Consider the following 72,089-nt stretch of genomic DNA (forward strand, 5'->3'; position numbering starts at 1 on the left):
TCATCCCCGCTTTCACTTTGAGAAGATTCCTCCTGGAGTTCCTCTTCATGTTGCTCCTTCATGTCAAAGACAACCTTCTTGTGATTGTTATTCCTACAAATCAACTTTCCACTTTCCCAATCCTACAAAGCTGGCATTCTCACTAGACCGTGGCATTCTCATTAGCCACGGTCTAGCCACGGTCTACCCAGGATAAATGGATAGCCATTTACCTTTGTAGACATAACATAGAAATCAACAGCCTTCTTAATGCCAAAAGCTTCCATAGAAACATTTTTACAAACTCCCAAACACCTAGCCTTGCTATTATTTTCCATTTTTACTTTGATTTCAAGCGTCTCATGAATGTGCATGCCTAGTCTCTGCATAAGGTCCTCTGTCATGATGCAAATTTGTGCGGCCCCATCCACTAGACCCTTCTTAACTAGTTTTCCCTTGATATAGCAATCTAGCACATGTGTAATATCTTCATTCATTTGGGCATGTGCAATTTTAACAACAGGAACATTTTCTTTCGTCCTTCTCCTAGTGCTAACTTCCTTTGTTAGCTCCCTCCTAACTTGTGGGCACAATGCAAGAAATAAGGTTGTAGGGAGCCATGCCATGTCCAAGAGGGAAGTCTTGAAGGTTGATGCGGCATCGGGTCCTCTTGGATTCCTTGGTTTCCTTTGCTTTCTTTCCTCATCCATGGTCACTTTGTGATGTTACTCCTTCCTTTTCCTTACCTTTTCCCCACCCACGTTTGATGCCATTTGCTTCAATGTCACCCTCTTTGGATTGTGTGACTTCTACAACATTGACATTTGGGTCAGGCAAAGGTAGAACTCCTTCCCCCTCTTGTGGACGTGGTCTTGGTCCATTTGGCCTTTGTAGAAGCCTCGGTTGTTGACCAGCTCCTTCACCTGCATTCATCACTGGGTAATTCAAGTTAGGTCTCCCAGGCTCCCCATGGGGCCAAGGGCAATTATACATCCCATGTCCAGACTCTCCGCAATTCCAACATTGCAAGACTCTCCTAGGTCGTGGATCTCGCTCTTCAGAATTCTTTGCTTGTCCCTTTGGACCTACAGCTTGTGCAAGGTGAATTGACATGCTGCTTAAAGATTCATTTAACTTCTCAATCACTTCCACCGTTACCTCGGGAAGCTCTCTAGATGTTGATGCTTGTGACTTACCTTTGGATCTAAGACCTTCTATTGGAACCTCTCCCCTTAAGCACTTGAGTTTCCTATATTTCTCAGCAGCCCTAGTTTCACCTGCATCAAAGGTAGCAGGTGCACCCGCCTCTACTTTTACCTTAAGGTCAGGAAAGAGTCTGGCTATGAACCTCTCCTTCTTTAGAAATTCTGCACCATCACCCGGGTTAGCAACATTTCGTATCCATAGAGCCCAAAGACGTAGAAACTCTTGCTTGTACAAGTAGTAGTCATCTAAGTCTTTTGCTTATGAGAAACAATGTCTTGCCATAATTTTTGAGTGTTTTGGGGATCAAAGAAGTATTTCTAGAAACGATTCAAAACTTCCGTGTAATTCCCCTTAACTTCCTCAGGCAAAGAGTCAAACCAAGTGCTAGCATCTTTCCTAAGGACTACCTCAAACATTTCTACATGCTCTTGATTAGTTACTATCCTCTTGATATGGCAAGACGTCTTGAAATTTGCTAAAAATAATTCTGCATCCTCTCCAGGCTCTCCAAAGAAAAGAGGATATCCAAACATTTGGCGTTGGCTCTCCATTGAATTGATTTCAAAGTGACACACGTTTTTTTTCTCTCTTAAAAAGATTTACACAGTAATGTTTTCTAAATTGCAATTTGTTCTACAATAAAATAAAAATATGCACATCAAATGATCTATGATAATCAACAAGAGATAGGATGACAGGGTTTGGTGATGCAAGAATTTCTCCTACTCTTTGGGCACCAAACATGAACACTATAAGTTGTTGAAAATGGATCTTTCTATTAATTGCAACGTTAATTCTAATGTGTGTAGTGAAATGGAAGGGAAAAACCTCTATTCCTGGGCCATTGTCCATGGTTTATGCATGACCTAATGCTTAAAACAAAACAAAAATATAGACATCCAAACTAAGGTCGTACCTAACGAGAGGCAGAATAAAAGGATTTACTGAAGCATTTATCTCGGCCAACCTATGAGGACCTAAAATTCTACGAATTACACGTTGAAATTGCAACTTAGTACTAACAATTATGTGTACCTTTTGCCTTGCAATGGGAATGAAAGGATCATACACTTTCTGGTGATTCATACAAACTACTTCACTATGTTAAAGGTTGATCCTACACAAAAATACACAAGCCCTTCTCCATGGGGGCACCAAAATTGAGGCGGTCCGAGGCGGGCAGCAAGAAGAGCAACCTGTAAACATCCGTCGAGGCTCCCGTGCTGCTCAATTAGAGCTGGGGCAAGCACAATCAAAGACAACAACAACCCACAGCCAAAAACGAAACAAGTTGTAGATGTGAACTAGGACGCACGTGATATCTCCTTGTACTCAAACACACAAGAGAGGGGAATGCAAGATAGCCACACACACAAAACACAAACATTCACCACACCAGAGTGAGGTAAAGAGCACAAATCAACTTGAGCAACTCAGTCTTAGCCTTAAACGCTAGATGCACACAAAGCTTGGTGAGAAACAAAGAGACAATACGAAACATGATCTTGTTGCCAATACAAAAATTGTCTTAGGGTCACGGGAGCCCTCTCACCGAGCGCCCTCTTACAATTGAATTTTTAGGCAAACAATTCAACAAGCCCTCAAACCACCAAGCATGAAATGGCACAACATACTTCAAGGACAATATACCTTCAACCACATGATGAGCCAACTTATCAAGTCAATTTGGAGAGAAGAGTCGTTGTTGTTGCATACAATTGCACCCAAAACTATAAATCTTATTTATGCACAAGAGTAGGCTACAAATGTGATGAAGAGTATGGCATCACTCCACTCCTCTAGATGGCATAACTGACTTCAAGCTTCTCCATGCATCTATGTGTAGTGATGGAATAGAGCACTCACAATGCACACACTCTACACAACTAGGCTTGATGAGTGGTGTGTTATGTGTGGAGAATGGTGTGGTGTAGTGTGATCATGTGATGATTTACAAGGGAGAGAAGGGCTCTATTTATAGGGTTTAGAAGCCCCGATTAGGATTAGACCTAATCAAGTTTATTTGAAGAAATCAAAGATTATGCATATTTTTATTTTTTAAATGAGGGTGGGTCTCTCTTATCCTTTGAGTCACATGGATGTGGGCTCAAGGGAAGAGAATTATTGAGGATGAAAGGAGAGAGGATTGAGTGAATAATTTGGGAGTGCATACTCTAATAGATAGTAGAGGGTGCATTTTTACAATAAGGTTAGTGGTTAGTAATAATCACTACAAAATATTTACAAAATCATTCACCAAATGGTGCGATATATGATGAGCAAAGTTAGAGAAGGGATAAGCTTGTAAAGAGAGGTTGAAGCTTTGGAGAAGTTGACATTCACCTCTTTATAGCACCCCTGTAGAGGAAGCGGCCAGCATGGAGAAGTTGCACGTGTCGATGAAGCTATATTATCTTGAAACCTTGGATAATTCATGATAAAAGCCTTTATTTTCAGAGGTTAACCTTGGATTTTTGCTGATTTTTTGGAGTTCTTTAGAAAGCTGAAGAGGATATGGTAATATGGACATATATGTAGAGAGAAAGGGGAGCACATAGGGGTGTAGAAATGGAGGATGAAGGCTATGGAGGTGTGAGAGAAGTGGCAATGGTGAAGAGGGTGAAATAGGACATGGGAGTTGTAGGTTTGGGTGTGAGAAAGAGAGGGAGGAGTGTGTAAGAGTGAGTAGATGTGTGGAAGGGTGAGAGAAAATAGGAAGATTTTTTTGGTGTATGAGGTGGTAGTTTTGAAGTCGGCCATAAATTTCATATAAAATCACCCTTGACTTCAAAATTTATGAAAACATTATGAAAAATACTTCAGCCCACGAGCTACATTTTCTCTTTTGGACACATCCTCAGATTCGGATCAAAAGAAGGTGCCAAAATTTGAGCAAAAAGCTGTCCCTACAACACCTAATAAACTTGAAGTGGGCCACTATTTGATTCTTTTTCCTTTGTAGTCTTCCAAGTGAGCCCCCCATACATCAACCATGACCTAATATTGCCAAGGAGCTTGAACACATGTATGGTATATGATAAGTATCAAATATAATATGTACTTGTGGGATAAAAAGATAGGCTAGCTAGTCATGAAAATGGGACACATGGGATGCATGGTGGTAAAAAATATATAAAATAAAAGGAGGAAAATCATGAGGGAAGGGACCCTCAATTATTCTCTACTTTGATTTATGAAATTTATTTGAAGGTGAAATCTATTTACTTGTGAATATTTAATTGGGAGGGATGGAAAAAAATATGGCGGAGCCGATAAGGTTATTGGTGAATTTTTACAGTGAAGTCACATAAGGGTTTTTCAAGGCTTGTGTAAGTAGAGCTTAAGGGATAGAATGATAGTAAAATAGGTATAAGGAATGACACGCGATGGAAGCTAGCATACTTAGGCCTGATAACACACACTTAGGAATATATATTTATATAAATACAACAATTTTGAAAAAACCCCTTTATACTTAGGTCCTTTATTTGATAGAAAATATTTATATGTAAAGAGGACCGTAATATTATAAATTTATTTTTTTGTCTCCTAGCCCAAGGACTCGCTCAATGATTTCATTAAAAAATGTGATAAAAACCCTAAACGCACGCACACTATTTACAATGAAAAAGTGAGCCTAGTCATTGTGCTAGGGTGTTTTTGTGGGTAGAAGTGGCTTCTTAAAATATTTTATGAGAGCCAAAAAAACGACTATCAGCAACACTCTGCAGATTTTATAGAGAATTGCACATGAGAGGTCAGTGAAGCTTTTGAAGAAGTTCATGGCGCCCGTTAGGGTTTTCACCATGTATTCCTCCATTGCTAGTCCCTGCTCTGGAGTTGGCAGTCTCCGGTAGTTGAGCCATGTCGGCCTCTTCTTCGTTAATGCTTCGTGTGCCTGCCATGTCCTTACCCTTCCTCCAAGTGGTATGGTGGCAATTCTTGCAGATTCTCCTTCTGAGTCATCCTCTTGTTTGCTTTTTCAATCCACATCATTGCACCTTATATGAGAATACAGTGTCAAAGTTAGAAAATTCCTTTGATCTGCTGGCAAATGATGTTCATTTTTCTTCAAATCAATTTTGGAGCATGCATAGATGCATAAAAACATGTAGAGATCAAAATCATACAATCTAGGCAAAATTTGTAACTAAAGCAAATACTCGCAATTATTTACAACAATTGGGGAATTTTTCTAGCTTTTTGTATTTTTCTAGATACTCTGAGTGAAGTGTGGGCTCATTTGAGTGCATTGGGTGGAAATGGTGCCAGATTTAGGCTTGAAACCTCTGAAATAGTAGGTATAAAGGGATTTTGATTTTTTGTGATCCAAATGTGATCAAACTTAATTAGTGGGCTTGAAACAACATATTCTTTGGTCCCATAAGGTCAAAGTTGAAATTTGAATCCATTCTAGTAAAAAAGTAAATAATCCGATTATTAACTTTTTCTTCAACTTAGTCATTTTTTGTTGCAAGTTGGTCTAGACATGATATAGAGCCTGTGCTTGAAATATGGGGTGATTTGGATCAAAAAATGTTATTGTTAACTCAAAATCTGAACAGAAGAGCCTTTAGTGCGTTTTTTGATAAAATCATAGATTTTCTTGATCTTTTGGGCTCATACGTGCCATCTGGCATGTGATAGATGTGTACAAGTGATAGTTGAAGAGATAAAATAATTTTCATTCCAAATGTGCACAAAAGTAAATAATTGTGATTATTTACAACAGCCACGTTTTTGCATGAAAAGATAATTTGATGAACTAAACATCTTTAATACATCTAAAAGAAGTCCTAAAATGAATTTGGTAAGGTTTGGTCGTTTCAGCATCACTTGGTGCTCTTGTCGAATCTGAAATCACCAATTTTTTCTTTGACTTGGTGTGTAAGTTTTTTTTGTCACTTTTGAGGCCATGGACTTATCAACTACTTACTCCTGATGCTGCTCAGCTAGTTTGGGCTCATTCAGAGTCAGTTAGACTTCATATGTCAAATTTAACACTTTTTAGTCTTCGACCCGTTTCCTGCTGTTTGAGAGCTTGGCTTGACTGTTCTCTTGAAACCATCTAGGTACATTGTGTATAGACCTTGTCTATAAGCTACCCGTGGAGTTAGAATCCAATTTTGGTTATGTGGAAAAAAATTAGATTATTTACTTGGGACCCCCTCGATCCCTGTCAAATGGTCATCTAATGATATGGAAGTGTTTTAGTATCTAGGGGCATGCTAGAGTTCAAGTCTCGTTTGATTCGATTGAGCTGACAGGCCGCTATGGTCATTTTTGTGTCGTAGGAGTTCGTGCACAGTTGGGATTCTAGGGTTTTTTCCTGAGCCTAGACTTGCTACCCCACTGTATTGAAACGTTCTTTGATAAGTTTACAATTTACCCCTCATGTCTCATGTGAGATGGTGCTGAAAATGGGCGACTGTGGACTCCGAAAATCGCGAGCGAAGAAGGTAGAAAGCTCTCTCCTCCAAGAGTGACTAGTGGAAAAGAGGTGATTTTGGGCTACCTTGGATATCTACACTCGGACTTCCCTAACTATTTTTCCCCAAATTCCCTTGTTAGTCCTACTAGGCCGTGAAATCTACGCTAGACTCAAAAATTTACTTAATCGGATTCCGTTAGCTCATTCTGCAAGAATTTGCAAAAGTAGGCCTTGGTGCCCTAATTTAGGCTTCCAGCTTTCGTATGCCATTTTGATTAAAACTTTTTTTGTCTGTTCGCCTTGCTCTTCTTATCATTGGCATATCTTTAGTTTCTTCATTTGAGCTCATTTGCTATTTATTATTAATTTTTGACCTGTTTATTGCAAAAATCAAAGAGAATAATAAAATGCACTAAAGAAGCAAATTGAAAAATTAATAATTAAGAAAATCCATTGGAGGAAACCTTCTATTATTTTTTGGTGGATTTCTTTATTTTTAAGCTCCAATATCAAGAAACTTTGATGAAAATAAGCAAAAAAGGCTATTTTTGATGTATTTTTTGATAGTATATACACTATTTTCACTCATCTTTTGGATATGCTATAAGTTGAAATTCCCTTGATGATGATTTTTAAGGGCATTATTAAGTAATTTTGCAAAAAAAACCACACATTAATATTCAACTTATTTCCTCCCTCTGCAAACATTGCCCTTAATTACTGAAGTTCCCTTCCACCCCTCCTAGATAGACTACTCTACGACGACTATGTGCATGGGTCGAACAATGGTGTCTATGCATAGCCGTGGTTAGCTCTATCATGCTTTGAAGCTCAATTCAACTCAAACCAGCATGCTGTGCAAGAGTTGGGTCTTGAGTAGTTAGCTCAAGGGTTTCCGTGGTCAAGATTTCCTGTTGATGTTTTTGAAATAGAAGATTCTCTAATTTGTGTGCTCTTTGTTTGATTGTACCATCTGGATGCTTTGGCATACTAGTTTCCTGAGCTATAGGTATCAACGATGACGGTTGCTGAGCTTTAACTCTCCATTGGTATTTTGGTTTTTCGTTGATGAATTGTTGTGGTTGAGTGTTTTGAGACTTAACTTTCTATTGATTCATCGTCTTTACAGTTTGTGCAGAAGATAAATGCTCCTTTTTTCTCCAAACCCATCTTGTGTTGGTTTCCCTTCTTGAAGATGTTTTTCTCTGATTCGTTAGATGTGAAACTTTCTTCGGTATGGTAGATGAGTTTTTCGGCACCCAGATTTGAGACGGCTTGTCCTTGAGTTGTGCTTTTGGTACCCATATTTGCTTAACTCCTTGCATGCTACTTGTAGCATTTTCTTGTCTAGAGGATGAAGAAGATTGATTACTCGCTGGTTTCTTTTGTGGTTGGCCTCTTTCCCACTCCTCCTTGCTCGATGTAATTGGAACAATGAGTTGTCCTCCTTTAGGTGATAGCTGGAGTTGATTGGTGTCCCAATCTGGTATAGCCTTGTACGTTCACATCCATGAGATTCCAAGAATCATTGTTTCATTCATATGTTCATCTAGTATGCATACACATTGATGAGGGCATGAACATCCATGTACTGTCACATTGAAGTTGACTACTCCCAATGCCGGTGTTGGGTTTTTGTTGCATCCTTTGATAGCAGATATTCTCGATGCTAAAGATTGATTCGTCGCTTTCTTCTACGTGGAATAACTGACTGCATTTATTCGAGCTCTGGTAACTACCAGTGCATTTGTGCTATGATTGCTCAGCTGTACTTTGATGCGAAGGTCCATTCATCATCCATTGACACTGCATCATTCTTCAATTCCCATAGTCTTTCATTTGGTTCCAAAGTGTTGATGGGGTTAGGTGTTTGTTAATTTTTGAAAGCAATTTTCCTCTTAAGTACCCAAAGTCGAACTTCCTATTGGGCTTCATCGATAACCTGCTTCGTTTCATCTTTCTCTGTTTTGTTGCATGCATCTTTTCTAGCAAATCATTGGTTAGTGGCTATTGGTACTTCTTTAAGCGGCATCCACTAATCCAGTTAGCCATTGATTCACCATCTAGAGCGGACAACTTAACTACTCCACTTGGGGATACATCTCAATGATAAACAATCTGTTTCCCTTTTTATTGAACTTGGGAATGTGTTGCTTAAGGGAATAGTAGGCCCCCTTTTTTGAAGATTTTCGTGACTAGATGTGAATCAAAAAACTGTTTTTGTTTCCGTTTTTGTGCATAGATGTGAGCTACAGCTGTTAGCCTTTGCTCATCAAGCTATTCTAAATCTTCAAGCCTCTCTGACAGTTCATGTCAAGTCCACTCAAGATCTTTAGCTACCCTTAGTGTTGGCAAAAGAAACTCTATTGGAACTATGGCATCAAGACCATAAACCAGATTGAAGGGTGTAGCATTTAAAGCTGTCTTGAAGAAACTCTATAAGCCCATAGAGCGGCATGTAGATTCATTTCCCAATCAGTTTGTTCTGAACTAACCACTTTAATCAATACCAAGCTAATAATTTTATTTGTGTGCTTAGCTTGCAATTTGCTTGTGGATGATATGGAGAGGACTTGTTATGGATGACCATAAATTCATTTAGCAGATACTCAATTACCTCATTGAGGAAATGAGTTCCCCTATCACTACAATTTCTATTGGAAGTCCATATCTTGTGAATACATTCTCATACAAGAATGCAGTTGTGGTTCTAGCATCATTCTTTTTGGTTGCCTTAGCCTCTACCCACTTGGTCAAATAGTCCGTAGCTACAATAATATATTTAGCCTAGTTCTATAAGCATGTGGTTGTATTGGCCCTACAAAATCTCCCCCATTTTGCAAAACCTCTAGCCCCCATCATTGGTCTTAAAGGCATGTTATCTACCGTGGTTGGCATTTTTTCTCGTTGGCATGCATCACACCTTCGAACATATTCTTTGGCATCTGGAAAAAGTGTTGGCCACCATATGCCTACCATTAAAATTGCTCTAGTGGTGATTTCACTAGAAAATTGACCTCCAGCTAATCCAACATGTGCTTGTTCTAGAGTGGGGATGTATTCATCTTCATTAGCACAAAGACCCAAATGTTGATCCTTTCCTCTCCTATACAATTGGTTCTTAATAAAAGCATAGTCTCTTGCTTCAGTTTGAATAGCTCTTTGGCGGCGTTTACTCATATCCTCCGGAAATGTTCTGCTTGATAAGTAAGTAACTAGATAGTCTCTTGCTTCAGTTTGAATAGCTCTTTGGCGGCGTTTACTCATATCCTCCGGAAATGTTGTGCTTGATAAGTAAGTAACTAGATAGTCACTCCACTTAGGAACAAGTGAAAGATGAAATAATGTCACATGAGGTATGGGTCATTGTTTCTGGCATTTGAGACAATTTTTCACAAATGAGTGAATATCACTTCTCATGGTTGGCCAAAATACTCCAAGTCTCAAGATCTGTTACATAGTTTGGTCTTTCGCAAAGTGAAGTCCCACTATGGTAATGTGTGTTGGACTTAGGTATTGGGTTTTATCCTCAAGATTAATACACAAAAGAAATATTCCGTCTTGATTTCTTTTGTATAGGCTTCCAACTAGTAATTGATACATAGCCAATTTCTCAATTAATCCTGGTGTAATAGGAAGTTGTATTTGAGAATCCACTTGAGCTATGGTCATCAATGAAACCATATCTTCTGACCAACTCCATAGGGAACAAATATGCATCTGGTAGATCATCTACCCCTTTCGATGGTTCTCCTGAAACAATCCTTGATAAATGATCTGCTCTTTGTTGTGTAGTGCCCTTTTTTTACAACTACAGTGAAATCAACTTCCAAAAGAATGATGAACCATCTCACTACTCTTGCTGTGTTGCATGGTTTGTTGACCAAGTACAAGAAAGCTTGGTGGTCCACAAAGAACACAAATTTGTTGGTTAATAGATAATGTCGATATTTTTTTACGGCATAGATCATTCTTAATCCTTCTCTTTTGGTGGTTGTGTAGTTTCTCTCTGCCACATTCAACTGTCTACTAGCATAGGAAATAGAAAAATCAATTTTTTCATCTCCTGGTTGAGCTAATATACATCCAATGGAAAAATTAGAAGCATCAACATGTATATGAAATATCTCATTCCAATCTGGTGCCTTCAATATTGGGGATGAAGTGAGAGCTTTTTTAAGCTTCATGAAGGATTCTTCACATTCATCAGTCCATACAAAGAGTGTAATCAAGCTATCCGTGGGTTTTCCAATTATAGCATACATGTAAATGATTCGCCTCTAATATCCACAATGTCCCATGAAAGCTTGAACCCCTTTGACAGTTGTTGGTCTATGCAATTTAGCAATGACATGAATTTTATCCATATCGGTTACTATGCCATTTTTAGACACTATATCTCCAAGAAATTTTCCTTGTCTGCCCATAAATGTGCACTTTTCAGGATTTAAGAAAATCCTATAAAGTCTACATTTCTCGAATACCTTTTTGAGGTGTTTAAAATAATCAACTCCGATTGATGAATGTTTTACATAAATCATCCATATATACTTCCAAGAAATTTCAAAGATATTCTTTAAAAGCATGGCTCATCAATCTTTGAAAGATGGCGAGCATTAGTTAACCCAAAAGGCATAACCCAATAGAAAAAAATACCCCATTTAGTTGCAAAAGCAGTTTTATGTTGATCTTTGGGATCAACCAAAAGTTGATTGTACCTTGAAAAGCCATCTAAAAAGCTGCAAGCTTCTTTTCCTGCAACTCATTCTAAAACATGCTTGGTGATTGAAAGAGGGTAGTCTAATGGTGGCTACATTCACTTTTTTGAGATTGACACACACAATCTTCATTTTCGATTTTTCTTGGGTACCACCACCAATCTGTGTGTTCAATTTCATAAATGAATTCGGCTTCCTTGAGCTTTTCTATCTCTTCTTTGATCTTTTTGGCAAAGGTTTTCATTATAAGTATATGGCATTTGTCTACTTGGTATGTTGGCAGATTTCTGGATCAACACCCTTGAGATCTTTATAAGACTAAGCAAAGATATCCTGATGTTCTTTGAGTAAAATTAGAAAAAAACTCTTCTTCTTTTTGAGTCAAGTCATTCGCAATGTAGGCAGGTCTAGGCTCTTCTCCTGGTTCAGCTAGATCTATCTTCTTTACATTTCTAGGTCTTTCAGAGGACTTAAGCATGTTTTCTTAGTTCCCTTACATGTTGTTTAACTATGATCTTTGGGTCTTGGAGAGTATATTTCTTGTAATGAGATGAAACACTCATTATATCTTTACTCTTTTCCTCGGTTGTTTCCATTTCAGTGGTATATATCTCCTTGAGAGTTTTCTTCAACTCTTAATATTTTTTCTTTCGTTCAACCCATGTCAGATGATTCAACATTCTGGCATTTAGGTTTCGATTGAGTTCCCTTTCCCATTTTCCTTGATGTTTTTGATGTTACTTGTTTGTTGTCTAAAGGATATCTACCCGTGAATTTGTCTCTGACACAATCATGTGCATCTATCTGCATCAAAAGCTGTGTTCTACTAGAAACTGATGGCATAGGTCTAGATTTCAAGTTCCTTGTGTGTCTTTTTCTTCTATACCATTTTTTCTTCCTAGGTTTTTGATTTGGAAAGTCAAAAAAAAATTCCTCTCCTCCTTTTATGAGTAATTTGGCTCTCACATGTTCTTTTTCTGACCCAGAATCATCAGATGTAGCTGAATGTTCTTCAAACTCATCAGTAGCATCATAATAGAGGTCTGAGAAGATTTGTTGAGCTTTTAGTAAGTCCTTGGGTTCCTAAACGTCATCTTCAATGTGAATGGTCAAAATCATTTGTATGGGAATTATGTCATAGCCATACCCATTGCAAAATTGAGTTGGCATAGACGTATTCACACACACATCCATTGTTGCCAAAATTTGAGTCCATTCGAATGGCTCAAACAAATGCTTTGGAAATAGTTCAGGTATATATGCTTCATTTGTGCAATCCCTTTCTAAGATACATTCTTCTCGTTTTAAACTCCCGTTTTCTGAGGCTCCACACATCCAAATAGGCATATCTTTGTTTAACCAAGACTAAAGCTTTGATTCAGCTAAAGAGACTGAGTCAAATTCTTGAATGGGTGTTTTTATTACATCTCTATAAGTGTGATCTTTCAAATTAACCCTTGTGATTGATCCCACTTGCTTCAAATACAAGTAATTGTTTCCCCAATCGTAAATGAGTTGTATTTTCCGCTTGAATGGTCTTCCCAAGATGATTTCATAGTTAAGTTTATTTCCAAAGTCCACTATTGCAAAAGTATGTTGATAATCAATTTCATAGGAACTCACTTTTTCAAACAGTACAAGGGTTTTTCAATGTGTCCGTCTGCCAATTGTAATTTCATTCGAGTTTGTCTAGTGGCTGGTTTTTCCCATGATTCCCATACTACCTTTGTATCTATGGATATGCCAGCTCCACTATCCAGTATTTCCATGGTTTCCACATCATTATATCTCACAGGAACGATTGTGTTTCCTTCTTTCCCCTCGTAGTATTCTCTGACTTTGTTCATAGGGACGGATCTAATCTCCTTGTTATCCATTCGTGTTTCAATTTCCCCAATTTTTTTGCAATAGCCCTATTATCCCCACCTTCTCTAGAGTTTTCTGTAAATCATTCCATAGATGTGTTCTAATTTTTAACAGTTCTCCCAAGGTAAGAGTACATTGAATGTTCGTTGACATGATTGAATGGATGTTCTCCACTTCCAAAGTTTGTTGCGCTCTTTTTATTTGAGTGGTTTTACACACTATAGATTCATCTTTGTTGTCTCCTAAGTAAGAGGGTAGTGTTTTTAGAGTCATTGGTCTAGACATTCTTGATGCTTCAAAGCCACAATCCCAATACAAGGATTGGATATCATTGTCCATATCAGGAGGTAAATGGTCTAGCCAAACTTCCTGTATAGGAGCTGACTTCAAAGTTATGCTCCCATCATTAATCTCTCTTAATTTTTTTCCATAAATGTCTTGGCCAATCTTCCTTCACAAATGGAATTCCATTTAAGGCATCTTCAATGTCAGGCACTATGAGTTTTGGCTTTTTAGTTTCAAGGTGGGGTTCTACCACCACTTGGGGTTTCTCTTTATTGGTTTCTACCACAAGCTCCTTGGGATTTTCTATACTCTCAACCTTGGGTTTTTGTTTTTCCAACATTTCTTGAGTAATTCTTACCAAATTTTGATAAGCTTCAAGCTTGGCTACTTCCATATTTGGAGAAGGATAGTTTTTCCATTTGTTTTCCATGTTTTGGCTTGCTTTAAGTCCCGCTTGGAAAGCTTCCAAGGCTGCATTGATTGGCTCAAAAATTTTCTACCAAAATTGATCCTCCAGATTTCATTGTGGTTTCTTTTATTTCACTCCCAGTTTCTTTCACTTTTTTTTGAAATAGTTTCTTGGCTTTTTTCTCAAATTTTTCCTTTTGTTTTATTTTTCTCATCTCATACCATTGACTTCTTCTTTGGTCTTTCGATCAATCAACGTACCTCTAGTGTGGGTGGGCTTTGAGATGTGTTGTGATGAGTGCTCCTCTGGTTCTCCCTTGGCTGGCGTAAAGAAATCTGTGATCTGTCTCTGAGATTGTCTCTCCCCTGATGTCCTCAGCAAGATCTTCCTAGGTCTGCGTAGCTCTAGTAGAAACAATCCGAGACATCTCTGATCCTCGTATCTCATGACTCTAGAAAATGGTTCAAAACCCTCTCTGGATAGACGGTGGAAGCGGCCTCGTATCTCATAGTATGTCGAGCAATGACATGTGTAGTGCAGCTCTGTCTCCAGCTCTAAGTGACATAAGTGACATATCCTAGCCCCTGCTGGTACTCCTCGAAATCGGCCAGTCTCAATCTGAGCTGATGTGAGGATGTGAGTATCTGCCCCCAATAGCGCATCATATCCCATGAGATAAGTGCATATCCATGTATGCAGGCCTAGTCATAAAATTGTCCTCTGTGAGTTGGAGAAGATGCTCTCTATAGAAGGCCATCTTCGTGCCCAAATCCTGTGTCAACTGTATCCATGTGCTCCCAATATCTAGCCGAATCAAATCCTGAGGTATGAGTCTGGTGATCTCTGTCTGTGTGAGAGATAGGGAGGGTGCATCCAGTGAGTATTGAAACAGAGGCCTTAAACCATGTGATTGAATAAACGTTTTCATCTGTCCATACCAGCATGTTGTATCGCCTTGTAGCGTTAGTTGTCGAGATGACTCCAAGGCAAGCCGATCATATTTGTCTCTAGAGAGGTCCTAGAGAGAGAGAGAGAGAGAGAGAGAGAGAGAGAGAGAGAGAGAGAGAGATGATTTTAACGTCGTCATAGATATTTTTCCCTCAGCCTTGAGCTTTTCCATTTTCCTTCAACCTTTAGTTTTCCTCATATATTCCAAAACCTCTGTTTTTTAAATGCACTCGTTTTCGTGTGCATATTTTAGCAACATGGTTGCCTCGAAAGCGCTAAAGCGCACTGTTTTTGTGGCTTGTGTGAACAACTATCCTTGAGGACATGTATGTGGAAGTTACAAGCATGGAATGTGACTTGGCCTTGCTTCGTTTATTGTTCTTAGTGTAGGAGAGCTGTTGGCAAAGCAGGTCGCATTGACTGAGGGCCACAAAACCAGGCTCAACTGTCTCTCTACAAGTCCTTCTTGGTCATTGAGCCAATGTCCACCTCCACGCGTTGGCATTTCTGTGAGCTTTGCAGCGTGTGATTATGCTGAAGCATTAGTTATGCGTGCATTATTTAATGGAGGCTTAGTTTTCCTCAATTACTTGTGACGAAAAACTAAGCCCCGTGTGATCACACTCTAACAGCGAACGTGATTGGGAAATGCATGGAAACTTTTGCAAAGACAGCAAGTCTCCGTGATCCTGAAAAGAATGGCAGTTTATTACGAAGACAAAATGAATAAACAACATGGTAGGCGCACTCACGTTCTCCTCCTTTTCCTTCTCCTCTCGTCTTCTGCTGCTGCTGCTACTACTACTTTGCAAGCCTCGCCTCAGGTCTCTCTCTCTCTCTCTCTCTCTCTCTCTCTCTCTCTCTCTCTCTGTGTGTGTGTCTCGCACGCGCGCGCGAAGTGTTGCGTTTGAATATTGTGGTAACACACACATCCCAGAGAGAGAGAGAGAGAGAGAGAGAGAGAGAGAGAGAGAGAGAGATTTATTTTAACTGGATGCAAGGATTGCTTTCTTCTCTTTGTGTGAAGCATGTGTATGTAAAGCGCTCTGTTATGTGCTCAACTAGCTGGCATTGGCATTCCCATATAGTCTGTGCACAAGCAAGGATAATCTTCATTTGTCGATGAATGTGTGGATCTTCAACATCCACAACTTGGGATCCGAAATGGATGTTCTTTTTGTTTGCAGGTGACTCTCATCGTTTAAGAACACCGGACACACCATTCAACACATTTTTTCAGAGAAACGTCAAGTGCTTTTGCGGGGGCATGTTCATTTCAAACAGCAAACTATGGATGTAATTGAGAGTACAAAGGTACCCAAAACTTACCTTGCTAGTCACTTCTAAATTGACACCTTGAACAATGACAACTGCAATTCAAACATAGATCGATTTCTCACGGTCATAAACCTGTGTTCATCCACAGGTAGAGGAACTTCGAAGTGAATTGGGTGCTCTCAATGAGTGGGAGAAGTTGTACTGCTCCGATGCATGCTTAAAACGCTACTTGCGAGCCAGGAATGGGAATGTGAGTAAGGCAAAGGGCATGCTGAGAGAAACCCTGAAATGGAGACAATCGTACAAGCCCCAAGACATAAAATGGGTGAATACTTGGCACCTTTTACTAAAATTTCAGAGAGATGTCACTTGCAATTCATAGCAGTTTGCTCTATCAATGAAACCAGGTTTGCAAATTACCATGTGGGGATGATGTATTGCACTTTAATTGTTTTTTGGCGTGGTTCGCCGTTCTAATGAAACCGATTAGCAAATCATGTGGGGATCTCAAGTTCAGAGTTATGGATCTTAATGCTAATATTCGGGTAATGGTTGCCGTATAACACTCAAGTTGCCTTGAACCACCCTAAACAATCTGAGGCTGAAAGTTCTCTGACCTATTAAGTCTTAATGTGGTGGATGGAAAATCTTATGATCCTTGACACAGAACACTTCAATGTTGGCATTTTGCATTGCAAGCATTTTATGGGAGTATGATGGCTCGACTCATTCCTGTATCTATCTTCAAATCATAATTATTAATCACATGCCATCCGATGCTGGAGTTCTAGTGTGTGACTTTGTCACTTACACATGCTTCTGGAGCTTAGTAGACACTATTGGCGGTTTGGGATCCCACTACTTAGGATTTAGACAAGATTGCTGGTCTTTTGAGCCCTGCAAGGATTTTTTTCACTGGTGGCTTTATGTGCTGCTTGTTGCTGAGACGGTTTTTGCTGTTTGCAATTGGACTTTTTAGATACTTGCATTTTCTTTATAGCCTCCCTATGTTTGGACTTTCCCAGCTAGGGTTTTAGAGGGGGTGTTAAAGAGTTTTTGAGAGTCATTTCATGGGTTTATGTCTAGATCTAGGGATGAGGGCTTCCTGGTGGATGTGCCGGGCCTTGTGAAGCTAGTCTCTCTTGATTGGGTCTCTCTCATTTTCTGAGATTGTGTCTGGTTGAACGAGATTTTACCTTTTTTTGGTCGAGCTTGGTAGCAATGCTCCCTCCCTATATAAAGGGGGCTTGAGATACCCTTAGGATCATCTGGTTTAGATTTAGCTGGCGGATCACTCTTGCATTAAGCCTGACAGGGCTTTCCCCTCACACACTCTCTCCTCTTGTCTTTGGATGTGATTGCTAAATAATTTACGATGATCATGATTCTCTGAGATCTTGACGGGGATAATGATCTGAATGTTCAGCAACTGTCGTCTTTGTGCAAGTGCTGGATGTGTGCATCTTAGTACATGCATACTTAGTACAACCTGGATGTGTGCAGCCTAGTGCATGCATACTTAGAGTTAGTGTCTACTCAGCTAGTTTTTGTCCTATGTATGTTTTGCAGGCATAATCAAGGGCGATTACAATTCTTTGGAGAGGGGGTTGCCCTTGCTGTCCTCCTCACTCGAGCTGGAAGAGCTAGAAGAACTATCAGAAGAAGAGGAAGAAGAACTGGGTAGTCCTTCAAAATGCACACGCTTCTTTTGCTTTCTTGTAGATGCAAAAGAAGATTGACGGCCCAAGTAACCGGCGTAGTCAGTCCCCTTCTTGCGTTTCTTCAATTGCTTCTTCGATTGCTTCTTCGTGTCCAAAAGCTGGCTGATTTGGGTATGAACAACCTCTTGAAGTTCTTCTTCAGTAAACATCCTCGGAGTAGGAGGTTTCTTGATTGCCGGTTTGATTGGTGGTTAGGTGGCTTTCTACCACACTGAGTATGCACTTCAGCCATGGATTGCTGTGTCAAAAATTTTGCAAACTCGGGATCTTTAGCAATCTGAAGCATCTGCTTTGTGCACTCGTCAACCTGTTGTCGACGTTGCATCTCCAAAAGTTCATACTGTGTAGGCTGAGGTGGCCCATACTCATCTTTTGCTAAGTCGCTTGAATTTGCCATATTGCCTCCTCCTGCCTCAGCGGTTGCAGAAGAGGTCTATTGATTCTTTTCAGAATCCGTAGGTGTCACGAGAAAAGGGATCGGATTTCTCGGTAGAAGAGAAATCATATGTGCTCTGATACCATTGTAACAAACTTTTTTTTTTTTTTTTCCGAGAAAGATCCTTCTATTAGTTAATGAAAACTGCCCATAGGGCTGCATCCACCTCTGCAAGGAGAGGGCTACAACAAGCATGATGGGGAGACTCTCCCAATGAAAAAACAACATATATACAATGAGGCTAAATCAAGAGATGGGAGGAGGGAAGAGCCACACAGGTGGACAGTAGTGCCATCTGAGCACCCCCTGGACTATGGTGTAGAAAGGCCCAGGGCGCCAGAGTCGAAGGAAAGCCTCACGACGCTCCCGCATGCGGTCGGAGCTACCCTGTAGTCCCTCAAGCTGTCCTCTGAGAGTGTGGATCAGCTCTAGCCAAAAGTCACGAACAGTCTCTGCTGGTGGCACAGGGCGAGTCTCAAAGATGCGGAAACAGCGGGCCCGCCAGATGAACCAAAGTGTCAGGCCACTGATGAGCTCCCAACACTCCTCTCTCTCACTGCACCACTCCTATGGAGTAAGCTCTGTAGTAGGCTGGAGTGTCGGTCGCCCCCCTGCATCACTATCATCCTGCTGGTGGAAGATAGCTCAAACTGAAGTGCCGGGCCGGTGAGTGTGGACCAGGCCGCTGCCCCCCAAGTGTACTGTCGAGCCGTGGAGAGAGCAGGCATCAGCCGAAGAACTCGTAGCCACACCTGCTGGGCCGAGGGACAGTCCCAAAGACAATGGCGTTGACTCTCCACCAACTGGTCACAGACTGCACATGTGGCCGAGAGACCACTATCACAAGCCAACTCCCTACTGCCGTGGCTCTGTGTGCAACTAACCACTGAAACAAAGTGACGCGCCTCGGCTGTCTGGAGTCCCACAGCCTCTGCCAAAAGTCTGCCAAGAACTCGACCGTGAGGCCCTCCTCCTGCCAATGATGTGCTGCAGCGGGGCGAGCCTCTCTCTGTGCTGCAAGTATATGACGTCCAAGCCGAACAGTGTACTGAAAGAAGGGGACTCCTGGGCGGTCTGCAGAAGAGAGGGGGTCCCTCCATAGCCACTCACCAGGATCCCACTGTACTCGTGCCAGTGGACAACACTCCCAAGCCCATAGCCTCCAGTGTCCAGTCTCAAGAGCTGCTGGGTCAGGGTCTATGACGCAAGTCCTCCCACAGATGCCCACAACTCGTATCCTCTGGAAACAACACTCTGCTACCTGCGGGGTCTCTACTGCAACTCGTTGTAGTCGTCCCCCACCCTGAAGCTCGAAGAACAGGGTTGAGACAGACTCTGAGCAGGCCCTGACTGAAATGAGAACCTCTAGTCGTGTGAAGGCTCCCATCCACCGGGGTGCTACTGGCTCGAGAGGCGTGAGCCACTCAGCTGGAACTGACTCTGAGATGTCCTGACACATACTCTGCACCCCTCTCATGCCCTGTAGCTGTAAACCGTGCACCTCCTCTGACAAACCTATGAACTCTAGCCAGTCACCTAGAGAGCGCGCTGGACCTGCTGCCATGGGACCCCAAGAAACATGAGGCCGACTCCCTGAGTGCTAACCATGGGGTTCCAGACGAGGGGCTGCCGTAGGCGCTCCTCCGTGCACGTCGGCTGTCTCTGCTCTAGGCCACGCCGTAAGAGCTCCCAAGATCGAAGCAAACTCACAGTGAATTGGTCCTCCAGTCTCCTGCTCAAACCAACTCGGCGCAACTCTGTGAAGATCCATCTGGTCAAAGGTTGCCAAGGGCCTCCTGACTGAGGCACCCTGGCACGAAGCCTCTGCAACAAGAACTCCTTCCAGGGCTCCTCGCCTGGAAGAAGTCCTCTGACGACGAACTTCCCAAGAAAGGCTCTGCTCTGCTGTGCTGGATCAATGATCCCAAGCCCTCCCTGAGAACAAGGAAGTGTGATGACTGACCAATCCACCTTGGCTCGGGCACTCTGAGTGTCACGATCTGACCAAAGGAAGTTCCCGATCATCCTCTCAACCTGACTGATACAAGAACTTGAGAAGATCCAGCAAGAAGTGATGTACCACATAGTCGCCAACAACACCTGGTTGGCAACTACTACTCTACCAGTCAGCGAAAGTCGTGCTGAGCTCCAATGTAACAGCTTTCTCTTGATGGACAGGAGAAGAGGAGCAATCTATTGCTTGGGGGACAAGTCCAAACCAACCTGACAACCCAAGTACCGAACTGCAATCCCTGGGGGAATCCACCTGAAACCCTCTCCTGGCATTCAATCTGGCACAGGAGCACTGCCAACCGAGAAAGCCACTGTCTTTCTCCAGTTGATCAGTGCGCCCGATGCACAACAGAAGGTCTCCAAAGCCTGCTCACATCTGTGTAGATTGGCCTCCTGGCCCTCTAAGTACAAGGCTGAGTCGTCGGCAAACTCAGCGTCCAGAAGCTCATCCCCCCGTATAGGGAGTGCTAAGCCCCTCAGACCAACATGCTGTGACACCAAAAATCTGCTCATCGCCTCCGCATAGAACAGAAAGAGAAAGGGGGCAAGAGGACAACCCTGTTTGACCGATCGTGTGAGCATGAAGCGCTCACCTCTACCTCTTGCCAAAAGCACCTGACTGTGAGCCTGTCTGTACAAAGCTGACACCCCTCTGATCCAAGCATCTGAGAAGCCCATCCTGCGTAGAGTGCCCTCTAGAAAGTCCCAGTCAACTCTGTCGTATGCCTTCTCAAAATCGAGAAGAAGAATCACAAGGTCCTCCCCACGGAGCCGTGCCAGGGCAGAAGCCTCCCAGAAAGTGAAGATGTTGTCAAGGATACTGCGCTCCTTGACAAAACCTGTCTGAGTCCCATGTATAAGGCTCTCCAAAAGTGGCTGAATCCTCAAACTCAGAGCCTTGGCAAGAATTTTGTAGGCTGAGTTGAGGATAGTGATGGGGCGCCACTGACGAATCTCATCCAAGGAGCCACCCTCCTTTGGAATGAGGTAAATCAGGCCCTCACTCATGCTATCCGGCATCACTCCTGCGTACAGAATGTACTGAAAGGCACTACAAAGATCTGGGCCAAGCAAGTCCCAGTACTCCAAGAAGAAGCTGGGAGTCAGCCCATCCTCACTTGGACAGCTACCACGAGGGAGGGCCCTAAGAGCCGTGTGCAGCTCCTCAAGCTGAAGAGGCATCTCTAGCCTCTGCCGCATCTCCTCAGTCACTAGACAAGGCATCTGTGCCCAAACCTGCTCCCTGTCGCTCCTGCCGCTCTGACTGGGGCTCAGCCGACAGTAACTCACGGTAAAAGTCAGTAGCAACTGCACGCATATCCTCGGGCTCACAAACAACTGACCCATCAGGTCTCCTCAACTGATTGACCTTGACATGCGAGTGCGGAGGTCCCACTGTCTCAAAGAAAGCACCTGTCACTCTGTCACCCACCTGAGTCCACTGAGATGCCTGTCGGTGAAAGGCAAACTCATGACGCTTCTCCTCTGTGCAAGCAAGCTCCTGTCGAGCCTGCTGTAATTGCTCCTCCAACCATGGACTGTCTGGATGCTGCTCCTGCATCCTCTGTAGTGAAGCAATGCCTCGTCTGAGACGCTGCTCCTCCTCCCTCGCTGCAGCCCGTTGAGCCAGATACTCCTGGAGAAAAAAGTGGCTAAGCTGAGCTAAGCTTAAGGCCACTGTGTCTGCAGGTAGAGCCTGGTTGTCCATGCCCTCTGTCCAGAGAGCCTCTACCCTCTCTCTCAGTGCTGAGTCCAACAAGACCCGCTCTGGGATGCGAAGCATCGTGCTCCCACTCCTCTGCCTGTCTGTCACTGTGAGGATCATTGGTGCATGGTCCGAGAAGGATGTCCCTGCCAGGATGCCCACTGATCCCCCCAAGTCACTGAAGTGGTCACTAGTGTAGAAGCGATCTATCCGCGATAGATTCACTCCTCCCACTCTGCGGTCCGATCTAGAGAAGGCAAGACTCTCTGGAGGCCTCACAAAGCCAGAATGCTCCCATGTATCCGAGACCCTCAAAGTCATACACAACCTCTCCCAAGCTGCTAACTCGACTCCATGCACAGTAGCATGGTTGCCTCCGATCCTGTCAGAGGGGTCCTCCAACATGTTGAAGTCCCCTCCTACACACCAATGGTCAGCCTGTGGCAAAGACTCAACAATCTGTGACCAAAACTCTGCACGAGCACTCGCCACATTGGGCGCATAGATGATCAGGAAGCCCACAAGGCCACCCTGAACCTGCATAGTAATCCACTGAGCCCTGCCTGGCACAATAATCCCTCTGCCCACAATGGCCTGCTGCAATGAGTCCGCAATAGTCATACATACCCCACCCTGGATGCCTCCAGGTCCAAAAGCAGCTGACCAAAAGGTATCATATCGTCCACGCAAAATCTGACCACATCGCCAAATGCGGCTCTCAGACAGATGGTGCTCTTGAAGCATAAGGAGATCAATCTCTACTCCCACAAGGCAACGCTGCAGCTCCCGACGCAATCGGCCCCGCTGTCGCTGAAACTGGGGCCCACCTAATCCCTGCACGTTCCACGAGACTATCCTCATGGGGAGCGAGAGAGAACAGAGGCTGCCGCAGCAGCAAGACGGGCTATCTTCGAGGCTGGCTTGGATGGGGAGTAATCCGCATCCGAGCGTCCTCTAGATAGGCGAGACTGCAGTCAGTGCCTAGCCCAAGCCTAGGCAGAGCGAGCCATGCGTAAAGCAACCTCCTCTGTCCAGGAGTCCTCATGAATGTATACATAGCAAGGCAAACACTGCGTATCAGCAAAAAAGTACACCACAATGTGCCTACATCCTGCTGAGTCTGGGGGTGTCACCGCAAACTTGGCCAGTGGCCATAAAGTCTGCAACAAATCTGTAACTCCAAGTTCTCCCATGTGGTGAGAGAACTCGAGAACCTGTGTATGCAACCATCCCACCACTGAGTGGAGGGACCACTTTGTCTCGGTCCTACCATAGAGGGGGAAGGAGAAACCAACTGCTGAGTCCAAGGCCTCTGTCCCCCTAGCGGCGAGGAACAAAGCATGGACCCTGAAGCAGGCTGCCTCGTGGTCTGCTGCGGAATTGCCGAGAAAGCGAGTGAACCCGTAGTCGAAGAAATCCCAACGGCGTCGGAGGTCTATGCTCGTCAGACCACGAGGGATAGCTGCAAAGGAAGATGTCTGAATTTGCAGAGGGGGCCGCAAGAAGGGCTGACCCTCCCCCGCTAGGCGACTCGTGGCAAAGGCGCTGCCAAGAGATCTCCTGGCCGCCGCCGGCGAGGGACCAGTCTCTTGAGTCGACTGTGGTATTGGAGTAGGAGGGGGGGGAGAAGGAGCTGGGGGGGGGGGGGGGGGGGGTGGGGGGGTGGGGAAGAAAAGTGGTGGGGGGCGACAGAGGAAAAGGGGGGAGGTGGGGAGTGGACGGGAGCAGAGGGCGGGGGGGGGGGGGGGAATGAGGAGGGGGAGGGGAAAGCTGAAGGAGGGGCGGCGGGCGAGGGTGAAGCGGAGGTGGAGGTTGGCGTAGGGGACTCCTCCTGCTCAAGAGTACCAAAGCGGTTCCCCGTGGGAACCCACTGTTGCTGAGTAGGCACCTAAGGGCCACTCTGAGTGCTAGGGTGTCGCTGTGGCCCCTGGCGTCGACGGCCACGGGCCTGCTGCCACCCCTCCTCCGCTGGAGCCCCAGGCTCGGAGGGTGGCTCTGAATCTGTGCGCTGTGCCGCTGGCTGAGGCTGCGGCCCAGCCTTGGCAGGCTGAGGCTGAGGCTGAGGCGTAGGTCGTGGCCTCCTCCGTGGACAGGCCTTCGCTAGGTGGCCCATCTGTCTGCAAATGAAGCACTGGTTCCGGAGACCCGAGTACTCCACTCTCTGTCTAAACCAACCCCCACTCACCCGAGGCAGAAGGATAACCTTCGGGAGCGTGTGGGTATCTCTGACCAAAACTCGAACTGAGGGGATGCCAGCCGCCTTGGCAGCTACTGATGTTGCTGTATGAGGTGTCTCCAGGACAGTCCCGATGGCGGAACCAATCCTGGAGAGAAGTGGTAGGTACTCCCTGCGTAAACCCGGAAAGCAGACTGAGATGGGGATGTTTGCCTCCTCTACTAGCACATCCGACGTCGGGTCAAAACCATGTCGCCACTGTCGAAAGTGGGCGTGCGATGCTCGGATGGCCAGTGGACTCATAGCTATGACCTTGGAGGCCATCTCGGAGGTCTTGAACTCAATCTGGTAGTATCCCCGTCCGAGAATCTGGACATCCAAGATCTTGCCCACCTTTGCGAGAAGGCGGGCCTGGAGAAGGTCTCGTAGCTCTCCTCTGCTAGGTCGGATGCCGAGAACCTTGCAGATGACCGAAGTCGCCTGCAAACGCTCTACCTCTGCGGCAAGGCTCGCTTGCTCTGTCGGCGAGAGAGCAAGTCGAATGGTGGGCTCAGCGGGGTCGGGCGAGGGGGCTTCAGGCGAGTCCCTCTGTGGCAAAGCTGGAGCCTCCATCTTTGTCTACTGCTGTGGCGTAAGAAGAGGACGACGGGCGGAATTTGCAACTTGGCACACACAGCACTGCCCCACAATGGACTCAATGCTGTTGGTACCAACTGGGAGGAAAAATAAAAGCAGGCGGCGGGTGGGGGGGCGGGGGGGGGGGGGGGGGGGGAAATGCGGGAGCGCTGGTAGCAAAAGGCGGGGGCGGCAGCAGGCGGGAATGACTGCAAAAGGGTAGGGCAGCTGGCGGCAGGGGCGGAAAACGCGGGCGGGGCTGCAGTAGCAGCAGCAGCGCGCGCTGCTAGAGCTGGGTTAGGGCAGCGTGTGGGCGAGCAAAGCAGAGGGGGGGGAAGCGAGGGCTAGCGGGGGGGCAAGCGGGCAGCGCTGGGGGGGGGGGGGGGGGGGAGGGCGTGGGTGTAGCGGCAGGGATATAGCAGCAGCGAGCTCCAGTTTCCTACCACTGTAACAAATTTGGACACCCCAAGTCTAGATTCTGTCGTGACACAATAGAGATTCCTTAAAAGCAATTCACAAATTAAGAGAGAGAGTCAACACGACCTGACGTAGTTCCGTGCGAAGAGACATTGGCCCAAAGATTGGCGCCCCTTTCGGTATTTCTTTTATGTTAATCTGTGAGCAAAGTACAACTTCCCGCGGGTGCTTGCTCTTAGACTTTGCGTCTAGATGCTCTGAGAAGTGAGCCCCCTTGGGTCACTTATAAAGATTACAAGGGTTGCTAAAAGCAGAGGCCCAAAAGCATTAAACTCAAAAGCATTAGGGTCCCAAATCAACTGGTCAAAAATCTGACAGTAAAAGCAGCAGCGCCAATTGCGGAAATCCGTACAGCCAGGCCACGTCAGCAGCCAGCGTAAAACGTGGAAGTCCGTACATTCTACCACGTCAGCAAGTCAACGCAAACTGTAGAGTTCCGTATTGTTGCCACGTCAGCCAGTTAGCGTGAACTGCGGAATTCCGTACAGCCCTGTCCGCGTTAGCAGAGGTTGCCACGGCAGCTGCCACTCATCAATTTGTGACAAGTATACCTTGTAAGTTTTTAAGAGTCCCCATGGCCTCACTCTGCAGAGCATCTGGACACAGAGTCTGAGAGCAGAGGACCCTGGAGAGTTGTACCTTGTCAAGATCAATAATTAAAGAAATACCAAAAGGGGCGCCAGTATTTGGGGCCAATGCTTCTGGGCGTGGAACTCCGTTGTGCCGTATCGACTCTCTCACTCTCTATTAAAATCTAGTGATTTTGAAGTTTCTATTTGTGTTGCTATTGATTTCTCACTTGGAGTATCCAAGCCTGCTACAAGTAGATCAGCCCTAGCGTTTTTGCATCAGATCAACGAGTGTTTTTGCATCAGATGCCTTCACCCAACAGACACTGGTGGTGCTCATGTGCAATTAATCAGAGGGTATGCAACTACACTTAAGTGCCTGGACATGCATGTGCTGCGTACAGGCTCACAAAGGTGCCAAAACACTTCCTAGGTTGTCCTAAACCCTAGAAGTAGGAGTTACAGCTTTTCCACAGCGGGCATGTGCTCACACTCAGACTCTGCGTCCAGATGCTCTGAGTTGTGAGACGCCTGCTCACATATTTAAAGGTTACAAGGGATGCCAAAAGCAGTGTAACAGACTTGGACACTCCAAGTCAAGAATTAATCACGACAGCACCAAATAACCACTTCAAAACAATTCACAGATCACAATAGATTTGCACTGGCCCGACGGAGTTCCATGCCTAGAGATATTGGCCCCAGAGACTGGCGCCCCTTTCGGTATTTCTTTATGTATTAATCAGATCAAAGTACAATAGAGCGGTTAGGGTTTCACTCTCAGACTCTGTGTCCAGATGCCCTGCAGAGTGAGCCCAAACCGCTTATTTATTGTTTACAAGGGATGCCAAAAGCAGAGCCCCAAAAGCTTCCAATCAAAAGCAAACTCAGTTTCTCTCACAAGCCCTCTCTAGGACTTTAATAAAAATAAAGCAAAAGTTTTATCTCTCTCTCTCTCTCAGTCAAATTGCGTAGCCAAAAGCTGAAATTCAGCGCTGCAATTTCCGGAAATCCTGCCACGTAATCAGGTGGGAAATCATCGTTGCTGCACTTTTAGGGTTAGGGTTAGGATTTCTGCTGTTTTTAGTTTTTGGCAGATTTTAGGGTTTGCAGGTTTTAGGGTTAGGGTTTGTAAATTTAGGGTTTTCAGCAGCAGTCCGGGCGAGGGTTTCCCGCATGCTCTCGGGCACACGTCATCACTTTGTGACATACCCCCCTCTTGAAAGCATTGTTATCGCCCTCAATTACGCCTGCAAAACAGACAAAAGCCATAAACCGTCTTAGCAGACACTGACTGTTAGTACCTACGTACTAGGAACACACATCTAGCACATGTACCAAATCGACAGTCACATCACAAGACATCACAGGACATCACTAGACATCACATGACATTCAACATTCATTCGAATCTTAGACCATGATTTATCGGCTATGGGAAATCCGATCCGAATTTTTTTTTCCACGGCACCTATGGCTTCAGGCAAAGATCAGTCGACTCCCTCTGCATCCGGAGATGCGGGAAGGGATCAGAACAAAGATTCAAGCAAAGATTATGGCCCGCCTCGGCCTACTCAGGCGGAGCGTCGAGAGATGGAGCGTCGTCAATTGATCGGCGATGCAACAAAGATGATGCTCAATTTTGCGAAGGACCCAAAATTTGCAAAATATATGAGCGAGACTTCTTCCAGGAGGTGCATGCGCAGTGGCAGAAAACCACAACACCACCCCCAAAACCCCTTCTGCTTGCAAGAAGTATTCAGAGAAGGAATTAGAAGAGGTGGTTGATGCACGGATTGCTCAGCTTTTTGACGCGCAAAACAAAGCTAAAAAGCACGGCAAAAAGTAGAAGAAAGGCACTGACTTCCCACGTTATTTGGGTCGTCAGTCGACATTTGAAAAGGCAAAGAAACAGAAGAAGCGTGTCCGATTTGAAGGAGTACCCAGTTCTTCTTCTGATAGTTCATCTGGCCTGGCGGAGTTCCGTGCCTAGAGATATTAAATTGTGAACTGTGAATTGTTTTGAAGTGGTTATTTGGTGCTGTCGCAGTAGATTCTTGACTTGGAGTATCCAAGTCTGTTACAAGCAGAGCCCAAAAGCTTCTTTTAAAAGCTGAAGACTTAAAAGCTTTCATAAATAAAGCCCTCTTAAAAATAAAGCAGACTCTTTTTTTCTCTCTCTTATGCTTTTATAAAATAAAGCAAAAGGCTTCTCTCTCTCGGGGTCCTACTTACTAGACCCAAGGGCTACAAGTAGGGAGGTTGTGTCACAAATGTATGAAGTGGCAACAGGCCTCGGACACACAGTACACGTGGCAGACTGTACGGCAGCAGCGTATGGCAGTTTTGGATTTTCCGGTGCAAAACCCGCTGACAGGATGACATGGCATCCGTATGGATTTCCTGCTTTTGCATAGCTTTTTGATGACGTGGCAGCGTATGGAAACCCTGAAATTGCGCTGGCTGCTTTTATGGCAGCTTTTGGGCCAGTTGCTTTATTTTTAAAAGCTTTTAAAGTTGAATGCTTTTGGGGCTCTACTTTTGGGCATCCCTTTTATCAATAAATAAGTGGGCAGGGCTTCACTTCTCAGAGCATGTGGACTCAAAGTCTGAGAGTGAGCACCTACCCACTCTCTTGTATTTTGAACACAGATTAATACAAAAAGAAATACCAAAAGGGGCGCCTGTCTTTGGGGCCAATATCTCTAGGCACGGAACTACGCCGGGCCGTGTCGACTCAAGTGTGAATTGTGAACTGTTTTTGAAGTGAATCTCGCTGTCGCGGTAGAATCTTGACTTGGGGTGTCCAAGTTTGTTACAGTGGTATCAGAGCGCGGCCGATTTCTCTTCTACCGAGAAATCCGATCCTTTTCTCGCGACACTTATGGACTCCAACAGAGATCAGTCGACTTCTTCTGCATCTGGGAATGCGGGAGGAGATCACGAAGAAGATTTTCATGAAGAGTACGGTCCACCTCGGCCAACTCAGGCTGACATTGAAGAGATGGAATGTCGACAATTGGTTGACGACGCAACAAAGATGATGATTAACATTGCGAAGGATCCAAAATTTGCAAAATTTTTGACTCAGCAATCCTTCGAAGAAGTGCACACCCAGTGGCAGAAGTGTAAGGTGCAGCGGAATGAATGTTGTTTTTTCTCAAGATTAGTGATCTATATTTGCTCAAGGTTCCTTTTAGTTCTTAGGGAAGGGAGAGCCTTCCGTTCTTAATGGAAAGTGCTATGATCACAAACAAAGTGAATGGACACTGTGCGTGCAAGTGAATGAGACTGAGAGATAGAGAGAGAAGAGAGATACGACACCAGAGACGTTGTAAAACCCTCCTCCGAAGGCCCCACTCTCGTCGGCGAGAGTGGTCTACTTAATGATTGCACAAAGTGGTACAATGCGTATGCAATGGATTGATGCAACTTGGGATATGCCGATGACGACGACTTGATGGCTGAAATCTGTGATCTTCTAATTGCTGATTTTCATGGCTGTTTCGGTGGCTGAAAATGACTGTTTACTGCTGTCCTTATGGCTGAAAATGAATGGTTTCGTCGGGGTTCATGCTGATGACAAAAACGTTGATGTGCTTACACCATGTGGCTGCGTTTGTAGGCTACTATCGCATGCTGAAAACTCTGGCAATTGCAGGTATCCAAGGCTGGAAAACGCTGAAATATGCAGGTCTTCTAGCGTTAGTAATCTGCTGAAAAAACGCTGACTATGGCAGTGGAAAAACGCCAGGCATAGCAACTTGATAGCGATGCTTTTGCTGTGGGAGGAAACGCCCAAGGGAGGGAGAGGATGGCGATGGAAATCTGTTGGGAATGGGAATGCCTGAGATCTGGAAAGGCCCGGCGAAGATGGTTATCCAAAAATGATGGGGAGGTACTGCTTAGAAGTTGCCTGTTGAGCGGGAAGCTCCTGCTGCCTCTTCTGTCAGAAAGTGCTAACTTGGGTTTGCTTATATATTAACTTAGCAAAATTGCCCTACCTACTTTTGTTGGAAAGTCACTTAAAAATAATAAGTGAAAATAACCAAAAATAGGGAAAATAAGCCAAATGCATTGGAAAATTCCTCTGACTGAATCTGATGGACTCTGAAGGGAGTACTGATGATCATGCTGTGTGCAACCGGAGGATATGCATCTACACTCAGTGATTGGGCATGGACGGTCTACGAATAGACTCACAAAAGTGCCTGATCACTGCTAATCTAAACTGACTGAACTGTCGGGAACCTTGCTATGGTGTAGCTTGTCCACGGACACATAGGGTTGGGATGTGTCACGTGACAAGAAGGCTACAAAGCCACCCATCAAACCGGCACTCAAGCAACCTCTTTCTCCAAGGATGTTTACAGAGCAAGAATTAGAAGAGGTGGTTCAGACACAGATCAGCTGGCTTTTGGACGCGAGCAATAAAGCCAAAAAGCATGACAAAAAGTAGAAGAAAGGAACCAACTTCCCGGGTTATTTGGGTCGTCAATCTACTTTTGCATCGGCAAGAAAGCAGAAGAAGTGTGTACGATTTGAAGCTCTATTAGGGGAGATGAGATGCTTGACGCTAAGTTTGCCGACGACTCAAGCATGTACTTGGAGGGCTATGAGGCCAGTTTGCACAAGTGTGAGTAAGCCCTTGAGATGTTTTGTTGTGCATCAGGGGCATTGATCAACTAGAGAAAGACCGTGGCTTTCTGGGTTGGTAGTGCTCCTACGCCTGATTGGTCACCAGGCGAGGGCTTCAGGTGGATCTCCCCAAGGACTTCTATACGATATCTGGCTTGTCAGGTTGGATTTGTCTCTATAGCAGTAGACTGCCCCCCTCCTATCCATCAAGAGGAAGCTGCTACATTAGAGTTCTGCAAGGCTCTCTTTGGCTGGTAGACTGGTAGTGGCCAACCATGTGTTGTTGGCTACTATGTGGTACATCACGTCTTGTTGGATCTTCTCTAGTCAGCGGGCAAAGTGTCCTAGCAGGTCATCACCTTACCATGTTCCTAGGGAGGGCTAGGGATCATCGACCCAGCACAGCAGAGCATAGCGCTTCTTGGGAAGTTGGTGGTCAGAGGACTTCTTCCAGGGAAGGACGTGTGGAAGGAGTTGTTGCTACATCGGATTCGTGCTCGAGTTCCTCATATGGGCGGCCCTTGAAGCCGGTCTATCAGGTGGATTTTTAGAGAGGTGCGCCGGGTCGGCTTGAGTACGAGTTGGGAGGACCACTTTACCGCAAGTCTGCTTCCGTCCTGGGATCAACTGAGGAGCGGCCTGGAGCAGCACCACCCCACTTGCATGGAGGAGCGCTTGAGAAAGCCATTGGTTTATGGTTAGCACACAGAGAGGCCACTTGGTGGGCAGTAGGCCTCATGTTTCTTGATGCCCCAAGGAAGAGGGTCCAGCTTGTACGTTTGGTGACTGGTCACAGTTTTTCGACCGTCCCGAGGAGGTTCAGGTTCAGAGCATCAAGTTACGAGGCATGAGGGGGTGCAGAGCATGTGTCAGAATATAACAAAGGCTATCCCAGCTGAGTGGCACACCCCTTTAGAGGCCGTAGCTCCCAGGTGGATGGGGGCCTTCATGCGCTTGGAGGTCCTCATTACCATTAGGGCTTGCTCGGAGACAGTGCCCCCCATGTTTTTTGAGATTCAGGGGGAGGGCCAGCTTCACAGAGTCTCAGTAGAGGTGCCATAGATTGCAAAGTGTTGCTTTGAGAGGATTAGAGTTGTGGGCATCTGTGGGAGGAGTGACCCAACAAATCTTGAGTCAGGACACTTGCGTCTTTGGGCTTGGGAGAGCCGCTTTCTGGCACGAGTGCAGTGGGACCTAGGAGAGTGGTTCTGGCGGGATCCTTTCTCTTCAGTCGACCACCAAGGGACTCCCTTTTTCCAGTACATAGCTCGTTTGGGGCGACACATACTGACATCACAGAGAGAGGCTCACCCAGTTGTTGCACTTCACTGGTAGGAGAAGGGCCTCACAGCTGAGTTCTTGTCAGTTTTTTGGGAGCGGTTGTGGGACAGCAGGCAGTCAAGGAGAGTTACTATGTTTTAGTGGTTGGTAGCGCAAAGGGCTACAACAGTTGGGAGTTGGTTGGTACACAGTGGCTTCTCGGTAGCATGTGCAGCCTGTGGCCATCCAGTGGAGAGTGAGCTGTTAGGTGCAGAGGAATGAATGTTTGCGCTTTGCTCAAGATGAGTGCTGTTCCTTTTTGTTCTTATGGAAGGGAGAGCCTTCCGTTCTTAATGAGAGAGTGCAATGATCACAAACAAAGTGAATGGACACTGTGCGTGCAAGTGTATGAAACTGAGAGATAGAGAGAGAAGAGAGATACGACACCTGAGACGTTGTAAAACCCTCCTCCGAAGGCCCCACTCTCGTCGGCGAGAGTGGTCTACTATTGATTGCACAAACTGGTACAATGATGATGCATGTAATTGATGCAAGTCTAGGCTACGTCGGTGATGACGACGGGGATGGCGAAACCGACCTAAGGGCTGAAATCTGCAATCTTTTATCTGCTGTCCAAAAACGCTATGGACTGAAATCTGCGGCAAATCCAAAACGCTGGTTTTGGGGCTGATTTCTGCCGATCTTTGTCGCTGAAAATCTGCAGGTCTTAGGGCTGAAACTGATGGTATTTTATGGCTGAAAATCACCTGCTACAATGGTCCAAAGGCTGAAATCTGAGGCTGTTCTTGCTAGGACCAAAAACGCTAGGCATGGGGGATCTGCTGGCGATGGCAAGGGCTGAAAACACTGGTGTTTGCAGATTGCCGGCGGTGATGCAAATGCTGAAAATGCAAGGTTTGGGATCTGATGGCGATGGCTACCTGATGCAAAAACGCCAATGTCTGGAGTCTGCTGATGAGGGCGATGACCTCCTGCTGAAAACGCTAGGCTGATGCAGATGAGGGCGATGATGCCTAACGAGAAAAACGCTAGGTGCTAAGTCCTTTTTGCTTGGAGGGGAGACCACCAAGTTCTTGCTTGAGAAGTTGCCTGTTGAGCTTGGCTCCTGTTGCCTCTTCTGCTAGAGAGTGCTAAGTCTATTGTGCTTATATACAAACTTACTCAATTTGCCCTACCTACTTTCCCACAAAACTTAAAAATAATAAGTGAAAAATGTCAAAAACAGGAAAAATAGGCTAAATGCACTGGAAAATTCCCTTGAAGGATTTTGATGGGAATGCTTATGATCGTGCTGTGTGCAACCAGAGGATATGCATCTACACTAAGTGTCTGGACATGCACGGTCTGCGAACAGACTCACAAAAGTGCCATATTACTTCCTATTCTACACTGACTTGACTGAATTGAACCCTTGTCGTGCTGCAGCTTGTCCACGGACACATAGGGTTGGATGTGTCACGTGACATTGTTTGTCGGGCTATCCCATGGTTTGGCTCTGGTTCCTCTGGCTGATGCCCGACAGTACACTTGGGCCCAACACTCCACTTTGAGCTGGCTTCCACTAGCAATATGATAGTGATCCAGGAGTGTCGACCTATATTGCAACTTGCCACAGAGATCATCCCTCAGGAGTGGTGCAGTGACAGAGAGTGGTGTTGGGAGTTCATTTGCAGCCTGACACTCTGGTTCATACGGCGGGCCTGCTGCTTCCGCATCTTCGAGGCTCGGCTGTTCCACCTGCAGAGATTGTTCGGGACATTTGGCTTGAGCTGATACACACACTCAGGGGTCAGTTTTAGAGACTTCAGGGCAGCTCCGACCGCATGCGGGAGCGCCGAGAGGCTTTCTTGCGACTATGGCGCTCAGGGCCTTTCTTCACCATGGTTCAGGGTGCGCCTAGATGGCAATACCGGCCACCAATGTGGCTTTTTTCTCCTCTCATCTCGTGATTTAGCCTTTATTGTACATATTTTTTCTCACTGGGAGAGTCTCCCCATGCTTCTGTTGTTGCCCTCTCTCGTAGAGGTGGTTTGTAGCCTTCGGGCAGTTATCATTAACTAATGGACTGATCTCTTTTCTTGCAAAAAAAAGTTCGGTGATTTTGAAGTTTCTATTCGTGTGTTGCTATTGATTTCTCGCTTGGAGTGTCCAAGCCTGTAACAATGGTATCAAAGTAATCTTCTGAAACGAAGACACTTGGAGCTTTACATCTGCTCCTCAGTATTGAGCATTGACGATTTAGTTTCTGCTTGTTATTTTTTTAGGAGGATGTTGCAGTTGAGTCTGAGACTGGCAAGATGTATAGAGCTGATTTCACGGATAGACTAGGGAGGCCGGTGATCATCATGATCCCAAGAAATCAGGTCATTTTTTATGAATCTGGGAATTTCAATCTAAAGCCTAATTGCCTCTACCTTTACTCACTCGGCGTTTTTGAAATGCAGAACACCACTTCTCATGAGGGGCAGTTGAAACAGCTGGTTTACACAATGGAGAAGGCCACATTATATTTACCTCGAGATCAAGAGCAATTTCTGTGGATAATTGACTTTGAGGGTTGGTCCCTTTCAAAAGCCTCCCCACTCAAGACCGTGAGGGAGACGGCACACATTCTACAAAACCATTACCCAGAAAGGCTTGCTGTTGGTGTCATGTTGAATGCACCCAAGATATTTGAATATACTTGGAAGGTACTCCTATTCCTAGGAGGATTAGGCAGTGCTTTTACTCGTTTCTTCGAAACATAACAATTTTTTTTTCCTGTCATTTGTGCAGGTATGGAAACCATTTATTGATCCAGCAACTTACAAAAAGGCCAGGTTTATCTACACAAGTGATAGAGGCAGCTTGAAGACGGTAGAGGATGTTTTTGATCTGGAGAGCATAGGATTTAACTTCAAAGACGAATATAATCATTCAGAGTTTGCGAAGTTAATGCAAGCGGATGATTTAAAGACGAAGTTGTTTTGGGAACAAGCAAAAGGCTCCGAGCAGACAAACGGTGTCACTTCGGAGATCAGAGAATAGAGATTTATGAAGATTACTGATAAGCAGAGCACTTGGCTGGGGGGAATGGGTGGAAATTTCAAATAACCCCTGATTGAGAGATTTAAACATATGAGTTTTAACTGGGCATTCTAACCATGAGATTTTTTGGCAAAACAGCCATGTTGTATGTCTGAAAGAGATTGGAATGCTTCAACAATGGAAGTTTCTTCGATTTTCTGGAATCTTCAACTTGGCGGTGTTTGCCCCTCTGCAGTTATCTATTGCACCCAGATAAAAAAGGAAAAGGCTGGAAACTTTTGTTACAGGGGAAGGAAGGCTAATTGCTGCGAGCCTCCAGTAATTATTGATTCGCTTGGCAGAAAGGACAGGAAAAGTTTTACATTCTAGGCTTAAAATTCAAGTGTTAGATTGTTTACAAACCGAACCTTTATGAGTTTTTCTTTCTATTTGAGGTGCTTGTGCGCTTGTGCTTTATTGAAGAGCTAGCATCCCCAAAGATTTGCCGCTGTAGAGCTCTACCCAGTGAAGAATTGAGCTCACACATTTTGCAGGCGCACCCAAACCAATTGAGCTACTGCTTAGTGGTGACGACTTCATGGTGAACCACAAAGGTGCAAGGCATATAGAGGGTCTTGTCCTTCTACTTGGTGGATCCATCCATTTTACTTCATTGCTTTGAAGTTTCTTCTCATCATATAAACTTCTTCTAAAGGCCATATTGACCTATGAGACCAAAGAGTTACACATGATCGTGGTGAATTTGATACAAGGTCTCCATAAAAAGAAAAAAAAAACTAACTAAACAAAAACACTACTAGAGCTATAAAATCCATTTTACTTCATTGCTTTGAAGTTTTTTCTTGTCATATATATATATATGTGTGTGTGTGTGTGTGTGTGTGTATTAATGTCTTCTAATATTGACCTAGAAGACTAGAGAGTTACATCGTGGTGAATCTGATACAAGGTTTGGATGAAAAGAACGAAAGAACTAACTAAACAAAAAGATTGCTAGAGTTGTAAAAGTTGGGTGTCAAGAGCTTGAGAGGTACATATATAAAAGGTGGGTGTGTATCTCAGAGAATAGTTACAAAATGATGGGTATGTGTATCCGAATCGAGAGATGGCTCACACCAGTTGTTGCATGATCATGTCGATGTCCTCCATGGTGGGAGAGTTTGCACAGGGTGTCTCCCATGTGTCGACAATATAGATCTGAGCCTCGACAACAACCTCCTCCATCGATGAGAGGATCCCCTCATCTTGGGTGTCTTGGATCTCCCTAGCTTTGTTGCTAGATCACTCAGTATTCCTCTGCTATTGATGTTTCCTATATCCTCCTCATCTTGGGCTATCGATGTGTCCTATATCCTCCTCATCTTGGGCATCTTGGATCTCCCCAGCTTTGTTGCTAGATCACTCAGTATACCTCTGATAGTGATGTCTCCAGTATCCCTCCTCTCTGGCAGTATCCCTCCTCTCTGGCTGGTCTTGTCTCAACTCAATCTCTAGATGGAAGAACATTGTGAGATGTTTCTCGGTGTGTGTCGTTGTGTAAGCTCCTCTCTGAGTAAACCCTGCTCGATATCGCCAAATCTCCAGTAGATATAGGCCAAGACATCTCTGATCCTGGTATCTCATATCTCTAGATAGAGGCCCAAAACCTTCTCTAAAGAGACAGTGAAAGCAGGCATGTATCTCATAGTATGTTGTACAGTGGTATATATAGTGGAGCTCTGTCTCTGGCTCTCTTTGACTCAGCTGGCACAACTTGTCCTGCCTCGATATGTTGTACAGTGATATATATAGTGGAGCGCTGTCTTTGGCTCTCTTTAACTCAGCTGGCACAACTTGTCCTGCCTCGATATCGCCAGTCTCAATGTCCAATTGATGTGATGATGTCCAAATTTGTCCAATACTACATCATAAGCCGTGGGACAAGTGAGAGTCCATGTAGAAAGGCCTAGATAAGAACCCTTCCTTTGTGAGCTGGAGAAAATAGTCTCTATGTGTAGTCATCTTTGTGCCAGCTTCTATATAGGCCGTATCCATGTTCTTTGGGTATCCAACTGAAATCGTATGAAATCTGGTGACCTTCCTCCATACCAGAGAGAGGGGCTGCATTTAGAGAATATTGAAAGGGGGAGCCTGTCCATGGAGAAACCATGTAGCTCAAACCATGTTGCCATCTGTGCATACCAACTTGATGTATCTCCCTGTGCTCTCAAGTGCCTGGAGCACTCCAAGGCCAACCGAGCATAACGATCTTGTGGGAGCTCCCATAAGCTATGTATTAATGTCATTGATCTTGTAAGAGCTTCAACCACCAAAAGAAGGGTAACCAGCTCTACTCGGATGATTGCATGGGGAAGCGAGGCCTTAGCCTGATCATCCTGGAGATCATAGAGATAAGTGGCCTCTCCATGTCTCACCACCCACCTATATGTCCGTGATGACAACTATGATGATCTAATGAGGGTCCCTGTATCTACTCTTCATCTAGCATAGCTGAGACGATAGAGTATCAAAAAGCAATATCTTGTTGCAAGGCTCCTGGAACTGAATCTGTGAACACATCCTCTTCAAACCTCCCAAATCTGTGTATGCTCCAGTTAGTCTAGTCTCTGCCGCTCTCCTCATGGAGAAGATTGGGCCACTAAAAACCACCCCAAGGTAAGTGTACATATCCGTTTACTCCACTCGCTCATGTCCACTCGCTTATGTCCATAAGTTAAACTGGGTGTTGATTTTTTAACCCATTGCACGGTAGTATTGAATATCATAGTCTTGGTCTTCCCAAGGTTAACACACATAATAGTATCTTACACAAATGTGTGTAAAGCATGAATGATGTTGCATCCCCTAAGGTGAATCTAAAATAAGCACTATCTGCATACAACAATAGGGGTATTCATGTCCCTGTCAACTGTGCTCCTCTGTCCCCCTCCCTCTCTATGTAGTTTGAAGCCTTATCCATATACATGCCAAAAAGGGTGGGATATTAGGAAGCCCTCTTTCACCACAATGGTGGAGTGATTAATCTTTGACATCCCGTGGGATATACGCACTCGTCCTACAGTTGTCCTGTACAAGGCCATGATCCCCCATATGAGCTCTACTAGCGCTCCTAGCTCTTGCAATCTACGTATCAATCTACCCCTCGGAATTGTATCAAAAACTTTGCGGAAATCTACAAGGCTACAAGAAATCCTCCTCCCATGAAATCTGCCCTCCTCAATAATAGCTCGTAGTGTGAGAATGTGATCTAGAGTAGAGAAATCCCTCCTGAAACTAGTTTGGCCTGGTGCTTGGATGCCCTCTCTTTTTACCCGTCTACTCAACTCATGCTTAATGATGGATGCATATAATATGGCTAGTGTGTTTTCAATCATGACAGTGTGGTAATTCCCAGGCAAAGTAAGATGCCCATATTTGAAAATAGGTACAATTGTGGACATGCTCCAAGTATATAAGGAGTTATAACCCTCACACATAGCTCTATTAGACATCAATACAAGAAGATCAACCAAAAGATCCTTGGCATGTATAAAATGCTCAGCTACCAAGCCATCATGGTCATATGTTCTCCCAGTCCACTTGGATTCTACACCCCCCCTTTTTTCCTTCGTTTAAAGGTGAAATTATTTTTTTGATTACTTGTGAAGGACCCATCTTTGTTAGAGGTTTCCTTCACTGTGAAAATAGCCTCTTAATAAGAAGAATTAAAAAGGCCTTGCTCTCTTTTTCTTGAAGGTTCAACCCTTCTTTTTTTTGCCTGTAAAAGCGTCAGAGTTTATATTAGGTGTATCTCTACTTTATCAAGTCCCTCCACCACAGTCCAATGTCGCTACATCTTTTAATCAATAGCCTTCTTTACCATCTCTGATAAAGAAATTGCAAGTACATGGGTATGTCTCTGGTGTAACTGCTGGTCCGGGGCCACGTAGAGAGAAGTAGCATACTCACCCCATATGTTTGTGGATGTAATAGCTGGTGTGAGAAGTGATGACGCCCATGAAAAGCTCCCTTTGTAGTCTGACTCTCGTCCCTCTACATTCCTCATCATACCAATTGTTTTGGGGCATCTTCCCAGAATGAGGTCTCTTCGAAGGATGGCTATGTGGGAAGGCATGTGCTCCTGCATCATGTAGTATGTCCGTCAGAGCCTGTGTGAGCTCATGAATGCGGCACCCTGGATCCTCTATGCAGAGGTGCATGCATATCTCATCAATATAGACAGAGTCTATCTCCCTCGTAAATCACAAGAAGTTTTGGGCAGATTCTTACAATAATTCTCACATTGTGACTTACCTCAACATCATGAGCTTCTGTGAGGGAGGCACCGCATACCTAGCTAGGTACGATTGGGGGCAGGGGACCGCCGGCCCGGTGGGGGGGCCGCTTGGTCCCCTGCCCCCAATCGCACCTAGCTAGGCCGGCGGTCCCCTGCCCCCAATCGTACCTAGCTAGGTATGTGGTGCCTCCTGAGCAGAAGCTCATGATGTTATGCATTGTATGAAAAACACTAAAAAAGACTCCATTTTCCTACATGAGAAAATTTCTAAATCTTCTTGTGAATGTATAGCGAGTGGGCTTGGGTGCATGTGACAATGCAGTATACTATAAGAGAACATAAGAAAAAGTCACGACACCATGATCCACTACCACCCCAATTGGCCGAGGGCCCACCACAACCACCACAAAATCATCAATACATGGAATGACACTGGGTGTAGGCATGACATGATCCAATGTACTAGCTACATGACGATGGGGGAAACGAGCAAAACCGCTCGACTCAAAGAATCTCCCAATACCATTCAAGATGGCATCTCAGAAAGAAATCTGGCATAATTTGTTTGCTCTCTATCATGTGAGACTCTAGCACACCCAAATCTGGCATACTTTGTTTGCTCTCTATCATGTGAGACTCTAGCACACCCATGTCAGTGGTATCAAGCTCTCTCAACATCTCCGCAGAGGTGCCATAGAAGACGGACAGGCACTGCACTGTCCTGGCGTTGAAATCTGTGTGCGTGTGTGTGTGTGTGTGTGATGTGAGAGAGAGAGAGAGAGAGAGAGAGGTATTGATTGATCGTGAATGAGGGCGCTTTCGAATGGGTGAGGCCGCCTGGGCATTTACACAGGAAGCTTAGAGCTGCGGGGGCTACAGTAATTCATTGTCGCATGCACCACAAGCGCTTGAAACCAGTTCCCCGGTATACTTGAAATCATTGCAGCATTGGTACAGTCCATGCCTAATTCAAGGAGGCTCAATGCGAGAACGGAGAAGCTCAGGACTATATACACATGCACATTTAAGAAGCTCGTTCATGGGATCGACGGCGCGGAACTGAGGTGCGATCGGCGAGACGATCTGGATCGTCAACGTGGCGGGGCCGGGCTTGAGGTAGGAGGTAAACCCGGGTGCCGAATGGCAAGACGACGTGGCGTCGGGTGGGTGACGTGGCCTCGGACGACGAGGTGCCACGTGGATAAAGGGGCAGGTGGGTGGCCGGGGCGGCTTTTCGTGCACGGACAATGATTGTCAGTTAGGGCGCAGAAAGGGATTGCTTCATGCAAGGTGGGGTGGTGGGTCACTTTCATATTTGAATTGGGGAAGGTCATGCAACAGAGCAGGTGTAGGGGTAAACCCGAGCTTCTGAACAGGGGGCGCAGGCGGGTGTTATGTGTTGACGAAGATGCACGCCTCTGCCAGTGGATGGGCAGCGGTTGGGGGGCCTTGGGGGTGGGATCTGAATGGGTTGCTCTTGCAGCTACAAGGCAATGAGAGCTTCGGGGAGCTTGATGGTGCTTGGAACGAGTCCGAGGGGGGGGCGGTTGGCGCTTCTGATGAAAACTCAAGTGATATGGATGAGGTGGAAGAGTTCTTTGAAGAGCATCAAAGTGGGTGTTTGGATGCATTTGCTTTTGCATCAACTAGGTACTTTGCTTTTGATAGACAAACATACGGGCTTATGATAGCTTCTATCGAAAGTGGCTAAACGATTACCATAAGTGCTCTCAAAGCCCATGACAAGCGAGGTGTGCTAGACTTGAAAAAATGGGCAAGAATGAGGGATTCACTCCATGTAATGGCTGACCAAGGTGGATCTTCGCGTCTTGTTATTGGGAATGGAAAGTTGATTGCATGTATAGAATATTGGGAAAGCATTGTTTCCGCATGCCACTCAAACGACCATTTATTCTTGCGGGCAACGATGGCATCCATTGCGTGTACATGGTGCACAAGTATTAGACAACATGGAATCCCACTTGCTTATGTGAAGGAGTTTTTGGACTTGTGTGTTTGTGCATCATTGCCCAGGTTGGGGGAATTGGAGAGCCATGACACCACTTCCACAGAAAAGTGCCCGGGTTTACAAGACAGACAAAAGAGTCCCGGCAAGGATGAAGGTGGTGTTGAGGAACATACAGCGCTGATGGATGATATTCAAAATGTGATCAACGCTATTGCCATCAAGCACAAGGCTAGATTGGTAGAGCGGCAATCATCGTCGTCGAGGGGCTTCATTCAACTTGTGTGTCATCGCAATGGGGAGGCATGAAGAAAGGGCCAGGATCATCGAAGACTACACACATCAAAGAAGTGTGGATGCCCATTTACTATCGTCATTCAACGCATCTATGATATAAAGGAAAGTGTAAGGATAAGGGTTCATGTTGGGCACAAAGGTCATGTGCCGGGATCACGTGAGGATCTTTATCACTTGTCGGTGCATCCTACTGTGAGGAAACGATGCATGGAAGATTTGTTTGACGTTGGAACATGTCGCCATGTTGCAAAGATGAGTGTCTCCAAGGAGCTATTTCACTTCAATATGGCATTGACGATAGAGCAAGTGTCACATAGATTCTTCATGATACCAAAGGAAATTCAAATGATGGCATATCAGCTTCGATCCGAAGGTAGATAAAGCCCTGAATGTCTCGTTGCTGGGATAATCATAGGTTTGTATGGGCTTATCTGTCATGGTGCTTGGGTTTATTTTGGGGTAGTGCCTGGGTTAATTTATTATTTTGCCTGGGTTTATCTGTCATATTCATTTAAGACTTGAGTTTAATCGACTGCTTTTGTTTAGGGAGGCTAGGAAGCAATGACTGATCTTCAATTTTCCAGGAGGCTCTAAAATTAAAAGAGCAAAACAAAGTTCTCTATTGTCAACCCTACAACCCGGATGCCTTCGATGAGATGGAAAGGCCATTCATACTCATTATTCAGGATGATTGGATGCTCGGCATGTGCTTGCGTTTCTCAACAAACAATGCTTGGGCAATAGACTCCACATTCAAAACAAATGTTTTTGGGATGCCACTCTATGCGGCCGTATTGCCAAATCAAAATGGAATTGGTTTACCCTTGTGGTTTATGTTATGCACACATGATGTAGGAACATCTCAAGAAAGCATTGCTTTGCAAGTGACACTAAGGCTTGTGTTCCACAAAATGAACAACATTCGCCCTCGAGCATTGGTGATTGACAAGTGTATGACTTCATTATTGGCCATCAATAAAGTTGTTCATGCTAATCAATCTTGTTGGGAGGTGGACAAAGATGGGACAACTCAACAAGTTGCATGTACTGTCTTGCTATGTTGGTTCCATACCAAGAAAGCATGGGTGGAACACTTGCTTCCACAGGTTTGTAATATGGTTTTGTATATGTGTATGTGGGTTTATCTGCATGTTAGAGGTTTATCTGTTAGTGCCTGGGTTTATCTGTCAGTGTCTGGGTTTATCTGTCAGTGCCTTGGTTTTTCTGTGTGTGAGAGCTTATCTGTGTGGACCTGGGCTGATATGGGTGAACTATAGATTATCTCGTATATGTTTCTTGATATGCCTGCCCACTTTTTTTGCAGGCTCCTAAGGAGATGCGTGAAACCCTATATGCATCAATGGAAAATCTAATGCAATGTGGTACAGAGGACAACTTCGAGGCTCGGTATGCCCAGTTGTTGATAGAATGTGAAGGCCACCCTAATATTGTAAGGTATATCTGCAATGGTTGGGCCGCAAAGACATGCATCTGGCTACAAATGTGGCCAAAATACGGTTGTTTATTTCCACATGGGCATGTGGACACTACCAATTTGGTCAAGCGACTATGGCAGTATGTGAAATACACGCTTCTAGATGCAAGGATCAATCGATTAGCCTTGGATTTATTGCATGCCCTGGTGGGTGACTCCAACACCGGAACACGAATGGGTGGCACTGCTATCGAGTTCTTTCGTCAGAAGCAAGAGATTGGTATAATATTTTCTTTTCATATTAATCAAAGCAAAGGCAATGGGTTTCATATTAATCAAAGCAAAGGCAATGGGTTTTTCTATGACTGCCTAGTAGGATTATTCGTTTGCATGAAGACTTGCATTTGTGCCTGGGTTTATAGTATGGTATAGGTTTATATGGTTGCCTAGGTTTATCTGTGTCTAGATTGCTTCTGAAGCTGATCACTCTATATTTTGTGTAGTTGACTCTGGAAAGCACAACATTTATGGAAATGATCGACTGCAGACCACAAGATTTGCACGAGGTGAAGAAATCTTAAGGAGATATGCAAATGACCCATCGACGATTCAAGTTATCGATGAAGCTGCACTCTTATTTAAGGTCTTGAGCATATCATCCACAGGGACATGGTATCAAGTTAGTATACAGTCGGCATATTGTGACTGCCCAGATTGGTTTAGCAATTGCAAGCATTTGTATGGAATGCGACTCATCTTAAGGGACTTCTTTTCTCATATTAGCCATATTCTACCCATCATTGACACAGCCCGAGAGCTAGTCATGGAGCACGATCCTGAACAGTTTGAGGGTACTATGATCGATGTAGAGCCTCCTCCAACACAAGTTTTGACCCAATGCATTGACGAGCTAAAACCACTCTTGCACAACATTGAAGAGGGCATTCCATCATATAGTGACCCAAAGATCTTGTCATTGGTGGGGCAAGTGCGAGCAGCATATGTTGGCCTCTTTGCTCAAAGAGCACCCATGGAGATCGATTTGCCAAAGAAGGGAAGTGTAACACAAGTACAGGCACATATAAGTGCCACTCGACTTGGGCATGGCCAACCTAGGCCAGAAGGAGTAAATATGCAAATCACGGTGCCCACACGGCCTGCTAGACAAACGGGTGCCTTGCGACATAAGCATCAAAGGGGCCGTAAGAGAGTTCGGTTTGCTTCGCAAAGGCGGGTTTACTATCATCATTGTTGCACAAAGGCTTTCTTGGTGGACGAGGGGGTCGATACATGCCACACTTGCAATGCATTGTTGCCTATGACTCCACGGCTAAGAGCTCAAGAAAAGCTAGGAGCATTGATAGGCCGACAAGCCTTGTTGTTTCATGGGTTTGATGCTTATGATGCCTTGTTACATTCGTGGTATGCGGACCAAACAATGATGATGAGCGTTTGTTTGATCTGAAGTTCAATGATGGGGAAACCATGCATGGAGTATTGGCATCAGCTCATCGAATTGTACTTTTGTAAAACCTTGCAGTAAACATCTTCCTCTTGCCTTGCTGTTTTGCCCGGGTTTATCTGTATCCCATGTTTGGTTATTTGTACTATTTTTGGACCTCTCAATCACCTACCATATCTTTTCACCTGAAACTGAGCAGTAAACATCTGCCTCTTGTCTTGCTGTTTTGCCCGGGTTTATTTGTATCCCATGTTTGGTTATTTGTACTATTCTTGGACCTCTCAATCACCTACCATCTCTTTTTACCTGAATAAGGCAATTTTTAAACTTATTATTATGGTGGTAAAGGAGTGGACTATTCTTACTTTGTACAACTTGATAGGCTTTTTGTTTTTCTTTCAATCAACCTTATACCTATTTTGGGTTTTTCTCAACCTATCGGCACTACTTCTTGTCTTGTGATGGAGAATTTTGACTCATTACCTTCCCTAAAATAATCTTCAATACCTCTGCTTTATACATTTAATTCCATACCTATTTTAATTGACCATGGGCTACCTCTTTATGTGGCAGTTCATTCTCGATGCCCTCTTAGGATTGTATTTCTTGTGCAACCATTAGGTGTATAGTTTTTCTCAACTTTGATAGAGATTGCAGTGTCTATATAGTTAGATTTAAGTTATACAATAATAAATTTTTATGTTAATATTAGACTAATTAGGTTCAAACACACACACACACACACACACACACACACACACACACACACAGAGAGAGAGAGAGAGAGAGAGAGAGAGAGAGAGAGAGAGAGAGAGAGAGAGAGAGAGATTATCAACATAGTTTAGTTGTAGAAATGTATGTGATGCAAGTGGAGAAGAGATTTGTCCTTCTAGTATGATTGTCTTATACTCTTGGCAGCATCTTCCTTTCCTCTTTCTACCATCATCATTGTGGATTTTCACTACGAGCCCTAATACTACTACCACTACTAATGGCTTAGGCACAATGGCAATGTCAATGTTTTTTTAGAAACTTGCCCAAGGAAAACCAAATGCATGACTAACGCACCAAAACATAAAACACGATGAGGCCTCATAAAACATTGGATGAGTTTTTGTGTGTGTGTGTGCGTGTGTGTGTGTGTGTGTGTGAGAGAGAGAGAGAGAGAGAGAGAGAGAGAGAGAGAGAGGCAGAGGCTTTCAAACCATATGGTGAAATTTGCCATGATACCAAGCAACACAACTTGAATGACAACTTGCAAATACAACCACAAAATCTACGCACTTCACAAGCTTTCACACATACCATGGATGTCTACCCAAGGCACACTATTCAAACTATGAAGCAACTTAATTTCATAGCTTAAGCCAAGAGAGAGAAGGGAAAGCCAACACATTGCATGCTAAAGCTGATGAGTATGTGATGCAAGTTCATAGAAACAACATTTTGATAACCGATAAAGTAAACCCGTTACACATATCAACCCAGGCAATCCATAAACCCAGACTTAATTTAACATCCGAACATTCAAACGTGGATAACATGTCAACCCAAAAAAATTGTAACACAAAATTGTTTTAACCACCTAGCATAAGCCGAGGAGAGAATGAAAAGTTCACATTCCATGTTAGAGCTGATAAGTATGTGAAACAAAATCATACAAACGACATAGTCACTCAAAACAATCTCAAGCAGGTGAAGATAAAATCTCTTGCGCCTCATCCTCATCACTACTAACATCTTGGGCGCCATCCTCACTGTCCCCTTTGCCACTTCCACCGCTGTCATCCTCGTCATCAGTCCCATCATCCTCACCGTCATCACCGACACCACTTATGTCACCCCCACCATCGTCATCACCGCCACCACTGATGTTACTCCCACCACTTATGTCATCACCGCCACCACTTGTGTCATCCCCACCATGGTCATCATTGGAACCACTTATGTCACTCCCACCACTTATGTCATCACCGCCACCACCTTGTGTCACTCCCAGCATCGTCATCATCGGCATCCCCATCGCTACCATAATCGGGATCATCATCCCCACTGCCATCCTGGTTAGACTCGTCATCACTCCCTCCGCTACTCCCCCCGCTACTTTTATCCTCGTCACTACGAACAATCAAGGTCCCCACTTTGATCCGGCGCTGCATTAAAACAGATTAATTTAAACTCAGATATACAATAAACCCGAGCACTTACAAAAACACAAACCCGATTAAAATAGTAAAGTTGGCTTCTATGACCATAGAACTTACCCTAGATTCGTAGCCTTCCTTCACGTGACTCTTGATCTCCTTTTTCATTGTCTCTTCCCTTTGATCGATCGTTTTCATGTGGTTGGCCACAAACTGCATGATAAAAGTATCTTTCTTCATGGCCTTTTGAGCCTTGCGCGGAAGAACGTCCCAAGTGAGGGCTGCCCTATTCTTTGCTCTCTCCTCAATCCTCTTGCAATTTACTGCAAACTTTCGAGAATACTAGAGAGAGAGAGAGAGAGAGAGAGAGAGAGAGAGAGAGAGAGAGAGAAAGAGAGAGTTGCACACCATGCCGTGACAGGTAAACCCGGGCAATACTAGACACACACACACAGAGAGAGAGAGAGAGAGAGAGAGAGAGAGAGAGAGAGAGAGAGAGAGAGAGAGAGAGAGAGAGAGAGAGAGAGAGAGAGAGAGTTGCACACCATGTCGTGACAGATAAACCCGGGCAATAAGAATACTAGAGAGAGAGAGAGAGAGAGAGAGAGAGAGAGAGAGAGAGAGAGAGAGAGAGAGAGAGAGAGAGAGAGTTGCACACCATGCCGTGACAGATAAACCCGGGCAATAAGAATACTAGAGAAAGAGAGAGTTGCACACCATGCCGTGACAGATAATCCCGGGCAACAAGAATACTAGAGAGAGAGAAAAAGTTGCACACCATGCCGTGACAGATAAACCTAGGGACTTCTTACCACAGTTATGGAGGTAGTACAGCTTGCCCCTGATTGTTTTGCTCTCTTTATTTGAATCTTGGGCCGCTTTGAAGAGCCGACAAGGGCAAGAGCCTTATCCGCCGGCCCTTCATCCTCTTGCCCCGTCTCCACATGCTTTTTAGCCTTATTCTTTACACCATCTCTCTTTACAACAATCTTAACCTCCGGCACCTTCTCCAACTGCCCCTTGCCCGTGTGCCCTTTCACCGTGACCTAACCATTTTATCAAAGAAGAGGAAAACCATAAGATAAAAAAAGACAATTCATTGGCTTCTCGCACAACACTTGAGGGGCTTACCTTGTCAACAACAAGTTTTCGGTCGACGGGATCACGGACTTCCACCTCTTTCATCCTCTTCAACCTCTTCACATTTTGTTGCTCGGGGACCGCCGTACCTTCTTTCTCTTTCACATCGGCCTTGGCCTTTCTCTTGTTCACCTATGACAATGCACTCAGACATAAACCCGGGTGTAAGGACCAAAAACACTTGCAAGGCATACTTTCATTGCAATAGTCTGCCTAGGGCCGTTTGTTGCATACCTGTGTCTTGGGTGGCTCGGAGCCTGCTGTGCCACTCAACTTCTTTGCTTGACCACTCTTTTGAACCTTCAAGGGACTTGATCCTTCAAGCACAATTATATCCTGCACACATTACAGCCGACACAATTTTAAAAAAAAATTCACAATACCCGAGCACTGACAGGTAAACCCGGGCACTGACAGATAAACACGGGCACAGTCCGACCATTTTAGTTTGTTGGTCCTCCTTTGCAGCCTTAGGATCCTTTGGAGCCCCTGGTCGGGTGCCCGCTGTGCCGCTCACCTCCTTTGACTGGCCGCTTTTTTGAGCCTTCAACGCGTCTGATCCTTTAACCAGATTCAAACCCTGCACATCTTAAACACCTAAGCACTTAACAGCTGGCGAAACTCGGGCACTGATGACAGATAAACCTAGGCAACTCGGGCACTGACAGATAAACCCATGTATTTCTCCTACCTGTTTTGTTGGTTGGATCTCCTTGAAGGAGTACGAGCGGAAGTGCGACGCGAGAGAGAGTGCGAGAAGAAGAGCACGACAATATGGTGAACTCGCTCTACTATAATGTGTAGAGAATAGTGAGTTCTTATTAGGTTTTTACAAAAGAATATGTGTACATACCTGGCGGCCCGCCCACTTACCTGGGCGACCACATTGGGATTTATACCCCAACAACCTCCCACTTAAAGTCCAATGTGGTACTTTAAGTGTGAGAGAAGCTACTATACAAGCTAATATACAAGAGATGTAGAGAAGTGATGTACTACCCTACACCTAACTGCTTGCGAAAATGCGCAAAGCTCTCTGAGGGAAGTCCTTTTGTAAGTAGATCAGCAATATTTTCTGTGGTGTGAACTTTGACAAGCTGAAGTTGCTTATCCTCGAGCATTTCCCTGATGAAATGATACTTCACATCCACATGCTTTGTCTTTGAGTGATAAACTGGATTGCGAGCCAATTGTATAGCACTTTGACTATCACAATATAACACATGCATCTCTTCTTTGATTCCCAAATCTGTTACTAGTCGATTAAGCCAAATTGATTCTTTGCATGCCTCTGATGCTGCAACATATTCAGCCTCTGTAGTAGACTGAGTAACACAATCTTGTAATCTAGAACACCATGATACTGCTCCACCAGCCAATGTAAAGACATACCCTGATGTAGACCTTCGGTTTTCTAAGTCACCTGCATAATCTGAGTCTGTAAAACCCTTTACTGGTTCCACTCTATCCTGTCCTTGCTCCTCTTGAGCCCTGACATTTTGTCTTGCACGTGCAGGTCCATCTTCTTGGAAGACAACTCTTCTAATCTCCTCAACCCTCTCTGGTTTAGAATGATATTTGGATTCATTAAAGTGAACATCATTGCTGCGGACAACCTTTGTGGATTCGGGATCCCAAAGTCTGTACCCCATCTCACCAGAATTACCATAGCCTAGAAATATGCACTTTCTACTCTTTGGCTCAAGTTTGTTCCTAAATTCCTTTGGAACGTGAGTATATGCCTCACAGCCAAAGACTCTGAGATGCTTGTATGAGGGCATTTTGCCTGACCATACCATCTCTGGCACTGAATCCTTCTGCAAAACCTTGCTAGGAGATCTATTTACAAGATGAACAGCTGTTGATATAGCTTCAGCCCAAAACCCATTTGGCAGTTGTGCATTAGACAACATACTTCTGACCTTCTCTTGTATGGTCCTATTCATCCTCTCAGCAACACCATTTTGAGGAGGATTGTAAGGAGCAGTAAGTTCACGTTTTATACCTTTTGACTCACAAAAGTCCTGAAAGGCCTTTGAAACATACTCTCCACCATTGTCAGTGCATAAGCATTTAAGCTTCTTGCCACTCTGATTCTCCACAAGTGTCACAAACGTTTTGAAAACACTAAATGCTTCATCCTTGTGCTTGAGAAAGTACACCCATACTTTGCTCGAGTAATCATCTATAAATGTCATAAAGTAAGAAGCTCCCCCTAGAGATAGGTTAGGCATAGGTCCACACAAATCACTATGAACAAGTGCCAACTGTGTATCTCTTCTACTGCTTCTATGCTTATGTGGCTGCTGTGTTTGCTTACCATACAGACAATGTTCACAGAATTCAAAATCATTAAATGAAAAGCCAGGCAAATAACCAGAACGAGACAAGATTTCCATTCCCTTCTTGGACATATGTCCTAACCGGCTATGCCACAAAGAAACGTTCGGCTGCTCGGTTACATTGATTACATTTTTAGAGACATTTGATACATAAATCATGTAAAGTCCTCCATACTTTACTCCATGTGCTACTGTCATAGAACCCTTGGATATCTTCCACATGTTCTGTCCAAAAGTGGTGACGTAGCCAGCATCATCAAGTAAACCTGTGCTGATCAAGCTCTTTGTAATTGCGGGAACATGTCTCACATTCTTCAACGTGAAAGAAGAGCCATTCTGAAACTTCAATTGAACATCTCCAACACCTAAGATCTCACATGTCTGCCCATTGCCTAGCCGAACATGATCTTTAGTGGTCACATAAGAGGTAAACCACTCCTTGTTTGGAGACACATGAAGTGATGCCCCTGAGTCTATAATCTAGTCACTTAGTGCATTTCCATCAGATGCTATAAGAAGAGCTGAGTCCATTGTATTCTTCAAGAAGTAGATGTCTCCTGACACTAAACTGTCATCCTCTGCAATAGTGTCTGTCACATTTATTTCTTGAATCTTCACTGAGGACTTGTTCTTCTCACCATGGTCTTCAACTTTCTCTTTGCCTTTTTCTGCTTTCCATTCTCTGCAGTCTCTTTTCATGTGACCCTTCTTGCCACAATGGTAGCATTCTATGTCACTCTTGCCTTTAGCACTGCGGGACTTGCTACGAGACTGATTCCTCTTTCCACCTTTGTACTTTTCTTTGGTCCTTCCCCTGACAACTAAGGCTGTTCCTTTGCCTTTGTCCATTTTCTTTCTATTGGTTTCTTGAGTAAGCAGACTTCCTTCTACACCTGCTATGTTCAAACCATATGGAGGTGCAGAATTACTCAAAGCTGTGCGAAAAGTGTCCCAACTTTCTGGCAATGTGATCAACAGGAACATAGCTCTAACAAGTTCATCAAACTTGACACCTTGAGCTGACAACTGACTATAGATTGTGTTGAATTCATTCAGATGATTGGACATAGGTGTCCCTTCTTTCATCTTCAAGTCAACAAGCTTCTTAAGCCAATATACCTGTGAAGCTGCACGCTGCTTCTCATAAAGATCACTCAGCTTTAACCATGCTTGATAAGCCGACATCTCGTCTGCTACATTGAAGTAAACGCTTTCTGCCAAAGTCAGCATAATGGTAGAAAGTGCCAATTCATCCATTTCGCTCCATTCATCTTCGTCCATATCTTCTGGTTTTATCCCCTTGAGCTTTATAGGTTTTATCTGCTTCTTTTGTACCAACACGTGCCAAATCTGCTGCTTCCACAATGGGAAATTGGTTCCATCCAGCTTCTTGATATTGTAAAGAGCAGTGTCCTGTGATCCAGCCATAGCTACGCTTCACAGTAGTTTACTTTCCTGGGAAAAATTCGGCAGAGTTTCCCCTGTAAACTGACCTCTGAACCAATATCAACCTGTCAAATGAACCAAGAAATCTTCAGATTCTGCATAAATTTCGGCAGAGTCTCCTTTGTAAAATGGCTCTAGTGTACTCAAAAACAGACCAAAAACAGCTCAAAAAACACTGTCTCTCTGACACTATAAGCTGTGGGTAAACCTGTCCTGCACATGTACTGTCTCTGACTGTCCTGTCACTATCCTGTAAGCATAAACTGCGACAATACCTCAACGGCAGTAAAGCAAAGATGCAATCCCAACTGTCTAACTCACAGTCAATACATCCTAGCTGCCTATCTAAGGGTGCTCGAGGGATCGCTCCAAGACCTGTATCACCGAAAGGATCTCAACATTCGAGAATCCCCCAGCTCAATAGAAACTCACTCGACCCTCAACAAAGGTTGCAGTAAATCTGACAGTACATAGACTTCCCACAAAGTCATACACCCACAAATTTCCCACTGTATGCTGTAACCGCTGCAGCGGTTGTTTGTTGCGTGACTCACAGCCAGCAAACCCTCAACAGACATACATCATCTCTGACAATACATCCCATGTGGAAGTACCTGCAATGTCAGGATGAAATCTGGAATATCAAGCAGCAAACACAAGCTACCTAAAGAACTAGTGGATGTCGCCTACAGTAAGTGTGTAGATGCGCCCGTGTCGTATGTGACACGCCTCCAAGAACTGTGAGCCGTCCTTCGATGTGTAGGTAGCCACAAATCAACACTCTGGGAGTGTCGATATCCTCAGCACCTGCAGTCGTAGGCCGAAAACCCCAAATTTGCAGAGTTGGATTTGCACCCGCTGAGACCACGTAGTCGAAAATGGCCTGCACAGAACTTTGTCGAAGTCGAACGGTAACCGAGATGACCTTAGAATGACTTTCTGAGCACACCGAACCCTACGGGCTCGCCCACAAGATTTGGGGCCGTGTCTTTGCCTGTCGAATTTCACTCCAATCTGAGCTGATGACTCTAGCCTCCTGCAATGCTGCCACGAGCCTCGATCTGAGCTCTGATACCAGTTGAAGGAGTACGAGCGGAAGTGCGACGCGAGAGAGAGTGCGAGAAGAAGAGCACGACGATATGGTGAACTCACTCTACTATAATGTGTAGAGCATAGTGAGTTCTTATTAGGTTTTTACAAAAGAATATGTGTACATACCTGGCGGCCCGTCCACTTACCTGGGCGACCACATTGGGCTTTATACCCCAACACTCCTTTGGGGCCTTTGGGGCTAGGGCCTTCTTCATACTAGCATCTTGGCATGGCTTCTGAGGTACATCCGATGACAGAGGAGCATCTTGACCCTGCACAAATCTTACATGTTTTGTTGGTTGGGCCTCCTTTGGGACCTTTGGGGCCTTCTTCAAAATAGAGCCTTGGCCTTGCTCTCGAGGTACATCCGCCGACAAAGGAGCATCTTGGCCCGGTGGCATTGCAATCTTCAAAGGCGTTGCAATCTTTGGGGCCTTTGGAGCCTTCTTTGAAGCAACACCTTGGCACGGATCTCGAGGTACATCCGCTGACAGAGGAGCATCAATCTTCAAAGGCGTTGCCCTCTTCAAACCCTGCACATGTGAACACTTAACAGCAGGCACAAATTTCCCTTAAACCACAAAAATCTTCGGGCAATGACAGATAAACCCGGGCATCTACAGGAAGAGTCCTACCTGTTTTGTGCGTTGGATCTCCTTTGGGGCCTTTGGAGATTTCTTTGAAGCAGCACCTTGGCATGCCTCTCGAGGTACATCCGCCGACAGAGGAGCATCTTGGCCTTGAGGCATTGCAATCTTCAAACCCTGCACACGTTGGAACAAATAAACCCAAACGTCCACAGATAAACCCGGACATTCACAGGTAAACTCGGGAACTGTCTTACTTGTTCTGGTTGTTGGGCCTTTAAAGCCCCCTTCTTCCCTTCCTTGGTCACAACAGCAGCAGGCTTGCATGGCTCCGGTTCTACAACCGCCAATGGAGGAACATCGTCATTGTTTGGGCCTTTCCCCAATTTCTTCTTCCTTTCCCCGGTCACAGTAGCAGTCTTGACCGGCGAAGGCTCCGGAACAACATTGGGCTGAGACAATGCAAGAAGAAGCTCCCCCCCCCACCTCTTTGACCTCCTCAACCGGCGTTGGCCCCGCCCTTGACCGTGTGGCTCTCATCGCAGGCGGCTTTTTGGCTCCCCCCCCAACCCTTCCAGTAGGCTTCTTTGGCGGAGGTGTAGAGTAGGCGCCCCTCATTCCCGTCCTCCCTCCCTTCTTTGCCTTGCCCGCCATCTCTGCGCAATCCTCGACAGAGCTCCCCCTTGCCCACGATGCCCTTGAAACCCCCTGGACAGACCTGTGCGCCGCCCTGAAACACCCCCTCAAACCCCAAAACAGAGGTGGCAATGTTGAACGCAACCCGATCGAGAATGGGGGGACGACCTGCAAGCTGTACTACGAGGTGCAAAGTGAAAGCAACCCGGTTGAGAATGGTGCGACGACCTGTAGGCTCCCCTCACTGCCTGAGGTGAGGTGAGGTGACACACCCCACTTCAAAATCATGGCGGGTGATCCCGTCGGATTTCCCCCCCCGTCATAATTCGTGCCAACGTGGATCGTCCGTCGCCATCTCACCCACGTCCTGAGGCCACGTCACCCGCCCGGCGCCATGTCGCCCCGCCATTTGGCGCCCGGGTTTACCTCGTACCCCGAGCCCGGCCCCGCCACGCGGACGATCCAGATCGTCTCGCCGATCGTGCCTCAGTTCCGCGCCGTCGATCCCATGAACGAGCTTCTTAAATGTGCATGTGTATATAGTCCTGAGGAACGAAGAAGCTGGTTGGACTAAAGAGTAAAGACCTTCCTGAGATGACTGGGTAGGGAAAGGTCATTAGAGGCGGGTCGCACCTCGGGTGAGTGGGGTGAGAGATTACTAAAAACAATGGTATCCATGTTTTACTGCAGAGAAATCGTAGCTTTCAGCTTGCGCTACTAGCACTTGCAAAATACATAGGTTTATGCTACTTTCACGTTGGAGAAGCGCTCTCCTTGTTTCCAACCCTCCCATCGCCAATCAAATACATGCCATGTTCTCTGTACATGAGCTTAACCCATTCCCTTGCAGTCCTCCCATCGCCAATCAAATACATGCCATGTTCTCTGTACATGAGCTTAACCCATTCCCTTGCAGTCCTGCTTTTAGGGTGCGACCCTATGCAAATTTCAACCCAGCTTGACCCTGCTAGCATCAGGTGCGACTCAACTCTTAGCTACTAATGACCTTTCACTTTATCCACGCGACCGGCGGGGAGCCGCGAGCCATGTGGAGCATGGATAGGTCATTGGCCTTTTCCCGACGGTCAAGAGTCAGTGGGAGTGGAGCAATGACAAGTTGCCAATTGGCCACACTAGAACATCCATGCAGAGAAATCTGAGTGCACATTTCGAGAGCTGACTTGCCAGCTAATAGATGCAGACACGTTGCTTTTGGTAGCAGGTAGGATATCCCATTCTGAGCAATGATTTGGATTGAGCTGATTGGACATTGAGGCAGATAGCTTTTCGAGTGTTGACTTGTCGCAAATCTAACGTGCAACAGGTCAAATTACCAAGTTTTCAATGCCTGTAGATGTACGGTTGGGATGCAATGCCCCATGACCGCCGACCTTGACGGGGTGGACAGGAAGCAGCCCATGTCTAATTCAAGGAGGCTCACCGCAAGAAAGGAGAAGCTGGTTGGACTAAAGACCTTCTTGAGGCTTCCTCCATGTATTCCCGGATGAAACCAATCAAAAGTGCACTTGATGGACTGATTACAGGGAAAGAACAACATTCGTCCTTTCATAGTGGGGGGTCAAGGGGTAGGTCCTCTGGCCGTCCACCAAGAGGAGCATTTGCTGCACAAACAGTACCTATGGCTCATGGATGTCAGCCACATCAGTATCCGAAAGGAATACAAAATGAGCCCAAGGAGTGTTCGCCAAGTGAGCAGTAAGAATTATTGCCAACTTAGCATGCATGTTTTTTGAGGCTATTTTGCCGTCGGTGCTCCCCCGACAGTGAAGGACTAGACAAGTCGCAAGTGCCACAAAATTACAAAAAATTGGCACTACTTTGTAGCATGGTTACGGGGTGAGAGAGAAGCTCTGGTTCATGTGGCCACAACTTCTCAACGCATCTAGGACATTGAAGCGTTGTAAGCGATTGGTGAGACACAACTCTTAGGAGCGCTTCAGGCTTTCTCGACCTCAGAGGCTATCTGCGTGGCACCTACATGTGCATGTAAAAATAGCTGAACCAGATGCAAATTCATCAAAGGATTCCAGAGAACGAGGAGTCAGATAATAGTGCGTCTTAGGGTTCCGATGATTGACACTTATGTGCCAATGGACAGGGGAAGCAAAAGACGCTACCCGGAGGTCCAAGGGCACAAGGAAAGAAAGGAAAAAGGGAATCAGATCGTAGATAAGAACACTCCCTAGACCCATAATAATATTTTTGAAGCAAATAAGTATAATCTAGATCTGAATACTGCTTTTCCCAAGTTCGACGAGGCTTTAGGGAAGTCTCAAGTACAACATAAGAAGGGTGACAGATCAACATCGATGCGACTTGAAATTAAAGGGAGACGATTGGGTGCTCTTACATTTTGAGAAGGCATGCCTAAGGAAACGGAAGGGTAGGAGCGGCTTTTTCCAAAGCTTAGCATGAGGTATTATGGCCCTTTCCAGATTAAAGAAAAGATAAATGATGTCTTCTTTCGACTCAACCTGCCCGATACTTGGAAGATTCATAATGCACTCCATGTGAGTCTCTTGAAACCTTTTCAAGGTGAGGTGCTAGTTGATGGGGAGCCTGATGAGCAACCCGAAGTGGAAGAGAGCAAGGAGATACTCGTTCCTGAACAGGTTTTGGCACACAAGGAAAGACAGATGAAAGGTAAAGTGATTCGGTGGTTCTTGGTTAAATTCAAGAAGTATCCGGCACTAGATGCGAAGTGGATGGAGTAGGAGGACCTAGCAGATACTCCTCAAATTTTGGAACTTTACCTTGAAGCATTCGGTTTAGCATCGTCTACTTTGATAGAAGCCCGAACTCAGCAAGGTTGAATCTGGTGCAGCTAGTTTGCACAAGAGGGGAGTCACTCCGCTCCTTTGTCAACAGATTACCTTGATTGAATAAGGTCACTGATGTCCCCTTTGGGTTTCGGGGTTATTGATGGGCTAATAGTATTTTGTTGTATGACTATACGAAACGAAATTCTCGAAATTGTATACGATTGATTTGTACTCTCTCATTTGACTTGTTTGAGTGCAAGAATTGAAAGACGAATGATTGCAGCATTTCGGTCTCATAAATCTCTATAGACATGATCACAATAAGGATTATTTAATTCGGCATCAGTGAGGTCCAAGATGGATCTAGATGCGGTTACTAAATACATTGCTGGCAGTAATGGTCTGAGGTTTGGAATGAATTTTTCTGTGATTGATTTGTCACGTGATGTCGTGTGATGTCCTGTGATGTGACTACCGTCTAATGTATGATGATGAGGAGCAAAGGGACATGAAAGAGCCAACAACTACACTGCAAAATCTACAAAATCTGATGGTAAACAAGGCACTCAACAACTTTCCGTGTAGCATCAACATGCCAAATGAGCAAGGTTCATGTTTGATCTCTAGTTCTACTTCTATGCCTACGGCATCGGCCATGGCACCTCTCCTAACCTCTCTACACAGCTTTGTACTATCAAATCTATTGCAAAATGAGGGGTCTTGGTCTTAAGATTGTCCTTACATAGACACTTATGTCATCTTGAGAGTCTATTGTTGATTCATCAAAGTTCAACACATGATGTCTGGATATGTGAGAACAAATTGACAGCATAGTCATGGAAACTCTTTACAGTAGACATGTTTGATTTTTTTTTTTTGCCTCTATGCCATTGTCTCTTTGGTTTCAATTGCTAGGACAATCTTGAGACTATCAAACTCAGCCCTACTACTAATATCACTTCACCCATATGAGACTCGCGCTAACAATCGTGACGTAAAAAGAAAGCCATTTTATGCAAAACTGCTCATACAGTTTGGGTCGGCTAACCATACATCAACACATAAGTTTATGGAATCAAACAAGTGAAATCACCTTAACAAAACAAACCATAAAACCTATGTGACTTCACATCAAACCCACGACTCTATATGGTACCTCTCTTGGGTAGCACCCATAAATGTATAGGTAATCTATAACAAAAGCAATTAATAACTCACATTCATGGAGTAATAATAATGATCTAAATATGTTTATCAGTATGTCTAATCAAGCTCTTGAATTTAAGTGGGTTTTCCCATATGATAATTTATAAAATGGCTTTACAAGGGGCCTAACGTCCAAAATATTGATCGAGTGCAGCGGGCAACAAATTGTCTTTTGACCATAACTCTTCACTTAAGCTGAATTTCAGGATCCAAAATTATGGGATGATGTAAACTATCACATAGTTAAAGAGCTTTGAATCACGATGCAATGATGTAAACCATGATACATTAAAACACCTTTCATGAAAACTTGAGCTATGTCTTCAGCTGTAAATGTTTTCTTGACAGGAAGTAAGTGAGTTATTTTTGTAAGCATATCAACCACCATAGAAATAGAATCATATTTAAGGATGTAGGAAGGTATGTGATGAAATTCATGGATATACATTCTCATTTCATTTGAGGTGCATCAATTGGATGAAGCTTACAAGGGTATCGAACTCGCTCGGCTCTAATGTGTTGACATGTTAAGCATTTTGTAGCACACATTAACACATTGCCATTTATTCCTGGCTAGAATATTTCTCACATTAACTTAAGTTTTAATGTAACCTAGCTGACCTACAATAAGGATGTCAAGACCTTCTTTCAATATCTAAAGATTGATTCCTCTATCATCAGGGCTACAAAGATGATTGTTGAAGTAAAGATCATTATCTTCAACATAAAAGACTTTGCTTTGTCATTCTTGCTTCTTTGTTTGATTATGCAAGCTTAATAAATATTGAATTTTCTTGAAAAATAAACCTAGAGGCATACTCTCGTGAATAAGGTCAATCAAAGAGATAGTAGAGGTTACAATTTCCGTTGATGTACTCTTTCTACTTAAAGCATTGGGTACTAAATTTTATTTCCCCGGTTCATATTCAATCCCAAAATCATATTCACAAAATAATTCCATCTATCTTTGTTGTCGCATATTTGGGTCAGGTTGAGTGTAGATCCACTTGAAGCTGTTATGATATGTATGTAGCTTAATCACCTTCCAAAAAGACAATTTTGTTATACCTTGAGAGCATGCACAACAAGTAACAATCCTAAATCATGTGTAGGGTACTTTAACGTGAATGTATAACTTAAAAAATTCATAAGCTATTGGTCTTCCTTCCTGAGACCGAACACTACCAATCACTTCACTTGCATCAGTGAGGACATTGAATTTATTTGTGAAATTTAAAAGGGTCAACAAAAAATAGGAGCATTTATCAAAGCTTCTTTGATTTTCTCAAAACTATCCCGAGCTCTATACCTAACAAATATCCATCACCCACTATCTATGGAAGACTACCTAATAACTGGTTAATAGCTATCTGTCAAGCATCTATTAATAGATAGTCACAAGCTATTGGAGAAGTAGTTATAACCAACTTTATATATGTAATAGCTACTTACAAGCTATTGGGTAGCTATTGGTTGTTAATAACTAGGAAATACTGGCCACATAGTGAATGAGAAAGTATATATACTACACACAATCAACAACTCTTGTGGAGCTATTTAACAAGCATGAAGGGTAGCTATTACCAGCTAATAGCTCTCTAAACCTAGCAAATAACTATCACCCACTAGCTATGGAAGACAATATATATCTAATAGCTGGTTAAAAGCTGTGTGACAAGCAACTATTAATAATTGGTGAAAAGCTAGCTGAGAAGCAGTTATAGCCAAGGTTATAGCCAACTTTGGATATGTAATAGCGACATACAAGCTATTAGTAGATAGCTATTGTGGCTGTTAATAGCTAAGAAATACTTGCCACATAGTGAATGAGAAAGGTATATACTACGCACAATCAATAGCTATTATAGATATATTTAACAAGCAACAAGTAGTCATTACCAAGCTAATAGCTCTCTATACCTGTGGGACGGGCGTCTAACCTCACTTTTATCTTATTGCAGACGTAGGGAGAACCACGATTAAATTGTCAATCCATGGGATGAAGCTGACTCGAGTAGTGCATAGAGGCTATAAGAGGTTGTCAATCTCTTGGAAAACAACAAACAACTCGTATCTAACTCAAGCTACACTCAAGTGACTGAAATCACCAAAAGCCATCGACAAACAAATCACATCTGTTACAGCATCAATGACATCCAAACGTGCTGAAACTTCTAGGTCATGTTTATAAGACCTAAGCACACATGCTTATGGTCTCGAATTTCACTTTAGGTCAAGTGCAAAAATTGCGATTATTAACAGCAATGAATTTTTGACTTAGTCGTTTTCGACCCAGTATGCATCAAAATGCTTAGCAATGATGCCCCAATACCCCGCCTATACTTAGTTTTTGATTTAGAAGCTTAAATTTCTACTTATGATGAAATCAGGCCACGGGTCGACGATGCCAAAAGCTACGAAATACTGTGAAATGCTTACGTCAATGCATAGAGCTCTTACCTGCGGTTGCAACGCAATATACGCGATTGCAATGTGACAACCGGGGAGGGAGTAGCAAGAAGGAGAGAAGTGAGCACCGTTAGCTCACATTGTGTATTTCATCCAAAACTTGAAAATAACTTACGAAAATTGGCTTTTATACCTTAGCCAAGGTTTTTGGTGGTCAAAACTAATAATCTGGGAGCTCTAATTAAAGATCGGTAAAGACAGGTTGATACAATTTGGAAGCTTGTAGCCCTGGCTCATCAATGACAAGGTTTATCCAAAAAATATGAGTTACACTATTCCCGATTCATCAAAATAATAAATGTTTTTACAATGAGAGCTCCAAAAATGGTATCCGAGTTGGCTCGCTGCTAACATTCCCCCCCTCCTTGCCTGTGTCATCCCTTGACACAGCTTTATGGGCTGAAATAATCTTCAGGTTGACGGCTGGTGAGGCGGTCCTCAAGTGCATGTAAAGCTTTTTCATGTATGATCTTTCTTTCTTTGTTTGGAACCTGCAAAAATTGCATAGTGACTGTGTTCTTTAGCTCGACAGCAGAGTAGCCTACGAATCTAGAAGTCAGGTTGCTGATCACTGGCCCAAAAATCTTCGTTCGCAAAGTGAAGAATCTTGTGTAGAATGCTTCCTCAAACGCCAAAATATTATGGCAAGAACATGCAGCAAGCGTAGAAGTCATAGAGGACTTCTTCGGAAGGTTGGCCGCTTAGGTCGTAGCATAGACCCTTATTGCCCTCAAGGAAGGACATCCACGGTGCTCCTAATTGCTTTGGCTCATGAAATATTTCAATGCATGTGAGCAACATTCGGGAAATTTTATAGAGCATAGCACATGAGAGACCAGGGAGGCTTTTGAAGAATGACATGGTGTCCGTTAGGGTTTTCACCATGTAGTTCTCTGTCGGCATTCCCTTCACTGGAGCTGGCAATGTCAGATAATTCAGCCATGTAGGCCACTTCTTTGTCATTGCCTTGTGTGCTTGCCACGTCCTTACTCTTGGTACATGACAAAAATTTGGGTCTCTTTGAAGTGCCGCAGGTGCTCTTGTGAACAGAATCAAGTATCTAGGATTATTTTTCAGCCAGCTCTTCCTCCACTTGGGATGGACTTTATCTGTGCCTTCTACTTGCATGTGTTTGTATAGTCATTCCTTGACCTGTGCAGCTCGACCTTGATCAAGGGGTATAGAAGTGATTGCTGATGCCATTGTGCATTGATTTGGTTGGGAGTGAGTTGAGTAACATTGACAGAATGAAGAATTCTCAACTCCCAATCCATTGCTGCCTTCCACTACTCATCCGACTCTTGAGAAAACTTGTCCTTAAGCACATCTTCTTCAACTTTTGAGAGCTGGACCATCGGCTCTTGATCGGCATCTGTTAATGGTACTTGAAATTCTTCTTCTCCTCCGAGTCCTTCTGTCGGCCGTGTTTCCATCTCAGCAAATGAGACTGAGGGAATATCAATGTGGGGTTGTTCGGATGACCTGCTTCTTGCTGTGCATCCCGCAGTAGCTGGTTAACTCTCTTCAGTTTTGCTATCTCCTTGAGCAGTTCTTCTTCTCTTTGTACCCGCATTAATGCGAGGTCTCTGCATTGTAATTGCTCTAGCTTCATCTCTAGCCCAAGATCTTTATTCTTTTTCTCTAGTGCTTTTTTATACACTTCATTTGTACCTTTGATCGAGGCAACTGCGGGATTTTCTCTTATCTATCGCAAGAAGGTTGCCTGATCGTTGATCCTCTGCTATGAGTATTGTAGTGAAGTGTTTGCTACATCTAGCTGTACTTGTATATTTTGAGCTGAGAGAGTTGTAGTTAAGAGTTCGTTGGTAACTTCTGTCAGTTGTTCGTCTTTGGTCTTGCAAGCATATGTTAACTTCATGAGAAGTTCGCCTAGCTCTTCCATTTTCTTTTACTACTTTTCTCGGGCTAGCTGGTGTTGTTCAGCTTTAGCTTTCAACTCTTGGACTTGTTTTTGCAGATTGGTGATGACATTTAATCACCATTTCCAACTCTTTAGCCTTAGCAGTGTGGCTAAGTGCTGCTGACCTCATTTTTTCTGTCATTTCCTGCATCTGCTTTTCATATTCATTAACTTGGAGAATTACCTCATCATTGGTCTACCAGTCCTCAAATCTTGTGAGCTGCCTAGACGTTTCAACAGTCTCTTATGATTATTTTGGTGGGGTTGTGGTAGCGGCCGGGTTTGTTCTTTCCCTTGAGGCTGTGATTTTGTCTCTAGATACCGCTTTGTCTTCTTGAGGCTTCGTGGATGCCTCGGCCGTTTCTTGCTGGGTGGTGATAGACCGTGTGGTTTTTGATTCTTGTGCCTTTGTTTTCTCAAACCTTGTGGGCTTCTCTGGTTCAGGACTTGCTGCCATTTTTGGCTCTGGCTCCTTTGCTTTGGTTTGTTTAGTTGTTGCTTGTTGTTCAAATCCTGCTGCTTCTTGCGGTCCAGGCTCTTGTTCCTTGGTTTGTTCAGCCTCAATGGATCTAACTGTCAGTGATGGTGGAGGGCTTGGCATAGGGTGGTCGTATTGTTCCGTAGCAGGTGACGATGGTCTGGGAGACATCGTTCGTGTTGAGACTCATTTGTTGTGTCACTCCAGTTTGTTTTTCTTGCTCAGACGCATCTTCTCTAGCTTTTCTCTCAGCTTCTTGGGCTTCTTTTAGCTTTAATGTTTTCGCTTCCTGGTACATTCTTTCCAAAAAATCCTTTGGATCTTCTGCTTCTTTGCGTGCAGGGTTCTTTGTTGTCAGTCCCTTTAGCTCCTATGGTACCCACTTTTTAGGGTCCTTGCATGTAGCTTGGTGGCTTCTTTCGTAGGTTTCTTTTTCTTGTTCAATATTTGCCTTTTTTTTGCTGAGGCTCTTCTTGATGTGTAGCCATTGCCTTCTTCTTCATCTCCTCACGTCTGACTGTCTTCTCTTCATTGTCTGAGCTTTCGTTGCTATGTGCTTCATGAGAGCTCTTTGCAGATTCTTCATCAGATTTGTAAACTCGTTTTGTGGACCTTGTGGCTCAAGGAGATGACTGTGCATACACAATCCACGTGTTCTGATCTGGGGCAGGTGGCAAATTGTCTTCCATGATGATAGCATGGTATGCTATTCTTGTGATTACTTCAGGTGCTCCCAGATAGGTTATCTTTCCCTCTTTATTTGTACCCTTCAGTGTGGATAGCACATACTGTGCGTGATCAATGGGTTGCCTGGTTGTTGACTTTAGCACTTATGTAAATGTAATCGCAACTTCATGATTGGGTGTTGTGTACCTTGGCTATCTCTTTGCTAGAAAGTGGAAGTGTTGATGATATAATCTTGCTAGAAAGTGGAAGTGTTGATGATATAATCGCTGGTTCTTCCACTTGCTTCTAAATGAGATCAACAAAGGTTGTTGCAACAATTTCCTTGGTGAAGGTATCTACTGTCTTTCTGTCTCTAGCCCTCATGGTAATCCCTTCTGTCAGCAACTTGAGAGCTTCAACCACTATTTCTTTAGTAATTACCACTTCTACCTTGTGCCCTTGCTGGTTAGTAATCTGAGCTATTCCATCTTCCTTGATTGTGGATAGGAGCTCATAAGCTTTCTGAAAATCTACACCACATGGCTCTTGGTCGTAGAATTCTCTAAGTCCAAGCCTTTTGTTAGCTTCTTTTGTTTCAAGATTTGCTACGACATCGTAGAACTCTTTTGGGAAAAGTTGTAGTTCTACCTGATGTCCTTCTTCACTTTTGAATCTACCTGTGAATACCGTTGTGTTGTTCTCCTCAAGTTGTTCGTTTGACAGATAGGTTGCTTTGGCTGTTTTTATTGAACTGGGGTCTAGTTGGTATGGTGGCAACTCTTGTAGCTTTTCCTTTTGAGAGACCCTCTTCTTGGCCTTTTCTAGCTCTAAAGAGTCCCACTAGAGTGGTCATGAGGGTTAATAATTGAGTCTCTAGGTCACAAGGCTTAAGAGCCTTGCGAGCTAGAGATTTTTGAAGATGGATTTTGGCTTGATTTTTTTTTTTTTAAAGTCTCTAGATCATGAAGCTCTTGATTTAAGTATCGACACTTTTTCACTTGGTTCATAGCTAGAAAGAGTCCTACTAAAGTGCTCATTAGGCTTTAAAATTGAGTCTCCATGTTTGTTGTCTCAAGAGGCTCTCAAGCTTAAGATTGAGCCTCATTAAATAGAGAATTTTGCAAATGTTTTCTAGCTCAAAAGAATCCTCATGACCTACAAAATCAATTTTCTATGAAAAATGTTCTTAGGTGTGAGAGGCTCTTTTTCACGTTGAGATATATTTCTAGGTGTGAAAGAGGCCTTTTTTCTCACTCAAGACTAATTTTTTTTCGCATTGAGTAGTAAGGACAATAATGACTGTTCTTTTTTTTTTTTCCAATGGGAACAAAATAAACTCTAAAAAATTGAACGCATGGAGATTATTTCCACTTTGGAGTGAGAAAACAACTAAAACTTATAGTGATCTCTAGCTCATAAGGCTTGTAAATGGAGGCTCTAGGACATAGAGGCTCGAACTTAAGTTCGAGCCTCATGAGCTAGATGTTCAAAGAAGAGATTGTCACTTATGAGGCTTTAAGCTTTTGAGGTTTTCAACAGTCTTTGTCTAAAACTTGTAGTGATCTCCAACTCATAATGCTTGAAAATTGAGTCTCTAGGGTCAAAGAGGCTCGAACTTAAGTTCGAAGCTCATGAGCTAGATGTGAGATCATCAATTATGAGGTTTTAAGCTTGTGAATTTTTCAACAATCTTCCTCTATAACTTGTAGTGATCTCTAGCTCATAAGGCTTGAAAATTGAGTCTCTAGGTCATAGAGGCTCGAACTTTAGTTTGAGCCTCATGAGCTAGATATTCGAAGAAGAGAACGTCACTTATGAGGCTTTAAGCTTGTGAGTTTTTCAACATTCTTTGTCTAAAACTTGTAGTGATCTCCAACTCATAAGGCTTAAAAATTGAGTCTCTAGGTCATAGAGGCTCAAACTTACGTTCCAACCTAACGAGCTAGATGTGAGATTGTCACTTATGAGCCTTTAAGCTTGTGAGTTTATCAACAATATTCGTCTAAAACTTGTACTGGTCTCTAGCTCATAAGGCTAAAAAATTGAGTTTCTAAGTCGTAGAGGCATGAACTTAGGTTCGAGACTCATTAGCTAGATAATTTTGCAAATGATTTCTAGCTGGAAAGACATCATGACCTAGAGACTCAATTTTCTATGAACAACGTTTCTAGGTGTGAAAGATCCTTTTTCTGATTGAGAAATATTTCTAGGTGTGATTAAAGAGGCCTTTTTTCTCACCCAAGAGTAATTGTTTTTCTCATTGATGAGTCAGGACAAGCACGACTGCTCCTTTTTTTCAATGGGCACAAAACAAGCTCTAAAAAATTGAACGCGTGGAGATTATTTGCAAGTTGGACTGAGAAAACATCTAAATTGTATAGTGATCTGTAGCTCATAAGGTTTGAAAATTGAGTCTCTAGGTCATAGAGGCTCAAACTTAAGTTCGAGCCTCATGAGCTAGATATTCAAATAAGAGATTGTTACTTATGAGGCTTGTGCGCTTTTCAACAGTCTTTGTCTAAAACTTGTAGTGATCTCCAACTCATAAGGCTTGAAAATGAGTCTCTAGGTCATAGAGGCTCGAACGTAAGTACGAGCCTCATGAGATAGATGTGAGATTGTCAATTATAAGGCTTTCATCTTGTGAGTTTTTCAACAATCTTCCTCTAAAACTTGCAGTGATCTCTAGCTCATAAGGCTTGAAAATTGGGTCGCTAGGTCATAGAGGCTCAAACTAAGGTTTGAGTTTTACGAGCTAGATGTTCAAAGAAGAGACTATCAATTATGAGGCTTTAAGCTTGTGATTTTTTGAGGATCTTAATCTTAAGCTCAAGTCTCATAAGCTATAGATGTTTGCAAATGATTTCTAGCTAGAAAGAATCTTACTACAACGTCTAGGTCACATGAGGCTTGAAATTTGAGTCTCCAGGTCATTAGGCTTGAACTTAAGTTCGAGCTTCATAAGCTAGAGACTCTAGGAGCAAAGATTGTAACTTATGAGGTTTCGAGCCTCTCATAAGCTTGAGACACATAGAGAGAGAGAGAGAGAGATCTTGAAGTGATATGAGGAATCTTGCAACAAGACGTTTATATAAAATCTAGCAACAACCTAGTTCTTGGTTAGATCATGCTTTCCTGCATCTTTGGTTAAACATGATATATGAGCATGACTTGGACTAGTTTTGATCTTGGCTAAGCTTTGCTAGGCTCTTTGAGCAAGTGTAACAAAAGAGCAGCAATGTAATGGAATTGGCCTATTTAATTTGAGAGTAGCGGAAATTAATGAGAGTACTTTTGAGAAATGACTTTGTGAGCATAGCGGGTGAACATAATTGAAGATAGCAACATAATCATAGCAATTAGTTAACTTGGCATGAACAATAATTTTGCAAGAGAGAGAATTTAGAGAACATGACAACAGTTGAGGACCGGATTTATGTGGAGCCGGTCCCCCCTCCAATAGGCATTTGTATTATGATTTCTCCCATTAAGAGAGACTTGTTACAATACAATCTTTGTGTTCCTTGTGACCTAGGTGATGCAATGAAGATTGAAAGCTTCATGCATCACAAACATAACATAAACTTGAAGAAAGCTTTAACTATCCCAAGCCTCAATCCCAAGACCTTAAACACCTTCGAAGGTGGAGAGAGCTAGCAGGGAATGAGGGTAGGGAAGAGGAAGAAGAAACATTTCGTAGGAGAAAGAATTAGTTCCTCACTTATCATAACTCTTGTTGCTAGCATACATAATAGCATAGTAATGAAGAAGAAGGAGATGGCAAGCTTAAGCATTGAAGCATGGCTCTTGGTTGGATTTGCACTCCATATCCAAGAGTGTTGGTGTAGGCTCTCAACCTCTACTTGCTTGGAGAAGGAGAGGGAGATCTTGCACTTTGCATAGCACACAATGAGAGTGTTTGTGAGTGTGTGTGGGTGAGTATACCCCCTAAGCAACCCCCTAGCTTTCTTGGGTCGACCCCTCCTTGTAGCTCATGCTTGAAGCTCATTGGACCCCTCCAGGCCTAGCCAATCACAAGCAGGAGGCATTACAAGGAGTAAGGGTAGCCTTGAGACAAGTGTCCCCCTTTCCCTTTTGAGAGAGAGGGCTAGATAAACGATAAATCAATTAATTAAATCTCCTAAATTATTATTGGACCCCTTGGGTGGCCAACCAATAGGCTTCAGGCACACCATCCCCTCCTTGTAGGGATTGAATCTTTGACTTTTTGACACCTCAAGCCCCTCATGCATAGGCCCAATTCCCACCACAAGCTTGGCTCATAAGCACTTTAAGTTTGGGCCGGGTTCTCACCTCAAGTGCAACCCTAGCATCTCAAGCATGTCAAGCACCTCAAGCATCTCAATAATTAAGCACCTCAAGCATCTCAAGCACCTCAAGCACCTTAGTCTTCAAGCATGACAAGCACCTCGAGCTGGGTCGGGTTCCTGCGCCTCAAGCTCAGCCCTAGCTTACCTAAGGTCAAAGGCCTTTTACACACATTATTGGAGGTCTTCAATGAAGCTAACCCTAAGGTATTATGCTCCATTTGTTAGACTTTCTCTTTGATAGACCATCTCTCATTTGGGCCCCTTTACCCCATTGGCCCCGTGCTGAGATAGATCTATAAGCACATGTCTATATCTTAACACTTGTTCCCGTTTATTCTCCCACATGAAGTGATGAATTTAATATGAGAAAATAATTTGGGTTGGTTAGATATTAGATATTAGATTTTATGACAAGAAAAATAGAGTGTGGCATCTTGAGTAAAGAGAGCGGCAAGTGCAAATACCTTTGTAGGACGTGGTGATTTTGGATGACAGTTGCAAGGGAGGTGTTTGTGGGTAGTAGCATGATTTGCACAAGATCCATGGACATTTCAAACAGTGTGAGGATTGTTTGTTCAAACCTTTAGATTTTGGGTGCGTAGACCACGGGGTTGGCCTTGGCGAGGGCAGAACCATCCCCAGGCCTTGAAGTTGAAGAAGCAGGCATGCTGGCCTGAGAAGCAATGGAGGGAACAAAAGATGCTATGGTAGTGGCAATGTAAACCTCTGAGCCTCGATGGCTTCACCCTCGCCTTCCGATCCTCATGATCTTGCAGGATTTGATCCTTCATGAAAGGTCGAGGCCCATCCACATGATGTCAAGATTCCTACGAAGTGGGAGAGTGCAGTTGATCGGGTCCATTCATGTGAGCTACCACGTCGTCCTCGTCATGCCTTGATCAGCAACCAGCTACTTGCAGATATTTGTGCAAGACTCACAAACAACTAGAGTGTTACAACATCAACAACATCCCATGTTCTGCATGGGAGACAAAGCTAGTTGCATTCATGACAGGTGGCATTCATGGCAGAAGAAGTGAGATAGACGAAAGGCGACCTCCAGTTCCTACTATAGTTTAGGACTGAGGCAAGGTGACCTTTGGTTTCTGCTGTTACCATATACATGTTGTAGTGATGTGTGTGAACACACTTAGGACTGCCGGGGAATTTTTTTCCCTCTTTAGGAGGTTTTCCCCCCGTTCATTGTATATACGCCCATTCATTCTAGGGCTATCTATCTTTCCATTGCACACTAAGTAATACACTCTGTGTTGTGTGCCTTGAGCTTCTTTCATCTTCTCCAAGCTGTGTCGTTTCCCTGCAACCCTAAATCCAACAATTGATATCAGAGCAGGTTGCGTCCTCGTGGGCTTAGTGTCACTAGTAGCTCCAACAGACACCTACTCACTTTCTCCGATTTCTGTGAGCTTTGGCGAGCGTTCGTAGGTCGACAAATTTTTAGGGACAACTCATAGAGTTGGGACTGCTCAGATTTCTGATTCAAGCTCATTTTGGCCTTTGTTTCCACTACAAGCGGTTACTGCACAGGCTATTTCGTCATTTTGTGCAAAATTTTAGTCAGTGCCATTTTTTTCATAACAAGTCCCTTACAGTCTTCTATGGTTTGTGCTACATAGGACGTGTTGTTCCCACTTTGTTTTTCCTCTTTTCGGATAATTTTCACATCATGTGAAACATTTACCATGGATGATAACAACACAGATGTGTTCAAGATATTTGCTGCTGAGGACAGATTGGATGGGGACAATTACTCTATGTGGGCTTACATGATGCAACATGTACTTGTGTGAAAGGGTTCTATTGTGCAGGGGAGGGCATTGATGTACGCCCTGATTCTGAGGATGTAGGCAATGTTGAGGATGTTGCAGGTCTTGCTGTTGGGATTTCTGCTATTAGAGTTGTTTTGCGTATGGTAGAACAAGCTCGTTGGGATGTAAAGGATGCGCAGGCTTATGCGTTGATTGTGTTGTCTATGCAGTGTACCATTACTTCTCACATTCATTCAACAAAATCTGCAAAACAGGCTTGGGATATTCTTGATGGTCTTTATGCAAGCTGCAATGAAGGAAAAATTTCATTGCTGCGTAAAGAGCTGGAGTCAAAGATTATGCATGAGGAAGATGATATGGACACTTTCCTTGCTAGTGTCAGGATATCAATGAGCAACTTATTTCTGTAGGTGGTCTCATTACAAACAGTTCCCTTGTGCACATTGTTCTTGATGCCTTGCCAGATTCTTACCAGACTTTTGCTAGTACATTGTGGTTGGGAGAGGAAGCCCATTCTGCATCAACGTCAACATCACAATCTCCTTTCACAAAAGACTCAACAATAGCTGCATTTGTAGTGGAGCCAACATTTGCAGTGGAGCCACCCTCTTTCTTCTTTGCCTCTTTGGCCTTCAACTTAGGACACTGCTTGATCAAGTGATCATTATCTTTACAATAATGGCAACACATCTTCTTTTTGCCCTTATCACCAACATTTCCAGACGAATTGTTGTCAGCAGAAGCATTAGGAACATGAGATTTTCCACTCGCAGAAGAACCATAAGAAGCGGTTGCATTGTTGTTACACCCTTTCTTTGAGCAACAATAAAAGCCTGTTCAACTGCACGATGTCTAGTCTTGTTTAAAATCATAAAGTTCTAGCAAAAATTTGCAACAAAAGTGAATAATTGCGTTTATTTACAACTGAGAAATTTTTTCAACTTTTTGCAATTTTGGCATTATCGGCTTGAAGTATATATCAAATAGATACTCCGAGTAAAGTGTGAGCTCATTTGAGTGCACAGGGTGAGAATGATGCCAGATTTAGGCTTTCCATCTCTGAAACAGTAGATATAGAGAAATTTTGAGATTTTGAGCTCCAAATTTGTTCAAACTTGATTAGTGGGCTTGGGATATCATGTGCTTTGGTCCCATATGGTCAAAGTTGCAATTTCCCCCCTTCTTGGCCAAAAAGTAAATAATCACGATTATTAACTTTTTCATCAAAATGGACATTTTTTGAAGCATCTTGGTTGTAGACATGATGTAGATTGTGTGTATGAGATTTGAGATGATTTGGATCAAAAAATGTGATAGATAACTCAGAATGGTTTGAAAGGACTTCTTTGCGTTTTTTTGGCAATTTTCCAAGTTATCATTGATCATTTTGGCTCATACTTGAAATGTGGCATGTAATAGGTGTACACAAGTGATAGGTGAGGTGATGATACCATTTTCAAACCAAAACATTGCAAAAGTAAATAATGGCGATTATTTACAAGAGTCAATTTTTTTCTTGCAAAACTTGAAAATTTTGACATAGATATATTCTATACACCTAGAACAAGTCCATGTTCATGCCAAGTTAACTAATTGCTATGATTATGTTGCTATCTTCAACTATGTTCACCCGCTATGCTCACAAAGTCATTTCTCAAAAGTACTTTCATTAATTTCCGCTACTCTCAAGTTAAATAGGCCAATTCCATTACATTGGTATCAGAGCCAATCACAAGCTTGGGCCATTTCTAGCAATAGGTGTAGTCTTGGGACAAGTGTCCCCCTTTCCCCTTAGAGAGAGAGAGAGGACTTGATAAATGCAAAAACAATTAGATGATTGTTGTAAATTATCATTGGACCCCTTTTAATCCTAGCCAATAGGGTTCAAGCACCTCATGGAGGTAACATGGGTACGAGGGCTTGCCATGTGTCCCTGCTGCCTCTTTAAGCTTGGGATTTCCTTGAGAGAGTGTGTGTGTGTTCTCTTTCTAACCCCTAAGAAAAGGTCTCGCCCCCCTCTTTGTAGGGATCTTTTTGACCTTGGGTGCTCAAGCACCTTAGTCATCAAGCATGACTAAGCACTTGGACTAGGGGTGTTCCCACAAGCATCTCATGCAAACATGTCAAAGCACCTCAAGCACCTTAATCATGCAACAGGTCAAGCACCTCAAACACCTTAATCATGCAATAGGTCAAGTACCTCAAGCACGACAAGCACTTCAAGCAGGACAAGCACCTCGAGCTTGGGCCGGGTTCCCACCTCAAGCTTAGACCTAGCTTGACTATGGTCCTAGATCTAAGGACTTTTACACACATTATTGGAGGTCTTCAATGAAGCTAACCCTAAGGTCTTATGCTCCATTTTTTAACCTTGCTCTTTGATAGACCATATCTCATTTTGTCTCCTTTACCATTGGCCCCGTGTTGAGATAGATCTATAAGCACATGTCTATATCTTAACCCTTGTTTCCGTTTATTCTCCCACATTAAGTGATCAGTTTAATATGAGAAATTCATTTGGGTTGGTTAGATATTAGATATTAGATTTTATGACAATTGATAAGTATAGAACTTACCCCTCATGTCTCGTGTAAGATGGCACTATAAACAGGGGACTGTGGACTCCAAAAAATGCGCGTGAAGAAGGTCGAAAAGCTCTCTCACCAAAGGCAACAAGCAAAAATGAGGTGATTTTAGCCTACCTTGGGTATCTATACTCGAACTTCCTGAACCATTTTTTCCCAAATTCCCCCGTTAGTCCTATTAGGCCATGAAATCTTATTTAGACTCAAAAATTTCTTCAATCGGATTCCTGTAGCTCATTCTGTAAGAATTCTATAAAAG

At 44.0% G+C, this 72,089-nt stretch overlaps 1 protein-coding gene and 1 pseudogene across 2 annotated transcripts; both read left to right on the forward strand.

Annotated features, from left to right (window-relative positions):
- Positions 1 to 15,537: 15,537 nt before the first annotated feature.
- On the forward strand, positions 15,538 to 35,225 carry LOC147429030 (uncharacterized). Of its 2 annotated transcripts, none has more exons than XM_086494914.1 (6): positions 15,538 to 15,666; positions 16,030 to 16,156; positions 16,269 to 16,445; positions 34,016 to 34,114; positions 34,196 to 34,441; positions 34,527 to 35,225. In XM_086494914.1, the coding sequence occupies exons 2-6, from the start codon at positions 16,133 to 16,135 to the stop codon at positions 34,776 to 34,778; spliced, it is 798 nt and encodes a 265-aa protein (XP_086351040.1). In that variant the 5' UTR covers positions 15,538 to 15,666; positions 16,030 to 16,132; the 3' UTR covers positions 34,779 to 35,225. The 2 variants fall into 2 exon arrangements, with proteins under 2 accessions (XP_086351040.1, XP_086351041.1); XM_086494915.1 differs by having other exon boundaries at positions 15,648 to 15,761.
- Positions 35,226 to 40,462: 5,237 nt separating this feature from the next.
- LOC147429031 (uncharacterized) lies at positions 40,463 to 41,478 on the forward strand (annotated as a pseudogene).
- Positions 41,479 to 72,089: the final 30,611 nt, after the last annotated feature.

The sequence above is a fragment of the Adiantum capillus-veneris genome, chromosome 22, assembly GCF_014529385.1.
Source record: "Adiantum capillus-veneris isolate H3 chromosome 22, ASM1452938v2, whole genome shotgun sequence".
NCBI classification, from domain to species: Eukaryota; Viridiplantae; Streptophyta; class Polypodiopsida; order Polypodiales; family Pteridaceae; genus Adiantum; species Adiantum capillus-veneris.

Excerpts from the sequence above, each read along its gene's own strand:
- LOC147429030 (XM_086494914.1), top strand. The coding sequence starts at position 16,133 with ATGGATGTAATTGAGAGTACAAAG. Across the intron at positions 34,115-34,195 it reads TCATGATCCCAAGAAATCAG|AACACCACTTCTCATGAGGG; the intron begins GTCATTTTTTAT and ends TTTGAAATGCAG. Across the intron at positions 34,442-34,526 it reads TATTTGAATATACTTGGAAG|GTATGGAAACCATTTATTGA; the intron begins GTACTCCTATTC and ends TCATTTGTGCAG.